Raw genomic sequence first — 70,251 nt, 5'->3', positions numbered from 1 at the left:
GCTGGAGGTGGTTTTTTAGGGTTTAGGGCAGTGCAGTGGTGTTCGGGCAGTGTAGGGGGTCGTGCTGGGGCTGTTGTTTCAGGGTTTAGGGCAGTGCAATGGTGTTGGAACGGTGTAGGGGTCGTGCTGGGGCTGATGTTTCAGGGTTTAGTGCAGTGCACTGGTGTTCGGGCAGTGTAGGGGTCGTGCCGGGAGTAGTGTTTCATGGTTTTGGGCAGTGCAATGGTGTTCGCACAGTGTAGGGGGTCTTGCTCGGGTGGTGTTTCAGGGTTTAGGGCAGTGCAGTGGTGTTCGGGTATTGTAGGGGTCATGCAGGGGGTAGTATCTTAGGGTTTAGGGCAGTGAAGTGGTGTTTGGGTAAGTGTAGGGGGTCATGCAGGGGGTGGTGTTTCAGGGTTTAGGGCAGGGCAGTGGTATTCAGGCAGTGTAGGGGGTCGTGCCGGGGCTTGTGTTTCAGGGTTTAGGGCAGTGCACTGGTATTTGGGCAGTGTAGGGGAACGTGCTGGGGGTAGTGTTTCAGGTTTTAGGGCAGAGCAGTGGCGTTAGGGCAGTGTAGGGGTCATGCTGGGGTAGTGTTTTAGGGTTTAGGGCAGTTCAGTGGTGTTCTGGCATTGTAGGGGTCATGCAGGGGGTAGTGTTTTAGTGTTTAGGGCAGTGCGGTGGTGTTAGGGCAGTGTAGGGGGTCGTGCAGGGTGTGATGTTTCAGGGTTTAGGGCAGTGCAGCGGTGTTCGGGTAGTGTAGGGAGTCTTGCTGAGGGTGGTTTTTCAGGGTTTAGGGCAGTGGTGTTCGGACATTGTAAGGGTCTTGCTGGGGGTGGTGTTTCAGGGTTTAGGGCAGTGCAGTGGTGTTCAGGCAGTGTAGGGGTTTTGCAGGGGGTGGTATTTCAGGGTTTAGGGCAGTGCAGTGGTGTTCGGGTAGTGTAGGGGGTCGTGCTGGGGCTGGTGTTTCAGTGTTTAGGGCAGTGCAGTGGTGTTCGGGCAGTGTAGGGGGTCTTGCTGGGGGTGATGTTTCAGGGTTTAGGGCAGTGGTTTTTGGGCAGTGTAGGGGGTTGTGCTGGGTGTAGTGTTTTAGGGTTTAGGGCAGTGCAGTGGTGTTCGGGCAGGGTAGGGGGTCGTGCTGGGGCTGGTGTTTCAGGGTTTAGGGCCGTGCAATTGTGTTGTAACAGTGTAGGGGGTCGTGCTGGGGCTGGTGTTTCAGGGTTTAGTGCAGTGCAATGGTGTTCGGGCAGTGTAGGGGGTCTTGCTGGGGGTGGTGTTTCTGGGTTTAGGGCAGTGCAGGGGTGTTTGGGCAGTTTAGGGGGTCATGCGTGGTTGGTGTTTCAGGGTTTAGGGCAGTGCAGTGGTGTACAGGCAGTGTAGGGGGTCTTTCTGGGGCTGGTGTTTCAGGGTTTAGGGCAGTGCAGTGGTGTTCGGGCGGTGTAGGGGGTCGTGCTGGGGCTGGTGTTTCAGGGTTTAGGGCAGTGCAGTGGTGATCGGGCAGTGTAGGGGGTCATGCTGGGGCTGGTGTTTCAGGGTTTAGGGCAGTGCAGTGGTGTTCGGGTGTTGTAGGGGGTCGTGCTGGGGCTGGTGTTTCAGGGTTTAGGTCAGTACAGTGGTGTTCGGGCAGTGTAGAGGTTCGTGCTGGGGCTGGTGTTTCAGGGTTTAGAGCACTGCAGTTGTGTTCGGGCAGTGTAGGGGTTCATGCTGGGGCTGGTGTTTCAGGGTTTAGGGCAGTGCAGTGGTGTTCTGGCATTGTAGGGGGTCATGCAGGGGCTGGTGTTTCAGGGTTTAGGGCAGTGCAGTGGTGTTCAGGCAGTGTAGGGTTTGTGCAGGGGGTGGTATTTCAGGGTTTAGGGCAGTGCAGTGGTGTTCGGGCAGTGTAGGGGGTCGTGCTGGGGCTGGTGTTTCAGGGTTTAGGGCAGTGCAGTGGTGTTCGGGCAGTGTAGGGGGTCTTGCTGGGGGTGATGTTTCAGGGTTTAGGGCAGTGGTTTGTGGGCAGTGTAGGGGGTTGTGCTGGGTGTAGTGTTTTAGGGTTTAGGGCAGTGCAGTGGTGTTCGGGCAGGGTAGGGGGTTGTGATGGGGCTGGTGTTTCTGGGTTTAGGGCCGTGCAATGGTTTTGTAACAGTGTAGGGGGTCGTGCTGGGGCTGGTGTTTCAGGGTTTAGGGCAGTGCAGTGGTGTTCGGAAAGTGTAGGGGGTCTTGCTGGGGGTGGTGTTTTAGGGTTTAGGGCAGTGCAGCGGTGTTCGGGCAGTGTAGGGGGTCATGCTGGGGCTGTTGTTTCAGGGTTTAGGGCATTGCAATGGTGTTGGAATGGTGTAGGGGGTCGTGCTGGGGCTGGTGTTTCAGGGTTTAGTGCAGTGCAGTGGTGTTCGGGCAGTGTAGAGGGTCTTGCTCGGGGTGGTGTTTCAGGGTTTAGTGCAGTGCAGTGGTGTTCGGGCAGTGTAGGGGGTCATGGGATATGTTGTTTCAGGGTTTAGGGCAGTGCAGTGGTGTTCGAGGAGTGTAGGAGGTCGTGCTGTGGGTGGTGTTTCATGGCTTAGGGCAGTGCAGTGGTGTTGGGGTATTGTAGCGGTCATGCTGGGGGTAGTATCTTAGGGTTTAGGGCAGTGCAGTGGTGTTTGGGTTAGTGTAGGGGGTCATGCAGGGGGTGGTGTTTCAGGGTTTAGGGCAGGGCAGTGGTATTCAGGCAGTGTAGGGGGTCGTGCTGGGGCTTGTGTTTCAGGGTGTAGGGCAGTGCCCTGGTGTTTGGGCAGTATAGAGGAACGTGCTGGGGGTAGTGTTTCAGGTTTTAGGGTAGAGCAGTGGCGTTCGGGCAGTGTAGGGGTCATGCTGGGGTAGTGTTTTAGGGTTTAGGGCAGTTCAGTGGTGTTCAGGCATTGTAGGGGTCATGCTGGGGGTAGTGGTTTAGTGTTTAGGGCAGTGCGGTGGTGTTCGGGCAGTGTAGGGGGTCGTGCAGGGTGTGATGTTTCAGGGTCTAGGGCAGTGCAGCGGTGTTCGGGCAGTGTAGGGAGTCATGCTGAGGGTGGTGTTTCAGGGTTTAGGGCAGTGGTGTTCGGACAGTGTAAGGGTCTTGCTGGGGGTGGTATTTCAGGGTTTAGGGCAGTGCAGTGGTGTTCAGGCAGTGTAGGGATTGTGCAGGGGTGGTATTTCAGGGTTTAGGGCAGTGCAGTGGTGTTCGGGTAGTGTAGGGGGTCGTGCTGGGGCTGGTGTTTCAGTGTTTAGTGCAGTGCAGTGGTGTTCGGGCAGTGTAGGGGGTCTTGCCGGGGATGATGTTTCAGGGTTTAGGGCAGTGGTTTTTGGGCAGTTTAGTGGGTTGTGCTGGGTGTAGTGTTTTAGGGTTTAGGGCAGTGCAGTGGTGTTCTGGCAGGGTAGGGGGTCATGCTGGGGCTGGTGTTTCAGGGTTTAGGGCAGTGCAATGGTGTTGTAACAGTGTAGGGGGTCGTGCTGGGGCTGGTGTTTCAGGGTTTAGTGCAGTGCAGTGGTGTTCGGGCAGTGTAGGGGGTCGTGCGGGGTGGTGTTTCATGGTTTTGGGCAGTGCAATGGTTTTCGGGCAGTGTAGGGGGTCTTGCAGGGGGTGGTGTTTCTGGGTTTAGGGCAGTGCAGTGGTGTTTGGGCAGTGTAGGGGGTCATGCGGGGTTGGTGTTTCAGGGTTTAGGGCAGTGCAGTGGTGTACGGGCAGTGTAGGGGGTCTTTCTGGGGCTGGTGTTTCAGGGTTTAGGGCAGTGCAGTGGTGTTCGGGCGGTGTAGGGGGTCGTTCTGGGGCTGGTGTTTCAGGGTTTAGGTCAGTGCAGTGGTGATCGGGCAGTGTAGGGGTTCGTGCTGGGGCTGGTGTTTCAGGGTTTAGGGCACTGCAGTGGTGTTCGGGCAGTGTAGGGGTTCGTGCTGGGGCTGGTGTTTCAGGGTTTAGGGCAGTGCAATGGTGTTCGGGCAGTGTAGGGGGTCATGCTGGGGCTGGTGTTTCAGGGTTTAGGGCAGTGCAGTGGTGTTCGGGCGGTGTAGGGGGTCGTGCTGGGGCTGGTGTTTCAGGGTTTAGGTCAGTACAGTGGTGTTCGGGCAGTGTAGGGGTTCGTGTTGGGGCTGGTGTTTCAGGGTTTAGAGCACTGCAGTAGTGTTCGGGCAGTGTTGGGGTTCATGCTGGGGCTGGTGTTTCAGGGTTTAGGGCAGTGCAGTCTTGTTCGGGCACTGTAGGGGGTCATGCAGGGGATGGTGTTTCAGGGTTCAGGGCAGTGGTGTTCGGACAGTGTAGGGGGTGTTGCTGGGTGTGGAGTTTCAGGGTTTAGGGCAGTGCAGTGGTGTTCGGGCAGTGTAGGGGGTCTTGCTGGGGCTGGAGTTTCAGGGTTTAGGACAGCGCAGTGGTGTTCAGCCAGTGTAGGGGGTCTTGCTGGGGGTGGTGTCTCAGGGTTTATGGCAGTGGTGTTCGGACAGTGTTGGGGTTCTTGCTGGGGGTGGTGTTTCAGGGTTCAGGGCAGTGGTGTTCGGACAGTGTAGGGGGTGTTGCTGGGTGTGGAGTTTCAGGGTTTAGGGCAGTGCAGTGGTGTTCGGGCAGTGTAGGGGGTCTTGCTGGGGCTGGAGTTTTTGGGTTTAGGGCAGTGCAGTGGTGTTCGGGCAGTGTAGGGGGTCTTGCTGGGGCAGGTGTTTCATGGTTTAGAGCAGTGCAGTGGTGTTCGGGCAGCGTAGGGGGTCTTGCTGGGGCTTGTGTTTCAGGGTTAGGGCAGTGCAGTGGTTTTCACACAGTGAAAGGGGTTTTGCTGAGGCTGGTGTTTCAGGGTTTAGGGCAGAGCAGTGGCGTTCGGGCACTGTAGGGGTCATGCTGGGGTAGTGTTTTAGGGTTTAGGGCAGTTCAGTGGTGTTCAGGCATTGTAGGGGTCATGCTGGGGGTAGTGGTTTAGTGTTTAGGGCAGTGCGGTGGTGTTCGGGCAGTGTAGGGGTCGTGCAGGGTGTGATGTTTCAGGGTCTAGGGCAGTGCAGCGGTGTTCGGGCAGTGTAGGGAGTCATGCTGAGGGTGGTGTTTCAGGGTTTAGGGCAGTGGTGTTCGGACAGTGTAAGGGTCTTGCTGGGGGTGGTGTTTCAGGGTTTAGGGCAGTGCAGTGGTGTTCAGGCAGTGTAGGGATTGTGCAGGGGTGGTATTTCAGGGTTTAGGGCAGTGCAGTGGTGTTCGGGTAGTGTAGGGGGTCGTGCTGAGGCTGGTGTTTCAGTGTTTAGTGCAGTGCAGTGGTGTTCGGGCAGTGTAGGGGGTCTTGCCGGGGATGATGTTTCAGGGTTTAGGGCAGTGGTTTTTGGGCAGTGTAGGGGGTTGTGCTGGGTGTAGTGTTTTATGGTTTAGGGCAGTGCAGTGGTGTTCTGGCAGGGTAGGGGGTCATGCTGGGGCTGGTGTTTCAGGGTTTAGGGCAGTGCAATGGTGTTGTAACAGTGTAGGGGGTCGTGCTGGGGCTGGTGTTTCAGGGTTTAGTGCAGTGCAGTGGTGTTCGGGCAGTGTAGGGGGTCGTGCGGGGTGGTGTTTCATGGTTTTGGGCAGTGCAATGGTTTTCGGGCAGTGTAGGGGGTCTTGCAGGGGGTGGTGTTTCTGTGTTTAGGGCAGTGCAGTGGTGTTTGGGCAGTGTAGGGGGTCATGCGGGGTTGGTGTTTCAGGGTTTAGGGCAGTGCAGTGGTGTACGGGCAGTGTAGGGGGTCTTTCTGGGGCTGGTGTTTCAGGGTTTAGGGCAGTGCAGTGGTGTTCGGGCGGTGTAGGGGGTCGTTCTGGGGCTGGTGTTTCAGGGTTTAGGTCAGTGCAGTGGTGATCGGGCAGTGTAGGGGTTCGTGCTGGGGCTGGTGTTTCAGGGTTTAGGGCACTGCAGTGGTGTTCGGGCAGTGTAGGGGTTCGTGCTGGGGCTGGTTTTTCAGGGTTTAGGGCAGTGCAATGGTGTTCGGGCAGTGTAGGGGGTCATGCTGGGGGTGATGTTTCAGGGTTTAGGGCAGTGGTTTGTGGGCAGTGTAGGGGGTTGTGCTGGGTGTAGTGTTTTAGGGTTTAGGGCAGTGCAGTGGTGTTCGGGCAGGGTAGGGGGTTGTGATGGGGCTGGTGTTTCTGGGTTTAGGGCCGTGCAATGGTTTTGTAACAGTGTAGGGGGTCGTGCTGGGGCTGGTGTTTCAGGGTTTAGGGCAGTGCAGTGGTGTTCGGAAAGTGTAGGGGGTCTTGCTGGGGGTGGTGTTTTAGGGTTTAGGGCAGTGCAGCGGTGTTCGGGCAGTGTAGGGGGTCATGCTGGGGCTGTTGTTTCAGGGTTTAGGGCATTGCAATGGTGTTGGAATGGTGTAGGGGGTCGTGCTGGGGCTGGTGTTTCAGGGTTTAGTGCAGTGCAGTGGTGTTCGGGCAGTGTAGAGGGTCTTGCTCGGGGTGGTGTTTCAGGGTTTAGTGCAGTGCAGTGGTGTTCGGGCAGTGTAGGGGGTCATGGGATATGTTGTTTCAGGGTTTAGGGCAGTGCAGTGGTGTTCGAGGAGTGTAGGAGGTCGTGCTGTGGGTGGTGTTTCATGGCTTAGGGCAGTGCAGTGGTGTTGGGGTATTGTAGCGGTCATGCTGGGGGTAGTATCTTAGGGTTTAGGGCAGTGCAGTGGTGTTTGGGTTAGTGTAGGGGGTCATGCAGGGGGTGGTGTTTCAGGGTTTAGGGCAGGGCAGTGGTATTCAGGCAGTGTAGGGGGTCGTGCTGGGGCTTGTGTTTCAGGGTGTAGGGCAGTGCCCTGGTGTTTGGGCAGTATAGAGGAACGTGCTGGGGGTAGTGTTTCAGGTTTTAGGGTAGAGCAGTGGCGTTCGGGCAGTGTAGGGGTCATGCTGGGGTAGTGTTTTAGGGTTTAGGGCAGTTCAGTGGTGTTCAGGCATTGTAGGGGTCATGCTGGGGGTAGTGGTTTAGTGTTTAGGGCAGTGCGGTGGTGTTCGGGCAGTGTAGGGGGTCGTGCAGGGTGTGATGTTTCAGGGTCTAGGGCAGTGCAGCGGTGTTCGGGCAGTGTAGGGAGTCATGCTGAGGGTGGTGTTTCAGGGTTTAGGGCAGTGGTGTTCGGACAGTGTAAGGGTCTTGCTGGGGGTGGTATTTCAGGGTTTAGGGCAGTGCAGTGGTGTTCAGGCAGTGTAGGGATTGTGCAGGGGTGGTATTTCAGGGTTTAGGGCAGTGCAGTGGTGTTCGGGTAGTGTAGGGGGTCGTGCTGGGGCTGGTGTTTCAGTGTTTAGTGCAGTGCAGTGGTGTTCGGGCAGTGTAGGGGGTCTTGCCGGGGATGATGTTTCAGGGTTTAGGGCAGTGGTTTTTGGGCAGTTTAGTGGGTTGTGCTGGGTGTAGTGTTTTAGGGTTTAGGGCAGTGCAGTGGTGTTCTGGCAGGGTAGGGGGTCATGCTGGGGCTGGTGTTTCAGGGTTTAGGGCAGTGCAATGGTGTTGTAACAGTGTAGGGGGTCGTGCTGGGGCTGGTGTTTCAGGGTTTAGTGCAGTGCAGTGGTGTTCGGGCAGTGTAGGGGGTCGTGCGGGGTGGTGTTTCATGGTTTTGGGCAGTGCAATGGTTTTCGGGCAGTGTAGGGGGTCTTGCAGGGGGTGGTGTTTCTGGGTTTAGGGCAGTGCAGTGGTGTTTGGGCAGTGTAGGGGGTCATGCGGGGTTGGTGTTTCAGGGTTTAGGGCAGTGCAGTGGTGTACGGGCAGTGTAGGGGGTCTTTCTGGGGCTGGTGTTTCAGGGTTTAGGGCAGTGCAGTGGTGTTCGGGCGGTGTAGGGGGTCGTTCTGGGGCTGGTGTTTCAGGGTTTAGGTCAGTGCAGTGGTGATCGGGCAGTGTAGGGGTTCGTGCTGGGGCTGGTGTTTCAGGGTTTAGGGCACTGCAGTGGTGTTCGGGCAGTGTAGGGGTTCGTGCTGGGGCTGGTGTTTCAGGGTTTAGGGCAGTGCAATGGTGTTCGGGCAGTGTAGGGGGTCATGCTGGGGCTGGTGTTTCAGGGTTTAGGGCAGTGCAGTGGTGTTCGGGCGGTGTAGGGGGTCGTGCTGGGGCTGGTGTTTCAGGGTTTAGGTCAGTACAGTGGTGTTCGGGCAGTGTAGGGGTTCGTGTTGGGGCTGGTGTTTCAGGGTTTAGAGCACTGCAGTAGTGTTCGGGCAGTGTTGGGGTTCATGCTGGGGCTGGTGTTTCAGGGTTTAGGGCAGTGCAGTCTTGTTCGGGCACTGTAGGGGGTCATGCAGGGGATGGTGTTTCAGGGTTCAGGGCAGTGGTGTTCGGACAGTGTAGGGGGTGTTGCTGGGTGTGGAGTTTCAGGGTTTAGGGCAGTGCAGTGGTGTTCGGGCAGTGTAGGGGGTCTTGCTGGGGCTGGAGTTTCAGGGTTTAGGACAGCGCAGTGGTGTTCAGCCAGTGTAGGGGGTCTTGCTGGGGGTGGTGTCTCAGGGTTTATGGCAGTGGTGTTCGGACAGTGTTGGGGTTCTTGCTGGGGGTGGTGTTTCAGGGTTCAGGGCAGTGGTGTTCGGACAGTGTAGGGGGTGTTGCTGGGTGTGGAGTTTCAGGGTTTAGGGCAGTGCAGTGGTGTTCGGGCAGTGTAGGGGGTCTTGCTGGGGCTGGAGTTTTTGGGTTTAGGGCAGTGCAGTGGTGTTCGGGCAGTGTAGGGGGTCTTGCTGGGGCAGGTGTTTCATGGTTTAGAGCAGTGCAGTGGTGTTCGGGCAGCGTAGGGGGTCTTGCTGGGGCTTGTGTTTCAGGGTTAGGGCAGTGCAGTGGTTTTCACACAGTGAAAGGGGTTTTGCTGAGGCTGGTGTTTCAGGGTTTAGGGCAGAGCAGTGGCGTTCGGGCACTGTAGGGGTCATGCTGGGGTAGTGTTTTAGGGTTTAGGGCAGTTCAGTGGTGTTCAGGCATTGTAGGGGTCATGCTGGGGGTAGTGGTTTAGTGTTTAGGGCAGTGCGGTGGTGTTCGGGCAGTGTAGGGGTCGTGCAGGGTGTGATGTTTCAGGGTCTAGGGCAGTGCAGCGGTGTTCTGGCAGTGTAGGGAGTCATGCTGAGGGTGGTGTTTCAGGGTTTAGGGCAGTGGTGTTCGGACAGTGTAAGGGTCTTGCTGGGGGTGGTGTTTCAGGGTTTAGGGCAGTGCAGTGGTGTTCAGGCAGTGTAGGGATTGTGCAGGGGTGGTATTTCAGGGTTTAGGGCAGTGCAGTGGTGTTCGGGTAGTGTAGGGGGTCGTGCTGAGGCTGGTGTTTCAGTGTTTAGTGCAGTGCAGTGGTGTTCGGGCAGTGTAGGGGGTCTTGCCGGGGATGATGTTTCAGGGTTTAGGGCAGTGGTTTTTGGGCAGTGTAGGGGGTTGTGCTGGGTGTAGTGTTTTATGGTTTAGGGCAGTGCAGTGGTGTTCTGGCAGGGTAGGGGGTCATGCTGGGGCTGGTGTTTCAGGGTTTAGGGCAGTGCAATGGTGTTGTAACAGTGTAGGGGGTCGTGCTGGGGCTGGTGTTTCAGGGTTTAGTGCAGTGCAGTGGTGTTCGGGCAGTGTAGGGGGTCGTGCGGGGTGGTGTTTCATGGTTTTGGGCAGTGCAATGGTTTTCGGGCAGTGTAGGGGGTCTTGCAGGGGGTGGTGTTTCTGTGTTTAGGGCAGTGCAGTGGTGTTTGGGCAGTGTAGGGGGTCATGCGGGGTTGGTGTTTCAGGGTTTAGGGCAGTGCAGTGGTGTACGGGCAGTGTAGGGGGTCTTTCTGGGGCTGGTGTTTCAGGGTTTAGGTCAGTGCAGTGGTGATCGGGCAGTGTAGGGGTTCGTGCTGGGGCTGGTGTTTCAGGGTTTAGGGCACTGCAGTGGTGTTCGGGCAGTGTAGGGGTTCGTGCTGGGGCTGGTTTTTCAGGGTTTAGGGCAGTGCAATGGTGTTCGGGCAGTGTAGGGGGTCATGCTGGGGCTGGTGTTTCAGGGTTTAGGGCAGTGCAGTGGTGTTCGGGCGGTGTAGGGGGTCGTGCTGGGGCTGGTGTTTCAGGGTTTAGGTCAGTACTGTGGTGTTCGGGCAGTGTAGGGGTTTGTGTTGGGGCTGGTGTTTACAGGGTTTAGAGCACTGCAGTGGTGTTCGGGCAGTGTTGGGGTTCATGCTGGGGCTGGTGTTTCAGGGTTTAGGGCAGTGCAGTCTTGTTCGGGCACTGTAGGGGGTCATGCAGGGGATGGTGTTTCAGGGTTTAGGACAGCGCAGTGGTGTTCAGCCAGTGTAGGGGGTCTTGCTGGGGGTGGTGTCTCAGGGTTTATGGCAGTGGTGTTCGGACAGTGTTGGGGTTCTTGCTGGGGGTGGTGTTTCAGGGTTCAGGGCAGTGGTGTTCGGACAGTGTAGGGGGTGTTGCTGGGTGTGGAGTTTCAGGGTTTAGGGCAGTGCAGTGGTGTTCGGGCAGTGTAGGGGGTCTTGCTGGGGCTGGAGTTTTTGGGTTTAGGGCAGTGCAGTGGTGTTCGGGCAGTGTGGGGGGTCTTGCTGGGGCAGGTGTTTCATGGTTTAGAGCAGTGCAGTGGTGTTCGGGCAGCATAGGGGGTCTTGCTGGGGCTTGTGTTTCAGGGTTAGGGCAGTGCAGTGGTTTTCACACAGTGAAAGGGGTTTTGCTGAGGCTGGTGTTTCAGGGTTTAGGGTGGTGCAGTGGAGTTTGGGCAGTGTAGAGGGTCATGCTGGGGCTGGTTGTTTCAGGGTTTAGGGCAGTGCAGTGGTGTTTGGACAGTGTAGGAGTTCGTGCTGGGGCTGGTGTTTCAGGGTTTTGGGCAGTGCAGTGGTGTTTGGGCAGTGTAGGGGTTCGTACTGGGGCTGGTGCTTCAGGATTTAGGGCAGTGCAGTGGTGTTCAGGCAGTGTAGGGGTTTGTGCTGGGACTGATGTTTCAGGGTTTTGGGTAGAGCAGTGATGTTTGGGCAGTGTAGGGGTTCGTGCTGGGGCTGGTGTTTCAGGGTTTAGGGCAGTGCAGTGGTGTTCGGCCAGTGTAGGGTGTCGTGCTGGGGCTGGTGTTTCAGGGTTTTGGGCAGAGCAGTGGTGTTCGGGCAGTGTAGGGGTCGTGCTGGGGCTGGTGTTTCAGGGTTTAGGGCAGTGCATTGATGTTCGGGCAGTGTAGGGGGTCTTGCTGGGGGTAGTGTTTCAGGGTTTAGGGCAGTGCAGTGGTGTTCGGGCAGTGTAAGGGTTTGTGCTGGGACTGGTGTTTCAGGGTTTTGGGTAGAGCAGTGGTGTTCGGGCAGTGTAGGGGTTCGTGCTGGGGCTGGTGTTTCAGGGTTTAGGGCAGTGCAGTGGTGTTCGGCCAGTGAAAGGGGTCTTGCTGGGGATGGTGTTTCAGGGTTTAGGGCAGTGCAGTCGTGTTCGGGCAGTGTATCGGGTCATGCTGGGTTCGGTGTTTCAGGGTTTAGGGCAATGCAGTGGTGTTCGGGCAGTGTAGGGGTTTGTGCTGGTACTGATGTTTCAGGGTTTTGGGTACAGCAGTGGTGTTTGGGCAGTGTAGGGGTTCGTGCTGGGGCTGGTGTTTCAGGGTTTAGGGCAGTGCAGTGGTGTTCGGCCAGTGTAGGGTGTCGTGCTGGGGCTGGTGTTTCAGGGTTTTGGGCAGAGCAGTAGTGTTCGGGCAGTGTAGGGGGTCGTGCTGGGGCTGGTGTTTCAGGGTTTAGGGCAGTGCATTGGTGTTCGGGCAGTGTAGGGGGTCTTGCTGGGGGTAGTGTTTCAGGGTTTAGGGCAGTGCAGTGGTGTTCGGGCAGTGTAAGGGTTTGTGCTGGGACTGGTGTTTCAGGGTTTTGGATAGAGCAGTGGTGTTTGGGCAGTGTAGGGGTCATGCTGGGGTATTGTTTTAGGGTTTAGGGCAGTTCAGTGGTGTTCGGGCAGTGTAAGGGTCTTGCTGGGGGTGGTGTTTCAGGGTTTAGGGCAGTGCAGTGGTGTTAAGGCAGTGTAGGGGGTCATGCAGGGGGTGGTATTTCAGGCATTAGAGCAGTGCAGTGGTATTCGGGCAGTGTAGGGGGTCGTGCTTGGGGTGGTGTTTCAAGGTTTAGGCAGTGCAGTGGTGTTCCAACAGAGTAGGGGGTCGTGCTGGGGTGGTGTTTCAGGGTTTAGGGCAGTGCAGTTTTGTTCGGACAGTGTAGGGGGTCGTGTTGGGGGTGGTGTTTCAAGGTTTAGGCAGTGCAGTGGTGTTCCAGCAGAGTAGGGGGTCATGCTGGGGGCGGTGTTTCAGGGTTTAGGGCAGTGTTGTGGTGTTCGGGCAGGGTATCGGTCGTGCTGGGGTGGTGTTTCAGGGTTTAGGGCAGTGCAGTGGTGTTTGGGCAGTGTAGGGGTTCGTACTGGGGCTGGTGCTTCAGGATTTAGGGCAGTGCAGTGGTGTTCGGGCAGTGTAGGGGTTCATGCTGGGGCTGGTGTTTCATGGGTTTAGGGCAGTGCAGTGGTGTTCACACAGTGTAAGGGGTCTTGCTGGGGATGGTGTTTCAGGGTTTAGGGCAGTGCAGTGGTGTTCGGGCAGTGTAGCGGGTCGTGCTGGGTCCGGTGTTTCAGGGTTTAGGGCAATGCAGTGGTGTTCGGGCAGTGTAGGGGTTTGTGCTGGGACTGATGTTTCAGGGTTTTGGGTAGAGAAGTGGTGTTTGGGCAGTGTAGGGGTTCGTGCTGGGGCTGGTGTTTCAGGGTTTAGGGCAGTGCAGTGGTTTTCGGCTAGTGTAGGGTGTCGTGCTGGGGCTGGTGTTTCAGGGTTTTGGGCAGAGCAGTGGTGTTCGGGCTGTGTAGGGGGTCATGCTGGGGCTGGTGTTTCAGGGTTTAGGGCAGTGCAGTGGTGTTCGGGCAGTGTAGGGGGTCTTTCTGGGGGTAGTGTTTTAGGGTTTAGGGCAATGCGGTGGTGTTCTGGCAGTGTAAGGGTTTGTGCTGGGACTGGTGTTTCAGGGTTTTGGGTAGAGCAGTGGTGTTCCGGTAGTGTAGGGGTTCGTGCTGGGGCTGGTGTTTCAGGGTTTAGGGCAGTGCAGTGGTGTTCGGCCAGTGTAGGGTGTCGTGCTGGGGCTGGTGTTTCTGGGTTTTGGGCAGAGCAGTGGTGTTGGGGCAGTGTAGGGGGTCGTGCTGGGGCTGGTGTTTCAGGGTTTAGGGCAGTGCAGTGGTGTTCGGGCAGTGTAGGGGGTCTTGCTGGGGGGTAGTGTTTCACGGTTTAGGGCAGTGCAGTGGCGTTTGGGCAGTGTAGGGGTCATGCTGGGGTATTGTTTTAGGGTTTAAGGCAGTTCAGTGGTGTTCGGGCAGTGTAAGGGTCTTGCTGGGGGTGGTGTTTCAGGGTTTAGGGCAGTGCAGTGGTGTTAAGGCAGTGTAAGGGGTCATGCAGGGGGTGGTATTTCAGGCATTAGAGCAGTGCAGTGGTGTTCAGACCGTGTAGGGGGTCGTGCTTGGGGTGGTGTTTCAAGGTTTAGGCAGTGCAGTGGTGTTCCAGCAGAGTAGGGGGTCGTGCTGGGGTGGTGTTTCAGGGTTTAGGGCAGTGCAGTTTTGTTCGGACAGTGTAGGGGGTCGTGCTGGGGGTGGTGTTTCAAGGTTTAGGCAGTGCAGTGGTGTTCCAGCAGAGTAGGGGGTCATGCTGGGGGTGGTGTTTCAGGGTTTAGGGCAGTGTTGTGGTGTTCAGGCAGGGTAGGGGTCGTGCTGGGGTAGTGTTTCAGGGATTAGGGCAGTGCAGTGGTGTTCGGGCAGTGTAGGTGTTCGTGCTGGGGCTGGTGTTTCAGGGTTTAGGGCAGTGCAGTGGTGTTCGTGTAGTGTAGGGGGTTGTGCTGTGGCTGGTTGTTAGAATCGGGGGTCTCTGGTTGGCACAGGTATGCACTTGCGACAAGCAGGGACCCTCTCCTCTAAGTCAGGGCAAAGGATTACTCTTAGACAAGAACCCCTGCTCACCCTCTAGGTGGTGTGGCGCGAGCAGTCAGGCTAAACTGTAGAGTGCATGAAGTTAAACATTTAGGGCGTCCCACAACAATCACCAACCCACCACACAGAGACACCAGCTGTACTTATGAAAATAAAGCTTCTTTAGATAGACTTTTCACTCGGCTTTATGTACAAGCTTAACAGTTCAGACACAGTTCCAGTTACTTGCAATACGGTTCCAATTTGCTCTCTTGAGGCCACAGTTCTTTCACAAGGCAAGGTTTGGGTGCAGGCTGCACCTTTTGAGGGTCCGTGCGCATTGAAGCGCCGTCCGTACGGGTCGTACCGCTGCTGGTACGCGTCGTACCGTTGGTGGTACGGGTCGTACAGTCCTTGGGACGTTCCCCCACTACTCTCACGCTTCCCGCATGAGCAGGCGTACGGGGACACTGGCGTACAAGGCAGTACGGGCCGTACAGTGGATGGTACGCGTCGTACCGGGACGTACGCTCTTCAGGACGATCCTTTCGATGGTTCACGCTTCCCGCATGGGTCAGCGTACGGGGACGATGACGTACAGGGTAGTACGGGCCGTACCGTGGAGGGTACGCATCGTACCGGTGCGTTCTAGTCGCACAGTACCTTGTATCTTGATGGCGAGTTTGGGGTGGCCTCGGCAGTCGTAGGAGGGGCGTCCCACGTCGCGGTGCAGTCCCGTTTGGCAGAGGACAACGATGCTTTGTGGGGCACCTCGGGGCTTCGAGGCTTATCGCGATGTTGGGGGAAAGATGGGCTGCTCGGGGGTGAATTCAGCAGCGCGGTGCTGCAGGCGTCGTCCAGAAGCGGCGACCTTGAGTGTCGTCGGTCCTTGCGGTGGTCTCTACGGCTCGGGGGCCACAGAGGCTCGTGGCTCAGATCGGACAATCCTTCCTTATGGTGCGAGCTCCGGCTCGAGGGAGCAGCAGCTTACGTTGTTCAGGCCAGGCGGGGCAGGCCGTCACGGTGCTCACAGCAGCACGGTCATGCAGGAGTCGCGTTGCTCAGCGGGATGGGGGCACACAGGTTCTCAGAGTGCGGGACAGGTTCCCCGTTGCACTCAGGTCTCTGGAGTCAGCGTGGAAGGGCAATTCACCAACAGCAGCTTTCCTTCTTCCAGGGAGGGGTAGCGCCCACTGTTTCTGGGGCACAGTTCAGGGGGCAAGTTCACAAGCAAGCCCTTGGAGATTGTTCATAAGCACAAGTTGAAAGTAAAGTATTTCTCAGTCTTTTCCTCTCGTTCTTGCAGCAAGGCACCCACTACAGGCCAGTCTCTCAGGCATAGAGACAGTAGTCCTCCATGCAGCTTTCCCAGGTCCTTCTCGTCGGGCAGAGGTTCTTCTTGGCATAAACAGGATCTGATTTCTTAGGAGCAGGGCTCCTTCTTTTATACAGTTTCTTTTGTTCTTTGCGGCCAGGGGGCCTGTACCTGGCTCAGTCCGGTTTTGGAGCACTTTGTTGTGGTGACTCTGCTCTTTCCTTTCAGCGCACAGGGCAGAGACATCAGCCACTCCACAGGGGGCGGAGCCAGCATTGTGGTGGCAGAGCACAGGTCTATTCAGAGTCAAGGTGTACTCCTCCCACCCATTCTGGTGTAATCTACCCACCACCTGGCATCCAGCCTGTCTCCTGGAATTCCCCAGCCCTGCCCCTCACTGAAACTAGGCAGCACACACACACACAGCAGAGGCGGACTGAAATGGTTAGGCAAGTAAATACTAACTATCTAAAAGTAGTATTTACAAACACAGGATATTAAAATAAACTTTACTAAAAGAAGTTTTTTATTATTCTGAGTTCAGGCATACTAAACTTGACTTTCTACCAAGCTCTCTGAGTCCGCTGGGATTATAGCGTGTAATAATTCCAGCAGCCCATTCTGGCCTATGGAGAGCAGGTAGCCTTTCAATAGTGAAAAACGAAAATGGCTGTAATTCACTTTTAGGACATGCCACACACATCAGGGCATGTCCTACCTTATTCCTACAATGAACCCTGCCCTTGGGCCTACCATAGGGGTGATTAATATGTAGTTAAGGGAAGGTTTAGGGACTGGCAAGTAGGTGCACTTGCGCAGTCAGCATGACAGTACCAGACTGCACGCAGGTTCTGCAATGGCAGACCTAGACACATTTTACTAGGCCGCTTCTGTGGGTGGCACAACCAGTGCTGCAAGCCCACCAGCGGCATTTGTATTTACAAGCCCTGGCACTCCTGGTGCACTTTACTAGGGGCTGATAGTAAACCAAATAAGCCAAACATGGACACCAATTAATGTATACACTTTTCATAGGGAGCACTTGCACTGTGGCACTGATTGGCAGTGGCACAGTGCCCTGAGCAGCTAACACCAACAAAACACATGAGGCACATCGGCAAAAAGTGGAAGGGAAACTCACACCAGGGTGCCAGTTCTAACACGTGTCCCCTCCAGCCGAAATGTGGGGGGAACTACCTTACCCCAGGGAGTTCGTCTTCACTAATGCGGAAAAACCTGGACAGACCGTCAGCATTGGCGTGATCTGTGCCAGGGCGATGTTCCACCGTAAAGTCCATACCCTGTAGGGAGATGGACCACCTCAACAGTTTTGGGTTCTCACCCCTCATTTGCATCAACCATCTGAGGGGCCTGTGGTCTGTCTGAACCCGGAAGTGAGACCCAAACAAGTAGGGTCTTAGCTTCTTCAGCGCCCAGACCACAGCAAATGCTTCTCGCTCGATTGCACTCCACCTTTGTTCCCGTGGAAGTAACCTCCTACTAATGAAGGCTTCAGGTTGGTCCCAGCCCTCCTCAGTCATCTGTGAGAGAACAGCCCCTACACCATGCTCTGATGCGTCTGTCTGCACTAGGAATTCTTTGGAGAAGTCAGGAGCCAAGAGCACGGGCGCCGTGCACATGGCAGTCTTCAGGGTGTCAAAAGCCTTCTGACAGGTGTCAGTCCAGATCACTTTCCTGGGCTGCTTCTTCGAAGTCAGCTCTGTCAAGGGAGCAACAATGCTGCCATACCCCTTGACAAACCTCCTGTAGTACCCTGTGAGTCCTAAAAAGGCCCTCATCCCTGTCTGGGTCTTTGGGGGCTCCCAAGCCAGGATGGTTTCAATCTTGGGTTGGAGGGGCGCCACCTGGCCGCTCCCCACTTGGTGTCCCAAGTACACCACGGAACCCTGCCCGATCTGAGACTTGCTTGCCTTGATCGTGAGGCCTGCCTTGCGCAGTGCCCTCAACACTTCCCAGAGGTGGTGCAGGTGTCCTTTCCATGTGCCACTGAACACTGCGATGTCATCCAGGTAGGCGGAGCTGAACTCGGTCAGCCCAGCCAACACCTGGTTGACCAACCTCTGGAAGGTGGCAGGGGCATTCTTCATCCCAAATGGCATAACCCGGAACTGGAAATGCCCATCTGGTGTGGAGAATGCGGACCTCTCTTTTGCCCCATTAGTCAAGGCGATCTGCCAGTACCCAGACGTCAAATCAAACGTGCTGAGGTACCGTGCAGCCCCTAACCGATCGATGAGCTCATCAGCTCTGGGGATGGGGTGCGCGTCAGTCTTGGTGACTGAATTGAGTCCTCTGTAGTCCACACAGAACCGGAGTTCGGGTGTGGCACCCGGCGCTGCAGCCTTTGGGACCAAGACCACTGGGCTGGCCCAAGGACTGCTGGAGGACTCAACCACCCTGTTAGAATTGGGAATCTCTAGTTGGCTCCTTCTTTTATAGCACAATTCTTTTGTTCTTTGTCGCCAGGGGGCCTGGGCCTGGCTCAGTCCAGTTTTGGAGCACTTTGTTGTGGTGACTCTGCTCTTTCCTTTCAGCAGCAGGGCAGAGACATCAGCCGCTCCACAGGGGGCGGAGCCGGCATTATGGTGGCAGAGCACAGGTCTATTCAGAGTCAAAGGTGTACTCCTCCCACCCATCCTGGTGTAATCTCTCTACCCACCACCTGGCAGCCAGCCTGTCTCCTGGAATTCCCCAGCCCTGCTCCTTTACTGTTACTAGGCAGAACACACACACACAGCAGAGGCGGACTGAAATGGCCAGGTCAGTAAATACTAACTTTCTAAAAGTAGTATTTACAAACACAGGATATTAAAATAAACTTTACTAAAAGAAGTATTTTATTATTCTGAGTTCAGGCATACTAAACTTGACTTTCTACCATGCTCTCTGAGTCCACTGGGATTACAGCGTGTAGTAATTCCAGCAGCCCATTCTGGCCTATGGAGAGCAGGTAGCCTTCAATAGTGAAAAACGAAAATGGCTGTAATTCACTATTAGGACATGCCACACACCTCAGGACATGTCCTACCTTATCCTTACAATGCACCCTGCCCTAGGGCCTACCTTAGGGGTGACTAACATGAAGGTAAGGGAAGGTTTAGGGACTGGCAAGTGGGGACACTTGCCCAGTCAGCATGACAGTATCAGACCGCATGAGGGTTCTGCAATGGCAGACCTTAGACACATTTTACCAGGCTGCTTCTGTGGGTGGCACAACCAGTGCTGCAAGCCCACTAGCAGCATTTGAATATACAAGCCCTTGGCACCCCTGGTGCACTCTACTAGGGACTGATAGTAAACCAAATAGCCAAACATGGAAGTCAATTCACATAATACATTTTACCATAGGGAGAGCATATGCACCTTAGCACTGATCAGCAGTGGTAAGGTGCCCAGAGTCATAAATCAGCCAACAACAGGTCAGGAAAAATATAGGAGGAAGGCCAAAAATTTAGGGATGACCCTGCAAAAAGGGCCAGGTGCAACACAACCCCCTTCCAGCCAAAACGCAGGGTAGACCAATCACCACCGTGATGGTCTTCCCTGCTTGGGGCGATAGAACAAGGACCTTGCCCGCAACTGCAGGGGCAGACTCCCGTTCTACGTCAATCTGAACCTATTGGACTCCCTCTGTCCATACTCTCAGGGCCCACCATGCCAATCCATGGGGAACCCCTCTCCTCACCTGTGGACACCACCTGTGCAACACCTAACCTTAACTGGCCCACAGGTGTGTCCCAACAGACAGACAGCAGAATGCTACAGTGGCCACTGACAGTAGCAAGGGATGAGACCCAGGCCGTATGCCTCTCAGGGCTCTCAAACCTCTGTGGCGCCAGGGAGCGGGGGGTAGTAGCCCCAGGTGCTTGGCACCCTTTGTCCATTCTCCCCCTTGTCAGGTCAGGTATGACATCCTGGCACTGACCCACCAGCCCCAGGACTGTACCCGGCGGCTGGACTAAAGACTGGGGTGGCCTCTCCCACACCCGGTCCTCCCTCTTGGGGCTCTGTACCCTCCCACCTGGAGTGGTACCCCCTTCCAGAATTGCCAGGGCACCTGGGGCAGGTGTCCTGCGCAATTCGCCCACCAGTTCAGGGGTTCTATCCTGCAACTGGGTGTCCAGGTCAGGGGGGACACCCTGAACCTGGCCCTCCAACCCAGGGTCTAAACCCTTCAGTTGAGCCGGGGTCAGAGGCGAGGACTCCCTCCCTCTGCACCCCCTTCCAGAGTACTGCCCACTCCCAACTGGCGTGTTATCCCTAGAAGCAACATGGGTCAGGACACTGCTTACAGTGGTCCCACCCTCCAGGTCAGACAACACCTGAACCTGGCTTCCCAACCCTGGGTCCAACCCATGCGGTTGAACGCTCGCCTGGTGCACCAGGACTTCCCGGGGAGCACGCATGCCCCCCCTGAGGGTGACACATAACTCATGTGTCGTGTGATGGTCTGCCTGGCGCTGATCTCCCGACCCCTGTCCATCTGACAGTGTCTGAAGATCCCCCAGGACAGAAGTGGTGTCACCATGGTCCTTCACTGGTGACGCAGCCCTTCTGGCTGGCCCCTGACCCACTGGTTCTTCCACTGGGGACTCTTTCCCCCTCTCACCCCTCAATCTGGACTTCTGCACCCTCCCAACTGGAGCGGTACTGCCAGACACCAGAACTGAGGGAGACCTGCTTACAGACACTCCCCGTCCACTAGACACTAGGGGATCCCCCTCAACGGGCGGACCATCAGGACAGCCTAGGCTCCCCGCCTGGTGTTCCCTTAAAGAACCATCCAGGCTCTGAGACTGGGTTTTGGGCACCTGGGGGCACGCAGCCCCACACTCACTCCTTCTCCACTGAGACCGGACGTGAGCCCCTACACCCCTCCCACTACCAGGGGACCTAGCTGGGCTACTCTGCACCACTTCCACCACTCTGGGTTGGAAGATACCTGAGCCACTCCCCACGGGGTCACTCCCCAATGCCTTTCCAGACCCTCTGGAATCCACCAAAAGGTCTGCCTCGATTGTGGGCTCTCTGCGGTCAGAGAGCTCACCCTCACACAGGTGTTGGCATAGCTCTGGAAAACAGGGACTTACAATATGCTCTCCCACGATTGGACCACACAGCCCCCTAGCAGGGTTAACCAAACTATCCTTCACCTTACCATCCAGTGCCTCACACACGTACTCCACACCACTCTCCTGAGACTGGCAAGACAGTATCTGTTAGACTCGGGGATCTCTGATTGGCGCAAGGTTGCCCTTGTGTCAAGCAGGCACCCTCTCCTCCACGTCAGGGCAAAGGATAACCCCTTTTGGAATGACCCTTGCTCACCCTCTAGGTGCGTGGCGTGAGCAGCCAAGGCGATTCTTCAGGCGTTGTTGGTTAAGCAATTATAATCATACACACAGTAAACACATCAATCCCCCCAGAAACGGACACCAGGCTTAGGTATGTGAAAATACGTTCCTTTATATAAAAAAATAGTTATCTCAATATGCAGACTTATCACAAGACTAGTAACGTTGTTTGGATGCCACCAGGTTATAAAGCAGGCCAGCAGTTCTTTAAGCGGGTACTTCTTTAGTTTTTTACCAATGTCACTTGAGGGATTCCAGTCTTGACTTACTTCAGGCCTACCGCGGCTCACGCATCTGTCGTGGGCGCGCCTGCGCTGTGCACAGCTCTTCCCGGCAGCTCCGGGGTGGCGGGAGGTGAGACGGGCGGGCGGTGCGGTGAGGATAACGGGGAAATAAGGCAGTGCGGGCCCCGAGCCCGATACTGGAACTCCTTTAGTGAGGTGGAGAGTCGGCACAGGTCGGTGCGACTCTCAGCTTGGGAAGTGTTCTTGGGTCCTCAATCAGCGGGTGTGGGCAGGTAGGCATGCGCGGCCAGCGACCCTTAGCACGGCGGTGCAGGGGGTTCTCCACAGCGGAGGCGGCGCGGCCTGGGGGTGTTCCAAGGATAACGAAGTGGGGTCACAGGGCACGGTCCGTGCAGCTGGTGACCCGGCGAAGATCACGATCGTCGGAAGGATTCTGGCGGGAGGGGTGACAGCGCTTTCAGCGCGCTCCAGTGGCAGGCGGTGACAGGGGCGCAGGCAACCTAGCCCGGGGACAGAGAGCGGCTCCGAACGGAGGGGGGCTGTCACGGGGTTGCGGCAGGCAAGCTCCTGAGTGTCACGGCCCTAGGAGGGGAGGTGAAGGGCGCAGTCTCTTTCCAGCCGGATGCACACACGGCTCGAATTGGAGGACGAGCAAAAGCACAGAGAACCCACTGGTCCTGGGGTTCTGTTCAGGGGGCAAGCTCAGATCAAGCCCTTGGAGAATGTTTAAAGCACAAAGCAGCAAAGTCTTTTCAGTAAGTCTCTTCCTCTCCTTTCTCAGCAAGGCAAGCAGCAGGCCAGCTCCTCCAGCGTCTTCTTCTCCTTCTAGTCGGGCAGAGGTTCTTTGTGGTAAAACAGGATTCTGATTTCTTAGGAGCCAGGCTCCTACTTTTATACAGTGATTCTTTTGTTCTTTAGCACCAGGGCGCCTGGGCCTGGCCCAGTCCAGTTCTGGAGCACTTTGTTATGGTGACTCTGCTCTTTCCTTTCAGCAGCAGGGCAGAGACATCAGCCGCTCCACAGGGGGCGGCGCCGGCTTTGTGGTGGCAGAGCATAGGTCTATTCAAGAGTCCAGGTGTACTCCTCCCACCCATCCTGGTGTAATCTCTCTACCCACCACCTGGCAGCCAACCTGTCTCTGGGGATTCCCCAACCCTGCTCCTTACTGTTGCTAGGCAGAACACACACACACAGCAGAGGCGGACTGAAATGGCCAGGTCAGTAAATACTAACTTTCTAAAAGTAGTATTTACAAACCCAGGATACTAAAATAAACTTGACTACAAGAAGTATTTTATTATTCTGAGTTCAGGCATACTAAACACGATATTCTACCATGCTCTATGAGTCCACTGGGGTCACAGCGTGTAGTGACTCCAGCAGCCCATTCTGGCCTATGGAGAGCAGGTAGCCTTCAAGAGTGAAAAACGAAAATGGCTGTAATTCACTATTAGGACATGCCACACACTCAGGGCTTGTCCTACCTTACACCTACAATGCACCCTGCCCGTGGGCCTACCATAGGGATGACTAACATGAGGCAAAGGGAAGGTTTGGAGGCTGGCAAGTGTGTGCACTTGCCCAGCCAGCATGACAGTACCAGACTGCACGCAGGTTCTGCAGTGGCAGACCCTAGACACATTTTACAAGGCCGCTTCTGTGGGTGGCGCAACCAGCGCTGCAGGCCCACCAGCAGCATTCGCATTTACCAGCCCTGGCACTCCTGGTGCACCTTACTAGGGGCTGAAAGTAAACCGAATAAGCCAAACATGGACACCAATCAATGTATACATTTTACCATAGGGAGAGCATATGCACCTTAGCACTGATCAGCAGTGGTAAGGTACCCAGAGTCATAAAACAGCCAACAACAGGTCAGAAAAAATACTGGAGGAAGGCAAAAAGTTTAGGGATGACCCTGCAAAAAGGGCCAAGTCCAACACAACCCCCTTCCAGCCAAAACGCAGGGTAGACCAATCACCACCGGGATGGTCTTTCCTGCTTGGGGCGATAGAACAAGGACCTGGCCCGCAACTGCAGGGGCAGACTCCATTTCTACGCCAATCTGAACCTATCGGACTCCCTCTGTCCATACTCTCAGGTCCCACCAAGCCAATCCATGGGGAACCCTTCTCCTCACCTGTGGACACCACCTGTGCAGCACCTACCCTTAACTGGCCCACAGGTGTGTCCCAACAGACAGACAGCAAAATGCTACAGTGGCCACTGACAGTAGTCAGGGATGAGACCCAGGCCGTATGCCTCTCAGGGCTCTCAATCCTCTGTGGCGCCAGGGAGCGGGGGGCAGTAGCCCCAGGTGCTTGGCACCCTTTGTCCATTCTCCCCCTTGTCAGGTCAGGTATGACATCCTGGCACTGACCCACCAGCCCCAGGACTGTACCCGGCAGCTGGACCCAAGACTGGGGTGGCCTCTCCCACACCCGGTCCTTCTCCTTGGGGCTCTGTACCCTCCCACCTGGAGTGGTACCCCCTTCCAGAATTGCCAGGGCACCTGGGGCAGGTGTCCCGCACAATTCGCCCACCAGTTCAGGGGTTCTATCCTGCAACTGGGCGTCCAGGTCAGGGGGGACACCCTGAACCTGGCCCTCCAACCTGGGGTCTAAACCCTTCAGTTGAGCCGGGGTCAGAGGGGAGGACTCCCTCCCTCTGCACCCCCTTCCAGAGTACTGCCCACTCCCAACTGGCGTGGTACCCCCAGAAGCAACATGGATCAGGACACTGATTATAGTGGTCCCACCCTCCAGGTCAGACAACACCTGAACCTGGCTTCCCAACCCTGGGACCAACCCATGCGGCTGAACGCTCGCTTGGCGCACCAGGACTTCTCGGGGAGCACGCATGCCCCCCCGAGGGTGACACAGAACTCCTGTGTCGCGTGACAATCTGCCTGGCGCTGATCTCCCGACCCCTGTCCATCCGACTGTGCCTGAAGGTCCCCCAGGACAGAAGTGGTGTCACCATGTTCATTCACCGGTGACGCAGCCCTTCTGGCTGGCCCCTGACCCACTGGTTCTTCCACTGGGGACCCTTTCCCCCTCTCACCCCTCAATCTGGACCTCTGCACCCTCCCAACTGGAGCGGTACTGCCAGACACCAGAACTGATGGAGGCCTGCTTACAGACACTCCCAGCTCACCAGACACTAGGGGATCCCCTTCAACGGGCGGCCCATCAGGACAGCCTAGGCTCCCCGACTGGTGTTCCCTTAAAGAACCATCCAGGCTCTGAGACTGGGTTTCGGGCACCTGGGGGCACGCAGCCCCGCACTCACTCCTTCTCCACTGAGACAGGACGCAAGCCCCTACACCCCTCCCACTACCAGGGGACCTAGCTGGGCTACTCTGCACCACTTCCATCATTCTGGGGTGGAAGATACCTGAGCCACTCCCCACGGGGTCACTCCCCAATGCCTCTCCAGACCCTCTGGAATCCACCAAAAGGTCTGCCTCCAATGTGGGCTCTCTGCGGTCAGAGAACTCACCATCACACAGGTGTTGGCATAGCTCTGGAAAACAGGGACTTACAATATGCTCTCCCACAATTGGATCACACAGCCCCCTAGCAGGGTTAACCAAACTATCCTTCACCTTACCATCCAGTGCCTCACACACGTACTCCACACCACTCTCCTGAGACTGGCAAGACAGTATCTGACTGTCTCTGTCCCACAACCCACACTCTTCTGGGCGGTCTTCACACTCACCCACCAGGACTTCAATTTTGGGGGAACCCCTCTCCCTGTACCTCTCAGCTGGAGTCAGTAGAGTGTCCCTCCCTCCACTAGGACAATGAACCCCTGCGCCAGTTACCCTATTCCCTTCAGGGATACTGCGCACTACTGGAGCTACCTCATGCCCTTGAACCTCCTGGTGTATGTTAACCCCCTCCTTCAAGTCAGGCGCCACATCTCTGGGTGTGCGTACTACTCTCTCAGCACTGTAAAACTCAATATTGCTGCCACCAGAGGGAGAGCGTTCTAAACTCTTGATCTTGAGATCCAACTCCCTCATTTTTAGATCATGATCCATTTGGCGTTGTTGTGCCTCCAAGGCCAACTTCTTCTTCTCCATTTCCATTTGTCCTGCCAACTTTGCCATCTCCATTGCATGCGCCCTGTCTGCTGCCCTGTCCGCCAGCTCCTCTGGGGACAGGACTCTGCTGGGCTCCACAAGGTTGTCAGGTGGGACGATGTCCCCCGCATTCTGTGGGTCTCTTGACTCTTTCCAGGCTCTCAACGCCTTGAGGTACTGGTTCTTCTTCTTGAATCCAGTATGGGGAACTCTGAATTTTACACTGTAGCCTTTCAATTGTTCTTGTGTGTAGCCTTCCAGTCTCTCCCAATCCACCTCATCCATTCCAGAAATCACAGAGAGTGCTCTTCCAGCAGGGAGTGAGCCAGGCATGGTTGCAATAATGGCAGATGTCTCAACAAAGTTCAAAAATGAAAACCTGTGGCTGCGTTACTTGGTCTGCTCTCACTATGTGGTGATTAATAATTCACTGTATGCAAATTACAAATGCAAATTCGAAATCCCAGCCGCTGCCAACAATGTTAGACTCGGGGATCTCTGATTGGCGCAAGGTTGCCCTTGTGTCAAGCAGGGACCCTCTCCTCCACGTCAGGGCAAAGGATAACCCCTTTTGGAATGACCCTTGCTCACCCTCTAGGTGCGTGGCGTGAGCAGCCAAGGCGATTCTTCAGGCGTTGTTGGTTAAGCAATTATAATCATACACACAGTAAACACATCAATCCCCCCAGAAACGGACACCAGGCTTAGGTATGTGAAAATACGTTCCTTTATATAAAAAAATAGTTATCTCAATATGCAGACTTATCACAAGACTAGTAACGTTGTTTGGATGCCACCAGGTTATAAAGCAGGCCAGCAGTTCTTTAAGCGGGTACTTCTTTAGTCTTTACCAATGTCACTTGAGGGATTCCAGTCTTGACTTACTTCAGGCCTACCGCGGCTCACGCATCTGTCGTGGGCGCGCCTGCGCTGTGCACAGCTCTTCCCGGCAGCTCCGGGGCGGCGGGAGGTGAGACGGGCGGGCGGCGCGGTGAGGATAACGGGGAAATAAGGCGGTGCGGGCCCGAGCCCGATACTGGAACTCCTTTAGTGAGGTGGAGAGTCGGCACAGGTCGGTGCGACTCTCAGCTTGGGAAGTGTTCTTGGGTCCTCAATCAGCGGGTGTGGGCAGGTAGGCAGGCGCGGCCAGCGACCCTTAGCACGGCGGTGCAGGGGGGTCTCCACAGCGGAGGCGGCGCGGCCTGGGGGTGTTCCAAGGATAACGAAGCGGGGTCACAGGGCACGGTCCGTGCAGCTGGTGACCCGGCGAAGATCACGATCGTCGGAAGGATTCTGGCGGGAGGGGTGACAGCGCTTTCAGCACGCTCCAGTGGCAGGCGGTGACAGGGGCGCAGGCAACCTAGCCCGGGGACAGAGAGCGGCTCCGAACGGAGCGGGGCTCTCACGGGGTTGCAGCAGGAAAGCTCCTGAGTGTCGCGGCCCTAGGAGGGGCGATGAAGGGCGCAGTCTCTTTCCAGCGGGATGCACACACGGCTCGAATTGGAGGACGAGCAAAAGCACAGAGAACCCACTGGTCCTGGGGTTCTGTTCAGGGGGCAAGCTCAGATCAAGCCCTTGGAGAATGTTTAAAGCACAAAGCAGCAAAGTCTTTTCAGTAAGTCTCTTCCTCTCCTTTCTCAGCAAGGCAAGCAGCAGGCCAGCTCCTCCAGCGTCTTCTTCTCCTTCTAGTCGGGCAGAGGTTCTTTGTGGTAAAACAGGATTCTGATTTCTTAGGAGCCAGGCTCCTACTTTTATACAGTGATTCTTTTGTTCTTTAGCACCAGGGGGCCTGGGCCTGGCCCAGTCCAGTTCTGGAGCACTTTGTTATGGTGACTCTGCTCTTTCCTTTCAGCAGCAGGGCAGAGACATCAGCCGCTCCACAGGGGGCGGCGCCAGCTTTGTGGTGGCAGAGCATAGGTCTATTCAAGAGTCCAGGTGTACTCCTCCCACCCATCCTGGTGTAATCTCTCTACCCACCACCTGGCAGCCAACCTGTCTCTGGGGATTCCCCAACCCTGCTCCTTACTGTTGCTAGGCAGAACACACACACACAGCAGAGGCGGACTGAAATGGCCAGGTCAGTAAATACTAACTTTCTAAAAGTAGTATTTACAAACCCAGGATACTCAAAGAAACTTGACTACAAGAAGTATTTTATTATTCTGAGTTCAGGCATACTAAACACGATATTCTACCATGCTCTATGAGTCCACTGGGGTCACAGCGTGTAGTGACTCCAGCAGCCCATTCTGGCCTATGGAGAGCAGGTAGCCTTCAATAGTGAAAAACGAAAATGGCTGTAATTCACTATTAGGACATGCCCCCTTCCAGCCAAAACGCAGGGTAGACCAATCACCACCGTGATGGTCTTCCCTGCTTGGGGCGATAGAACAAGGACCTTGCCCGCAACTGCAGGGGCAGACTCCCGTTCTACGCCAATCTGAACCTATTGGACTCCCTCTGTCCATACTCTCAGGGCCCACCATGCCAATCCATGGGGAACCCCTCTCCTTACCTGTGGACACCACCTGTGCAACACCTAACCTTAACTGGCCCACAGGTGTGTCCCAACAGACAGACAGCAAAATGCTACAGTGGCCACTGACAGTAGTCAGGGATGAGACCCAGGCTGTATGCCTCTCAGGCCTCTCAAACCTCTGTGGCGCCAGGGAGCGGGGGGTAGTAGCCCCAGGTGCTTGGCACCCTTTGTCCATTCTCCCCCTTGTCAGGTCAGGTATGACATCCTGGCACTGACCCACCAGCCCCAGGACTGTACCCGGCGGCTGGACTAAAGACTGGGGTGGCCTCTCCCACACCCGGTCCTCCCTCTTGGGGCTCTGTACCCTCCCACCTGGAGTGGTACCCCCTTCCAGAATTGCCAGGGCACCTGGGGCAGGTGTCCTGCGCAATTCGCCCACCAGTTCAGGGGTTCTATCCTGCAACTGGTTGTCCAGGTCAGGGGGGACACCCTGAACCTGGCCCTCTAACCCAGGGTCTAAACCCTTCAGTTGAGCCGGGGTCAGAGGCGAGGACTCCCTCCCTCTGCACCCCCTTCCAGAGTACTGCCCACTCCCAACTGGCGTGGTACCCCTAGAAGCAACATGGGTCAGGACACTGCTTACAGTGGTCCCACCCTCCAGGTCAGACAACACCTGAACCTGGCTTCCCAACCCTGGGTCCAACCCATGCGGTTGAACGCTCGCCTGGCGCACCAGGACTTCCCGGGGAGCACGCATGCCCCCCCTGAGGTTGACACATAACTCATGTGTCGTGTGACGGTCTGCCCGACCCCTGTCCATCTGACAGTGCCTGAAGATCCCCCAGGACAGAAGTGGTGTCACCATGGTCCTTCACTGGTGACGCAGCCCGTCTGGCTGGCCCCTGACCCACTGGTTCTTCCACTGGGGACTCTTTCCCCCTCTCACCCCTCAATCTGGACTTCTGCACCCTCCCAACTGGAGCGGTACTGCCAGACACCAGAACTGAGGGAGACCTGCTTACAGACACTCCCCGTCCACTAGACACTAGGGGATCCCCCTCAACGGGCGGACCATCAGGACAGCCTAGGCTCCCCGACTGGTGTTCCCTTAAAGAACCATCCAGGCTCTGACACTGGGTTTTGGGCACCTGGGGGCACGCAGCCCCACACTCACTCCTTCTCCACTGAGACAGGACGCAAGCCCCTACACCCCTCCCACTACCAGGGGACCTAGCTGGGCTACTCTGCACCGCTTCCATCATTCTGGAGTGGAAGATACCTGAGCCACTCCCCACGGGGTCACTCCCCAATGCCTCTCCAGACCCTCTGGAATCCACCAAAAGGTCTGCCTCCAATGTGGGCTCTCTGTGGTCAGAGAACTCACCCTCACACAGGTGTTGGCATAGCTCTGGAAAACAGGGACTTACAATATGCTCTCCCACAATTGGATCACACAGCCCCCTAGCAGGGTTAACCAAACTATCCTTCACCTTACCATCCAGTGCCTCACACACGTACTCCACACCACTCTCCTGAGACTGGCAAGACAGTATCTGACTGTCTCTGTCCCACAACCCACACTCTTCTGGGCGGTCTTCACACTCACCCACCAGGACTTCAATTTTGGGGGAACCCCTCTCCCTGTACCTCTCAGCTGGAGTCAGTAGAGTGTCCCTCCCTCCACTAGGACAATGAACCCCTGCGCCAGTTACCCTATTCCCTTCAGGGATACTGCGCACTACTGGAGCTACCTCATGCCCTTGAACCTCCTGGTGTATGTTAACCCCCTCCTTCAAGTCAGGCGCCACATCTCTGGGTGTGCGTACTACTCTCTCAGCACCGTAAAACTCAATATTGCTGCCACCAGAGGGAGAGCGTTCTAAACTCTTGATCTTGAGATCCAACTCCCTCATTTTTAGATCATGATCCATTTGGCGTTGTTGTGCCTCCAAGGCCAACTTCTTCTTCTCCATTTCCATTTGTCCTGCCAACTTTGCCATCTCCATTGCATGCGCCCTGTCTGCTGCCCTGTCCGCCAGCTCCTCTGGGGACAGGACTCTGCTGGGCTCCACAAGGTTGTCAGGTGGGACGATGTCCCCCGCATTCTGTGGGTCTCTTGACTCTTTCCAGGCTCTCAACGCCTTGAGGTACTGGTTCTTCTTCTTGAATCCAGTATGGGGAACTCTGAATTTTACACTGTAGCCTTTCAATTGTTCTTGTGTGTAGCCTTCCAGTCTCTCCCAATCCACCTCATCCATTCCAGAAATCACAGAGAGTGCTCTTCCAGCAGGGAGTGAGCCAGGCATGGTTGCAATAATGGCAGATGTCTCAACAAAGTTCAAAAATGAAAACCTGTGGCTGCGTTACTTGGTCTGCTCTCACTATGTGGTGATTAATAATTCACTGTATGCAAATTACAAATGCAAATTCGAAATCCCAGCCGCTGCCAACAATGTTAGACTCGGGGATCTCTGATTGGCGCAAGGTTGCCCTTGTGTCAAGCAGGGACCCTCTCCTCCACGTCAGGGCAAAGGATAACCCCTTTTGGAATGACCCTTGCTCACCCTCTAGGTGCGTGGCGTGAGCAGCCAAGGCGATTCTTCAGGCGTTGTTGGTTAAGCAATTATAATCATACACACAGTAAACACATCAATCCCCCCAGAAACGGACACCAGGCTTAGGTATGTGAAAATACGTTCCTTTATATAAAAAAATAGTTATCTCAATATGCAGACTTATCACAAGACTAGTAACGTTGTTTGGATGCCACCAGGTTATAAAGCAGGCCAGCAGTTCTTTAAGCGGGTACTTCTTTAGTCTTTACCAATGTCACTTGAGGGATTCCAGTCTTGACTTACTTCAGGCCTACCGCGGCTCACGCATCTGTCGTGGGCGCGCCTGCGCTGTGCACAGCTCTTCCCGGCAGCTCCGGGGCGGCGGGAGGTGAGACGGGCGGGCGGCGCGGTGAGGATAACGGGGAAATAAGGCGGTGCGGGTCCCGAGCCCGATACTGGAACTCCTTTAGTGAGGTGGAGAGTCGGCACAGGTCAGTGCGACTCTCAGCTTGGGAAGTGTTCTTGGGTCCTCAATCAGCGGGTGTGGGCAGGTAGGCAGGCGCGGCCAGCGACCCTTAGCACGGCGGTGCAGGGGGGTCTCCACAGCGGAGGCGGCGCGGCCTGGGGGTGTTCCAAGGATAACGAAGCGGGGTCACAGGGCACGGTCCGTGCAGCTGGTGACCCGGCGAAGATCACGATCGTCGGAAGGATTCTGGCGGGAGGGGTGACAGCGCTTTCAGCACGCTCCAGTGGCAGGCGGTGACAGGGGCGCAGGCAACCTAGCCCGGGGACAGAGAGCGGCTCCGAACGGAGCGGGGCTCTCACGGGGTTGCAGCAGGCAAGCTCCTGAGTGTCACGGCCCTAGGAGGGGCGATGAAGGGCGCAGTCTCTTTCCAGCGGGATGCACACACGGCTCGAATTGGAGGACGAGCAAAAGCACAGAGAACCCACTGGTCCTGGGGTTCTGTTCAGGGGGCAAGCTCAGATCAAGCCCTTGGAGAATGTTTAAAGCACAAAGCAGCAAAGTCTTTTCAGTAAGTCTCTTCCTCTCCTTTCTCAGCAAGGCAAGCAGCAGGCCAGCTCCTCCAGCGTCTTCTTCTCCTTCTAGTCGGGCAGAGGTTCTTTGTGGTAAAACAGGATTCTGATTTCTTAGGAGCCAGGCTCCTACTTTTATACAGTGATTCTTTTGTTCTTTAGCACCAGGGGGCCTGGGCCTGGCCCAGTCCAGTTCTGGAGCACTTTGTTATGGTGACTCTGCTCTTTCCTTTCAGCAGCAGGGCAGAGACATCAGCCGCTCCACAGGGGGCGGCGCCAGCTTTGTGGTGGCAGAGCATAGGTCTATTCAAGAGTCCAGGTGTACTCCTCCCACCCATCCTGATGTAATCTCTCTACCCACCACCTGGCAGCCAACCTGTCTCTGGGGATTCCCCAACCCTGCTCCTTACTGTTGCTAGGCAGAACACACACACACAGCAGAGGCGGACTGAAATGGCCAGGTCAGTAAATACTAACTTTCTAAAAGTAGTATTTACAAACCCAGGATACTAAAATAAACTTGACTACAAGAAGTATTTTATTATTCTGAGTTCAGGCATACTAAACACGATATTCTACCATGCTCTATGAGTCCACTGGGGTCACAGCGTGTAGTGACTCCAGCAGCCCATTCTGGCCTATGGAGAGCAGGAAGCCTTCAATAGTGAAAAACGAAAATGGCTGTAATTCACTATTAGGACATGCCCCCTTCCAGCCAAAACGCAGGGTAGACCAATCACCACCGTGATGGTCTTCCCTGCTTGGGGCGATAGAACAAGGACCTTGCCCGCAACTGCAGGGGCAGACTCCCGTTCTACGCCAATCTGAACCTATTGGACTCCCTCTGTCCATACTCTCAGGGCCCACCATGCCAATCCATGGGGAACCCCTCTCCTTACCTGTGGACACCACCTGTGCAACACCTAACCTTAACTGGCCCACAGGTGTGTCCCAACAGACAGACAGCAAAATGCTACAGTGGCCACTGACAGTAGTCAGGGATGAGACCCAGGCTGTATGCCTCTCAGGGCTCTCAAACCTCTGTGGCGCCAGGGAGCGGGGGGTAGTAGCCCCAGGTGCTTGGCACCCTTTGTCCATTCTCCCCCTTGTCAGGTCAGGTATGACATCCTGGCACTGACCCACCAGCCCCAGGACTGTACCCGGCGGCGGGACTAAAGACTGGGGTGGCCTCTCCCACACCCGGTCCTCCCTCTTGGGGCTCTGTACCCTCCCACCTGGAGTGGTACCCCCTTCCAGAATTGCCAGGGCACCTGGGGCAGGTGTCCTGCGCAATTCGCCCACCAGTTCAGGGGTTCTATCCTGCAACTGGGTGTCCAGGTCAGGGGGGACACCCTGAACCTGGCCCTCCAACCCAGGGTCTAAACCCTTCAGTTGAGCCGGGGTCAGAGGCGAGGACTCCCTCCCTCTGCACCCCCTTCCAGAGTGCTGCCCACTCCCAACTGGCGTGGTACCCCTAGAAGCAACATGGGTCAGGACACTGCTTACAGTGGTCCCACCCTCCAGGTCAGACAACACCTGAACCTGGCTTCCCAACCCTGGGTCCAACCCATGCGGTTGAACGCTCGCCTGGCGCACCAGGACTTCCCGGGGAGCACGCATGCCCCCCCTGAGGGTGACACATAACTCATGTGTCGTGTGACGGTCTGCCTGGCGCTTATCTCCCGACCCCTGTCCATCTGACAGTGCCTGAAGATCCCCCAGGACAGAAGTGGTGTCACCATGGTCCTTCACTGGTGACGCAGCCCGTCTGGCTGGCCCCTGACCCACTGGTTCTTCCACTGGGGACTCTTTCCCCCTCTCACCCTTCAATCTGGACTTCTGCACCCTCCCAACTGGAGCGGTACTGCCAGACACCAGAACTGAGGGAGACCTGCTTACAGACACTCCCCGTCCACTAGACACTAGGGGATCCCCCTCAACGGGCGGACCATCAGGACAGCCTAGGCTCCCCGACTGGTGTTCCCTTAAAGAACCATCCAGGCTCTGACACTGGGTTTTGGGCACCTGGGGGCACGCAGCCCCACACTCACTCCTTCTCCACTGAGACCGGACGTGAGCCCCTACACCCCTCCCACTACCAGGGGACCTAGCTGGGCTACTCTGCACCACTTCCACCACTCTGGGTTGGAAGATACCTGAGCCACTCCCCACGGGGTCACTCCCCAATGCCTCTCCAGACCCTCTGGAATCCACCAAAATGTGGGCTCTCTGCGGTCAGAGAGCTCACCCTCACACAGGTGTTGGCATAGCTCTGGAAAACAGGGACTTACAATATGCTCTCCCACGATTGGACCACACAGCCCCCTAGCAGGGTTAACCAAACTATCCTTCACCTTACCATCCAGTGCCTCACACACGTACTCCACACCACTCTCCTGAGACTGGCAAGACAGTATCTGACTGTCTCTGTCACACAACCCACACTCTTCTGGGCGGCCTTCACACTCACCCACCAGGACTTCAATTTTTGGGGAACCCCTCTCCCTGCACCTCTCAGCTAGAGTCAGTAGAGTGTCCTCCCGCCACTAGGACCATGAACCCCTGCGCCAGTTGTCTAAACTCTTGGCCTCGAGATCCAACTCCCTCATTCTTACTTCATGCTCCATGGCCAGCCTTTGTCTTTCCAATTCAATTCTCAGTTTTGCCATCTCCATTTCATGTGCTCTTGCAGCCCTCCTGTCGCCCATCTCCTCTGGCGACAGGCCTCTGCCATGCTCAGAAGCACCTTATGGGGGTATCACCTCCAGCACATTCTCTGGGAACTTGGATTCGTACCAGGCCCTCAGCGCCCTTGTATACTGCTCCTTGTTTCTCAAAACAGTTTGGTTAATTTTGTACTTGGAGAGGTATCCTTTCAAGACTTTATTTGTGCACTTCAGCAGTGCCCTCTCCTCCCAATCTATGTCATCCACCCCAGAGAATATAGAGGAGGCTCAGCCTCCATTGACTGAGCTAGGCATGGTTTCTTAAAGAGGAGATTCTTCAGCAAAACAAAAATCAATACTGTGTGGCTGCGTTATCGGTCTGAACTCACTACGTGGTGTTCACTCAATCACTGTACATGAATCACAAATGCAAATTCAAATCCTCACCGCTGACCACCAATGTTAGAATTGGGAATCTCTAGTTGGCACAGGTATGCACTTGCGACAAGCAGGGACTCTCAATTCTAAGTCAGGATAAGGGGATCACCCTTTCAAATAACCCCTGCTCACCCTTTAGGTAGTGTGGCGCAAGCAGTCAAGACTATTCTCAGGGCGTCATAGGTTAAGCATTTGTGAACACATACAGTAATATAATGACACACCACAAATGGACACCAGCCAAGGTTATATCAAAAATAGGTTTCTTTATATAAGGCTTAGCAGAAGACCAGAATAACAATTAAAATGACCATAGTATTATTTTAGAGTTCAATGTTCTTGTACTTGTAAAAAGGCTTAAAATGCAAAAATAGGCTTCTTTTACTCAATTCTGCTTCTTTTCAGGCTTTGTACGGTTCGTACCTGGGTGTGCGACTCGTCCGCATTAAAAAGAAGGAAAGTACGAGTCAAACAATCGGTGCGGACTCCGAGGTCCGTGACGCGCAAGCTGCGGTGCGAACAGAACAAAGTACCTTAAGTTCGTGGGGTCCGCGACGGACAGTGCGGGACAAGTTGATGGGTCTGGGTCGTAGTTCGGACACTGCGGGACAAGTTGATGGGTCCGGGTCGTAGTTTGGCAGCGTACTCAGGTGCAGGTCGGGTCGCGGCGTCGGGACGCGGCATTGGTATGCGACCTTCAGGGATACGTGCGGATGGCCCGGATCAGCTTGCAGAGTCCATGGCGTTCGACGATCGAGCCGTACCTTCGGAGCGGATAGGCGGCGACACTTCTCGGCGCCGTACAGCGTACAGGGAGGGTCAGCGTACTGCGGCTTCTCGCCTCTGAGTACGGCACGGTGCAGTACGTTAGCAGCATACGGACCGTACCTGCGGGATGATGGAACTTGGGTCCGGCGTACAGGGTTCGGCAGCCAGTGATGTACGTCTCGAATCGGCGGGGAAGGTTAGGTGCAATGCGGCCAGGATGGATACGCCGCGCACTAACGCTTTTGGATCAGCGTAGACGCACGGTGCCGGGCGGCAAAGACACGGCTTGACGGCGGATGGGGTACGAGGCGTACTGGGGCCAAATCCAGCGGGAAACAAACACAGATCGTCCAGGCAACTTAATTTTGGAAGGCAGATGAGTCCAATGGTCCTGGGACTTAGTTCAGGGGGCAAGCTCTTCTTCCAAGCCCTTGGAGATAGTTGAAAAACAAAGTGAAAAGTCTCTTTCAGTCTTTTCCTCTCCTTTCTCAGCAAGGCACCAACTGCAGGCCAATCCCCCAGGTCAGGGAAAGTTATTCCTCCTTCAGCTTCTTCCAGGTCCTTCTAGTCAGGCAGAGTTTCTTCGTGGTTCAATCAGGATCTGATTTCTTAGGAGCAGGGCTCCTTCTTTTATAGCACAATTCTTTTGTTCTTTGTCGCCAGGGGGCCTGGGCCTGGCTCAGTCCAGTTTTGGAGCACTCTGTTGTGGTGACTCTGCTCTTTCCTTTCAGCAGCAGGGCAGAGACATCAGCCGCTCCACAGGGGGCGGAGCCGGCATTATGGTGGCAGAGCCCAGGTCTATTCAGAGTCAAAGGTGTACTCCTCCCACCCATCCTGGTGTAATCTCTCTACCCACCACCTGGCAGCCAGCCTGTCTCCTGGAATTCCCCAGCCCTGCTCCTTTACTGTTACTAGGCAGAACACACACACACAGCAGAGGCGGACTGAAATGGCCAGGTCAGTAAATACTAACTTTCTAAAAGTAGTATTTACAAACACAGGATATTAAAATAAACTTTACTAAAAGAAGTATTTTATTATTCTGAGTTCAGGCATACTAAACTTGACTTTCTACCATGCTCTCTGAGTCCACTGGGATTACAGCGTGTAGTAATTCCAGCAGCCCATTCTGGCCTATGGAGAGCAGGTAGCCTTACAATAGTGAAAAACGAAAATGGCTGTAATTCACTATTAGGACATGCCACACACCTCAGGGCATGTCCTACCTTATCCTTACAATGCACCCTGCCCTAGGGCCTACCTTAGGGGTGACTAACATGAAGGTAAGGGAAGGTTTAGGGACTGGCAAGTGGGGACACTTGCCCAGTCAGCATGACAGTACCAGACCGCATGCAGGTTCTGCAATGGCAGACCTTAGACACATTTTACCAGGCTGCTTCTGTGGGTGGCACAACCAGTGTTGCAAGCCCACTAGCAGCATTTGGATATACAAGCCCTTGGCACCCCTGGTGCACTCTACTAGGGACTGATAGTAAACCAAATAGCCAAACATGGAAGTCAATTCACATAATACATTTTACCATAGGGAGAGCATATGCACCTTAGCACTGATCAGCAGTGGTAAGGTGCCCAGAGTCATAAATCGGCCAACAGGTCAGGAAAAATATAGGAGGAAGGCCAAAAGTTTAGGGATGACCCTGCAAAAAGGGCCAGGTCCAACACACCCCTAGAGCAAGCATCTTTGAGACCTCCTCTTTGATGCAGGCTCTGACCCTGTCAGTCACTCTGTAAGCCTTGTGCTTCACAGGCAAGCTGTCTCCTGTGTCCACATCATGGACGCACCAATCTGTGACACCAGGAACCAGGGAAAACAGGTCAGGAAACTGCCCCAGCAGCTGGAGGCAGTCATCCTGTTGCTTAGGGGCAGGGTGGTTGAGAGGTTAACTCCATCCACTGACCCGTCTCGCTCTGAGGCTACCAGGAGGTCAGGAAGAGGCTCGGACTCCTCTTCCGCCCCATCATCTGTGGCCAAGAGCATGCCCACTTCGGACCTCTCCAAGTGGGGCTTTAGTCGATTGACATATAGGACCCTCAAGGGGTTCCTGGGAGACTGCAGGTCCACCAAATAGGTGAGAGGACTCTTGCGCTCAAATCTCAAAGGGTCCGGTCCATTTGTATTGGAGTGCACAAGGCTCCACAGGGGCCAGGACCCATACCTTTTGTCCAGGTTGAAGCTCAGCCAGAGTGGCATTCTGGTCGTACCACCACTTCATTTCCTCCTGGCTGGCTTCCAGATTTGCCTCAGCAGGCTTCCTGAAACGCCTAGTCTGGTTCCTGAAGGCCAGCATGTAACTGTATACATTCTGTGGAGGTTTCCTGGGAGATTGCTCCCAGCCTTCCTTGACCAGACTAAGAGGTCCTCGTACTGGGTGGCCATACAGAAGCTCAAAGGGACTGTACCCTAGAGACTTCTGTGGCACCTCACGGTACGCAAAGAGAAGGCACGGTAAGAGGAGGTCCCACTTACGCCTCATGGGTTCCTCAAGACCCATAATCATGCCTTTTAGGGTTCGGTTGAATCTCTCAACCAACCCGTTTCCTTGGGGGTGGTAAGGGGTGGTGAACTTGTAGGTTACACCACACGCTTGCCAAAGGGATTTCATATATTTCGATATGAAATTGGTCCCCCTGTCAGACACCACCTCTACAGGGAATCCCACTCATGAGAAAATTCCCATCAGTGCCCGTCCCACCACGGGGCCGTCACTGTCCTCAGAGGGATGGCTTCAGGGTACCGGGTGGCATGGTCCACCAAGACCAGGATGAACCTGTTGCCCATGGCTGTCTTGGGGTCCAGTGGCCCCACACTGTCAATCCCCACTTGCTGGAATGGGGTACTGACCACAGGGAAAGGTTGGAGTGGAGACTTTTGCTTCCTTCCACTCTTACCACTTGCCTGGCAAGTCTGGCTGGTCCTACAAAGAGCATCTGAGCTCTTGTGCTTTTGAGGCCAATGAAAGTGGGTGACAAGCCTCTCATAGGTCTTGTCCTGCCCCAAATGCCCTGCTAATGGCACATCGTGAGCCAGCCACAGTAGGAAGGCTCTGAACTTCTGGGGTACCACCAGCGCACGGGCTGACCCAGGTTCAGCAACCTTAGGCTCTGAATACAGGAGGTCATTCTCCCAGTAAATGAAATGTGTACCGGACTGATCACCATTGGCCTGGACTGCAGCCTGCTGCTGCATACCCACGAGAGAGGGGCATTCTCTCTGCTCCCTGCAGAATTCCTCCCTGGAGGGGCCTTCTTCTTGCTGCCAATGGGTCAGCTCAGGCAGGTACCCCAGTTCGGCTATCTGTTCCCCGGTAGGCTCCAGGGCATCCCCCTCAAGGTCTGCTTCCTCCTGGGCCGTGGGAACTTTAGGGGCCGATTTCCCTTGCCTCCTGCGCCCTCTCCCTAAGGCCGGTTTCTGGGCCTCTCCCTCAGTCTCCAGGATCTCTTGAACACCCCTACTGGCTGCCATTGACCGGGTGGTCACGCACGCCCAGTCGGGTAAACCCACCATCCGCAGGTGAGCTGTATTCTCCACCTTTTCCCAAGGGGAGCTCTCCAAATCATTTCCTAGGAGTCAGTCTACAGGCATGGCAGTTCTCACAGCGACTTGCAGAGTACCAGAGACCCCCCCACCCACTCAAAGGGAACTTGAGCCATTGGACAACGACTCTCTGTGTTGTCAGCATTGACAACCCGACAATAGGCATGGGGTACAACCTGCTCTTGAGATACCAGGTGCTGCCGGACTGCAGTCACACTGGCGCCGGTGTCTCGAAGAGCCTCTACCTTCCTCCCATTGACGGTCACCACTTGACCATAGTTCTTAGTGTTAGAGGGCAAGTTGGTTTTAGGGACCATTTCACTGTCTCCTAGTGAGACTAGGGTCATCTGGACGGGGTCCCACCCACCTTGGACTTCTACCTCCTCCCCAAAGGCTACTGTAGCCACCTGCTTGGGGGAAGCACCAGTGGGTGCTGGTTTTACATACTGGCGACACTTGGGATCACTGGCAAAGTGACCCAGCTCACCACATTTATAAATTGTGGGGGCCCCTTGGGAACAGGTTTAACTGTCGGGGCCCCTGCCTGCTTCGGGGGTGGGGGAGGCTGAGAACCTTTCTGCTGGTTCCCTTGGGTATTACTTTGGGGGCCTTTTGGGAACCCTTTCTGTTTTCCCCTATCCCCCCCACTCTTCTGCTGGGGACCCTGCCCACCCTTGGCGGAGTCTCCCACTTGACCTTTGTGGACCCTGGTGCTGACCCAGCGGTCCGCCTCCTCAGCAAGCTTCCTAGGGTTAGTCAGCTTGCTATCGATCAGGTGTTGGCGTAGCTCAGGAAAACAATTAAGGGACAAGTGCTCCCATGCAATTAAATCAAAGAGACCTTGGTAATCATTCACTTTGCTACCCTTCACCCAGCCATCCAGTGCTCTGCAGAAAAAGGTTACATACTCCACATAGGTACTCCCAACAATCTTGGTACACCCCCTGAACTTCTGTCTATATAATTCAGGAGTTAGCCCATATCTGGTCATTAAAGCTTCCTTCATGTGGGAGTAAGAGTTATAGACTTCAGAGGGCAAATCTAAGAGTGTGTCCCGCCCCTCACTGAGGAACCGCCCCCACAACCCCGCTCTCCAATCTCTCTCAGGGACCCGGTGGGAGGACATGGCTACCTCATAGGCCTTGAAAAATTGCCCTATGTCATTATTCTTAAAATACTCTTTAACTACATCTTTTGGCATGCGCACCCTTGACTCTACCTGCACCGGCGTTGCGCTGCCACCAGAGGGAGTGTTTTCCAAACGTTTGTCTTTTAGCTCCAGCTCCCTCATTTTCATTTCATGCTCCATCTGAATTTTCCTTTCTTCCAGAGCCATCTTCTTGCTTTCTAGTTCCAATTGGCCATTTAATTTCAGCTCTGCCAATTTAATTTCATGATCCCTGGTGGCCTGTCTGCCAGCTCCTCTGGCGACAGGCCTCTGCCAAAGCTATGAACACTATCCGCTGGTTCCCCTGGTACAACCTCCTCAGGTGCATTCCTTGAGTCAATCCAGGCTTTCAGCGCCTTGTAGAGATCTGCTTTGATCCTGCATCCTACATGTGGAACCTTGAGCTTCCTGCAGAAGTACTTGAGTTCGGATCTCTTGTAGCTGTCCAGTTTTGACTCATCCCATTCAACCTCTTCTATTTCAGAGGCTTCAGAGGTCGTTTTCTCTATGCTGTTTGGGCCAGGCATGACTCCAAACACAAGGGATCTTCTTTCTTGGCACGCAAAAATTAAAAAGTCTGAGGCTCAAGCTACTGGACTGTCCTCACTGTGCAATGGCTAATAATCACTGCGCAGACACCACAAATGCAAATCCGTAGATCCTCACCGCTGCCACCAATGTTAGAATCGGGGGTCTCTGGTTGCCGCAGGTATGCACTTGCGACAAGCAGGGACCCTCTCCTCTAAGTCAGGGCAAAGGATTACTCTTAGACAATAACCCCTGCTCACCCTCTAGGTAGTGTGGCGCGAGCAGTCTGGCTTAACTCTAGAGTGCATGAGGTTAAGCATTTAGGGCGTCCCACAACAATCACCAACCCACCACACAGAGACACCAGACTGCACTTATGAAAATAAAGCTTCTTTATATAGACTTTTCAAGCGGCTTTAAGTACAAGCTTAAGAGTTCAGACACAGTTCCAGTTACTTGCAATACGGTTCCAATTTGCTCTCTTGACGCCACATTTCTTTCACAAGGCAAGGTTTGGGTGCAGTCTGCACCTTTTGGGGGTCAATGCGCGTCGAAGTGCCGTCCGTACGGGTCGTACCGCTGCTGGTACGCGTCGTTCCGCTGGTGGTACGGGTCGTACAGTCCTTGGGATGCTCCCCCACTACTCTCACGCTTCCCGCGTGAGCAGGCGTACGGGGACACTGGCGTACAAGGCAGTACGGGCCGTACAGTGGATGGTACGCGTCGTACCGGGACGTACGCTCTTGAGGATGATCCCTTCGATGGTTCACGCTTCCCGCATGGGTCAGTGTACGGGGACGATGGCGTACAGGGTAGTACGGGCCGTACCGTGGAGGGTACGCGACGTACCGGGGCGTTCGAGGCGCACAGTACCTTGTATCTTGATGGCGAGTTCGGGGCAGCCTCTGCAGTCGTAGGAGGGGCGTCCCACGTCGCGGTGCAGTCCCGTTTGGCAGAGGACAACGATGCTTTGTGGGGTGCCTCGGGACTTTGAGGCTCGTCGCGATGTTGGGGGGAAGGATGGGCTGCTCGGGGGTGAATTCAGCGGCGCTGCGCTGCAGGCGTCATCCAGAAGCGGCGACCTTGGATGTCGTCGGTCCTTGCGGTGGTCTCTGCGGCTCGGGGGCCACAGAGGCTCGTGGCTCAGATCGGACAATCCTTCCTTATGGTGCGTGCTCCGGCTCGAGGGGGCAGCAGCTTACGTTGTTCAGGCCAGGCGGGGCAGGCCATCAGGGTGCTCACAGCAGCAGGGTCGTGCAGGAGTCGCGTTGCTCAGCGGGATGGGGGCACACAGGTTCTCAGAGTGCGGGACAGGTTCCCTGTTGCACTCAGGTCTCTGGAGTCAGCGTGGAAGGGCAATTCACCAGCAGCAGCTTTCCTTCTTCCAGGGGGGGGTAGCGCCCACTGTTCCTGGGGCGCAGTTCAGGGGGCAAGTTCACAAGCAAGCCCTTGGAGATTGTTCATAAGCACAAGTTGAAAGTAAAGTATTTCTCAGTCTTTTCCTCTCCTTCTTGCAGCAAGGCACCCACTACAGGCCAGTCTTCCAGGCTTAGAGACAGTAGTCCTCCATGCAGCTTTCCCAGGTCCTTCTCGTCGGGCAGAGGTTCTTCTTGGCATAAACAGGATCAGATTTCTTAGGTGCAGGGCTCCTTCTTTTATACACAGTTTCTTTTGTTCTTTGTGGCCAGGGGGCCTGTGCCTGGCTCAGTCCGGTTTTGGAGCACTTTGTTGTGGTGACTCTGCTCTTTCCTTTCAGTGCACAAGGCAGAGACATCAGCCGCTCCACAGGGGGCGGAGCCAGCATTGTGGTGGCAGAGCACAGGTCTATTCAGAGTCAAGGTGTACTCCTCCCACCCATCCTGGTGTAATCTCTCTACCCACCACCTGGCAGCCAGCCTGTCTCCTAGGAATTCCCCAGCCCTGCCCCTCACTGAAACTAGGCAGCACACACACACACAGCAGAGGCGGACTGAAATGGTTAGGCAAGTAAATACTGACTTTCTAAAAGTAGTATTTACAAACACAGGATATTGAAATAAACTTTACTAAAAGAAGTATTTTATTATTCTGAGTTCAGGCATACTAAACTTGACCTTCTACCATGCTCTCTTAGTCCGCTGGGATTATAGCGTGTAATAATTCCAGCAGCCCATTCTGGCCTATGGAGAGCAGGTAGCCTTTCAATAGTGAAAAACGAAAATGGCTGTAATTCACTATTAGGACATGCCACACACATCAGGGCATCTCCTACCTTATTCCTACAATGCACCCTGCCCTTGGGCCTACAATAGGGGTGACTAATATGTAGTTAAGGGAAGGTTTAGGGACTGGCAAGTAGGTGTACTTGCGCAGTCAGCATGACAGTACCAGACTGCACGCAGGTTCTGCAATGGCAGACCTAGACACATTTTACTAGGCCGCTTCTGTGGGTGGCACAACCAGTGCTGCAAGCCCACCTGCAGCAATTGTATTTACAAGCCCTGGCACTCCTGGTGCACTTTACTAGGGGCTGATAGTAAACCAAATAAGCCAAACATGGACACCAATCAATGTATACACTTTTCATAGGGCGCACTTGCACTGTGGCACTGATTGGCAGTGGCACAGTGCCCTGAGCAGCTAACACCAACAAAACGCATGAGGCACATCGGCAAAAAGTGGAAGGGAAACTCACGCCAAGGTGCCAGGTCTAACACTGGTGTTTCAGGGTTTAGAGCAGTGCAGTGGTGTTCAGGCAGTGTGGGGTTCGTGCTGGGGCTGGTGTTTCAGGGTTTAGGGCAGTGCAGTGGTGTTCGGGCAGTGTAGGGGTTTGTGCTGGGGCTGGTGTTTCTGGGTTTAGGGCAGTGCAGTGGTGTTTGGGCAGTTTAGGGGGCCATGCTGGGGCTGGTGTTTCAGGGTTTTGGGCAGAGCACTGGTGTTTGGGCACTGTAAGGGGTCGTGCTTGGGCTGGTGTTTCAGGGTTCAGGGCAGTGCAGTGGTGTTCGGGCAGTGTAGGGGGTCGTTCTGGGGGTGGTGTTTCACTGTTTAGGGCAGTGTAGTGCTGTTCGGGCAGTATAGGGGGTCGTGCTGGGGGTGGTGTTTCAGGGTTTAGGGCAGTGCAGTGGTGTTCAGGCAGTGTAGGGGTCGTGCTTGGGGTGGTGTTACAGGGTTTAGGGCAGTGCATTGGTGTTCGGGCAGTGTAGGGGGTCTTGCTGGGGTAGTCTTTCAGGGTTTAGGGCAGTGCAGTGTTGCTCGGGCAGTGTAGGGAGTCATGCTGGGGCTGGTGTTTCAGGGTTTAGGGTAGTTTAGTGGTGTTCGGGCAGTGTAGGGGGTCGTGCTGGGGCTGGTGTTTCAGGGTTTAGGGCAGTGCGGTGGTGTTCGGGCAGTGTAGGGGGTCGTGCTGGGGCTGGTGTTTCAGGGTTTAGGGCAGTGCAGTGGTGTTCGGGCAGTGTAGGGGGTCGTGCTGGTGCTGGTGTTTCAGGGTTTAGGGCAGTGCAGTGGTGTTCGGGCAGTGTAGGAGGTCAGGCTGGGGCTGGTGTTTCAGGGTTTAGGGCAGTACAGTGGTGTTCGGGCAGTGTAGGGGGTCATGGGGGTTGGTGTTTCAAGGTTTAGGACAGTGCAGAGGTGTTCAGGCAGTGTAGGAGGTCGTGTTGTGGGTAGTGTTTCAGGGTTTAGGGCAGTGCAGTGGTGTTCGGGTATTGTAGGGGTCATGATGGGGGTAGTGTTTTAGGGTTTAGGGCAGTGCAGTGGAGTTCGGGCAGTGTAGGGGGTCGTGCTGGGGCTGGTGTTTCAGGGTTTAGGGCAGAACAGTGCTGTTCGGGTAGTGTAGGGGGTCGTGCTGGGGCTTGTGTTTCAGGGTTTAGGGCAGTGCACTTGTGTTTGGGCAGTGTAGGGGGACGTGCTGGGGGTAGTGTTTCAGGGTTTAGGGCAGAGCAGTGGCGTTCGGGCAGTGTAGGGGTCATGCTGGGGTAGTGTTTTAGGGTTTAGGGCAGTTCAGTGGTGTTCGGGCATTGTAGGGGTCATGCTGGGGGTAGTGTTTTAGTGTTTAGGGCATTGCGGTGGTGTTCGGGCAGTGTAGAGGATCATGCAGGGGTGGTGTCTCAGGGTTTAGGGAAGTGCAGCGGTGTTCGGGCAGTGTTGGGAGTCTTGCTGAGGGTGGTGTTTCAGGGTTTAGGGCAGTGGTGTTCAGGCATGGTAAGGGTCTTGCTGGGGGTGGTGTTTCAGGGTTTAGGGCAGTGCAGTGGTGTTCAGGCAGTGTAGGGGGTCATGCAGGGGGTGGTATTTGAGGCATTAGAGCAGTGCAGTGGTGTTCGGGCAGTGTAGGGGGTCGTGCTGGGGCTGGTGTTTCAGTGTTTAGGGCAGTGCAGTGGTGTTCGGGCAGTGAAGGGGGTCTTGCTGGGGGTGATGTTTCAGGGTTGAGGGCAGTGGTTTGCGGGCAGTGTAGGGGGTTGTGCTGGGGCTGGTGTTTTAGGGTTTAGGGCAGTGCAGTGGTGTTCGGACAGTGTAGGGGCCCGCCCTGGGGCTGGTGTTTCAGGGTTTTGGGCAGAGCATTGGTGTTCGGGCACTGTAGGGGGTCGTGCTGGGGCTGGGGTTTCAGGGTCCAGGGCAGTGCAGTGGTGTTCGGGCAGTGTAGGGGTTTTGCTGGGGCTGGTGTTTCAGGGTTTAGGGCAGTGGTGTTCGGGCAGTATAGGGGGTCGTGCTGGGGCTGGTGTTTCAGGGTTTTGGGCAGAGCAGTGGTGTTCGGGCAGTGTAGTGGGTCATGCTGGGTCTGGTGTTTCAGGGTTTAGAGCAGTGCAGTGGTGTTCGGGCAGTGTAGGGGGTCTTGCTGGGGGTGGTGTTTCAGGGTTTAGGGAAGTGGTGTTCAGGCAGTGTAGGGGGTCTTACTGTGGATGGTGCTTCAGGGTTTAGGGCAGTGCCTTGGTGTTCGGGCAGTGTAGGGGGTCGTGCTGGGGCTGTTGTTTCAGGGTTTAGGGTAGTGTAGTGGTGTTTGGGCAGTGTAGGGGGTCATGCTGGGGCTGGTGTTTCAGGGTTTAGGGCAGTGCGGTGGTGTTAAGCCAGTGTAGGGGGTCGTGCTGGGGCTGGTGTTTCAGGGTTTAGGGCAGTGCGGTGGTGTTCGGGCAGAGTTGGGGGTCGTGCTGGGGCTGGTGTTTCAGGGTTTAGGGCAGTGCAGTGGTGTTCGGGCAGTGTAGGGGGTCGTGCTGGGGCTGGTGTTTCAGGGTTTAGGGCAGTGCAGTGGTGTTCGGGCAGTGTAGGGGGTCGTGCTGGGGCTGGTGTTTCAGGGTTTAGGGCAGTGCAGTGGTGTTCGGGCAGCGTAGGGAGTCGTGCTGGGGCTGGTGTTTCAGGGTTTAGGGCAGTGCAGTAGTGTTCAGGCAGTGTAGGGGCGTGCTGGGGATGGTGTTTCAGGGTTTAAGGCAGCGCAGTGGTGTTCGGGCAGTGTAGGGGGTCGTGCTGGGGGTGGTGTTTCAGGGTTTAGGGCAGTGCAGTGGTGTTCGGGCAGTGGAGGGGGTCGTGCTGGGGTGGTGTTTCATGGTTTAGGGCAGTGCAGTTTTGTTCGGACAGTGTAGGGGGTCGTGCTGGGGTTGGTGTTTCAGGGTTTAGACAGTGCAGTGGTGCTCCAGCAGAGTAGGGGGTCATGCTGGGGGTGGTGTTTCAGGGTTTTTGGCAGTGGTGTGGTGTTCAGCAGGGTAGGGGTCGTGCTGGGGTGGTGTTTTAGGGTTTATGGCAGTGCAGTGGTGTTCGGGCAGTGTAGGGGGTCGTGCTGTGGCTGGTCTTTCAGGGTTTAGAGCAGTGCAGTGGTATTCAGGCAGTGTAGGGGGCCGTGCTGAGGCTGGTGTTTCAGGGTTTTGGGCATAGCATTGGTGTTCGGGCACTGTAAGGGGTCGTGCTGGGGATGGTGTTTCAGGGTTCAGGGCAGTGCAGTGGTGTTCGGGTAGTGAAGGGGGTCTCGCTGGGAGTGGTGTTTCAGGGTTTAGGGAAGTGGTGTTTGGGCAGTGTAGGGGGTCATGCTGGGGCTGGTGTTTCAGGGTTTTGGGAAGAGCAGTGGTGTTCGGGCAGTGTAGTGGGTCATCCTGGGTCTGGTGTTTCAGGGTTTAGGGCAGTGCAGTGGTGTTCGGGCAGTGGAGGGGGTCTTGCTGGGGGTGGTGTTTCAGGGTTTAGTGCAGTGGTGTTTGGGCAGTGTGGGGGTCCTACTGCGGATGGTGTTTCAGGGTTTAGGGCAATGCAGTGGTGTTCGGGCAGTGTTGGGGGTCTTGCTGGGGTAGTCTTTCAGGGTGGGTTAGGGCAGTGTAGTGGTGTTTGGGCAGTGTAGGGGGTCTTGCTGGGGGTGGTGTTTCAAGTGTTTAGGGCAGTGCAGTGGTGTTCGGGCAGTGTTGGGGGTCTTGCTGGGGTAGTTTTCAGGGTTTAGGGCAGTGCAGTGGTGTTCAGACAGTGTAGGAGTCTTGCTGGGGTAGTCTTTCAGGGTTTAGGGCAGTGCAGTGGTGTTCGGGCAGTTTAGGGGGTCGTGCTGGGGCTGTTGTCTCAGTGTTTAGGGTAGTGTAGTGGTGTTCAGGCACTGTAGGGGGTCGTGCTGGGGCTGGTGTTTCAGGGTTCAGGGCAGTGCAGTGGTGTTCGGGCAGTGTAGGGGGTCTTGCTGGGAGTGGTGTTTCAGGGTTTAGGGCATTGGTGTTCGGGCAGTGTAGGGGGTCTTGCTGTAGTAGTCTTTCAGGGTTTAGGGCAGTGCAGTGGTGTTCAGGCAGTGTAGGGGGTCGTGCTGGGGCTGGTGTTTCAGGGTTTAGGGCAGTGTAGAAGTGTTCAGGTGGTGTAGGGGGTCATGCTGGGGGTGGTGTTACAGGGTTTAGGGCAGTGCAGTGGTGTTCAGGCAGTGTAGAGGGTCTTGCTGTGGTAGTCTTTCAGGGTTTAGGGCAGTGCAGTGCTGTTCGGGCAGTGTAGGGGGTTGTGCTGGGGCTGGTTTTGAGGGTTTAGGGCAGTGCAGTGGTGTTCGGGCAGTGTAGTGGGTTGTGCTGGGGCTGGTGTTTCAGGGTTTAGGGTAGTGCAGTGGTGTTCGGGCAGTGTAGGGGGTCGTGCTGGGGCTGGTGTTTTAGGGTTTAGGCAGTGCAGTGGTGTTCGGGCAGTGTAGGGGGTCGTGGTGGTGCTGGTGTTTCAGGGTTTAGGGCAGTGCAGTGGTGTACGGGCAGTGTAGGGGTCATGCTGGGGCTGGTGTTTCAGGGTTTAGGGCAGTGCAGTGGTGTTCAGGCAGTGTAGGGGGTCTTGCTGGGGCTGGTGTTTCAGGGTTTAGTGCAGTGCATTTGTGTGGGCAGTGTAGGGGCTCGTGCTAGGGCTGGCTGGTTTCAGGGTTTAGGGCAGTGCAGTGGTGTTCGGGCAGTGTAGGGGGTCGTGCTAGGTCTGGTGTTTCTGGGTTTAGGGCAGTGCAGTCGTGTTCGGGCAGTGTAGGGGTTCATGCTGGGGCTGGTGTTTCAGGGTTTAGGGAAGTGCAGTCTTGTTCGGGCAGTGTAGGGGGTTATGCTAGGGGTGGTGTTTCAGGGTTTAGGGCAGAGCAGTTTTGTTCGGACAGTGTAAGGGGTCATGCTGGGGGTGGTGTTTCACGGTTTAGGGCAGTGCAGTGGTGTTCGGGCAGTGTAGGGGGTCGTGCTGGGGTTGTGTTTCAGGGTTTAGGGCAGTGCAGTTTTGTTTGGACAGTGTAGGGGGTCATGCTGGGGGTGGTGTTTCAGGGTTTACGGCAGTGCAGTAGTGTTCCAGCAGTGTAGGGGGTCGTGCTGGTGGTGGTGTTTCAGGGTTTAAGGCAGTGCAGTGGTGTTCGGGCAGTGTAGGCGTTCGTGCTGGGGCTGGTGTTACAGGGTGTAGAGCAGTGCAGTGGTGTTCGGGTAGTGTAGGGGGTCGTACTGGGGTGGTGTTTCAGGGTTTCGGGCAGTACAGTTTTGTTCGGACAGTGTAGGGGGTCATGCTGGGGGTGGTGTTTCAGGGTTTAGGGCAGTGCGGTGGTGTTCCAGTAGTGTAGGGGGTCGTGCTGGTGGTGGTGTTTCAGGGTTTAGGGCAGTGTTGTGGTGTTCGTACAGTGTAGGGGGTCGTGCTGGGGCTGGTGTTTTAGGGTTTAGGCAGTGCAGTGGTGTTCGGGCAGTGTAGGGGGTCGTGGTGGTGCTGGTGTTTCAGGGTTTAGGGCAGTGCAGTGGTGTTTGGACAGTGTAGGGGGTCGTACTGGGGCTGGTGTTTCAGGGTTTAGGGCAGTGCAGTGGTGTTCGGGCAGTGTAGGGGTTTGTGCTGGGGCTGGTGTTTCAGGGTTTAGGGCAGTGCAGTGGTGTTTGGGCAGTGTATGGGTTCCTGCTGGGGCTGGTGTTTCAGGATTTAAGGCAGCGCAGTGGTATTTGGGCAGTGTAGGGGGTCGTGCGGGGGCTGGTGTTTCAGGGTTCAGTGCAGTGTTGTTCGGGCAGTGCAGGGGGCCTCGCTGGGAGTGGTGTTTCAGGGTTTAGGGCAGTGGTGTTTGGGCAGTGTAGGGGTTCCTGCTGGGGCTGGTGTTTCAGGATTTAAGGCAGCGCAGTGGTGTTCGGGCAGTGTAGGGGGTTGTGCGGGGGCTGGTGTTTCAGGGTTCAGTGCATTGTTGTTCGGGCAGTGTAGGGGGTCTCGCTTGCAGTGGTGTTTCAGGGTTTAGGGCAGTGGTGTTTGGGCAGTGTAGGGTGTCTTACTGGGGGTGGTGTTTCAGGGTTTAGGGCAGTGTAGTGGTGTTCAGGCTGTGTAGGGGGTCGTGCTGGGGGTGGTGTTACAGGGTTTAGGGCAGTTCAGTGGTTTTCGGGCAGTGTAGGGGATCTTGCTAGGGTAGTGTTTCAGGGTTTAGGGCAGTGCAGTGGTGTTCGGGCAGTGTAGGGGGTTGTGCTGGGGGTGGTGTTTCAGGTTTTAGGGCAGTGTAGTGGTGTTCGGGCAGTGTAGGGGGTCGTGCTGGGGCTGGTGTTTCAGGGTTTAGGGCAGTTCAGTGGTGTTCGGGCAGTGTAGGGGGTCGTGCTGGGGCTGGAGTTTCAGGGTTTAGAGCAGTGCAGTGACTTTCGGGCAGTGTAGGGGGTCGTGCTGGGGCTGGTGTTTCAGGTTTAAGGGCAGTGCAGTGGTGTTCGGGCAATGTAGGGGGTCGTGCTGGGGCTGATGTTTCAGGGTTTTGAGCAGAGCAGTGTGGTTCGAGCAGTGTAGGGGGTCATGCTGGGTCTGGTGTTTCAGGGTTTTGGGCAGTGCAGTGGTGTTCGGGCAGTGTAGGGGGTCTTGCTGGGGGTGGTGTTTCAGGGTTTAGGGCAGTGGTGTCCGGGCAGTCTAGGAGGTCTTACTGTGGGTGGTGTTTCAGGGTTTAGGGCATTGCAGTGGTGTTCGGGCAGTGTAGGGGGTCTTGCTGGAGTAGTCTTTCAGGGTTTAGGGCAGTGCAGTGGTTTCGGGCAGTGTAGGGGGTTGTGCTGGGGGTGGTGTTTCAGGGTTTAGGGCAGTGTAGGAGTGTTCGGGCAGTGTAGGGGGTCGTGCGGGGGCTGGTGTTTCAGGGTTCAGTGCAGTGTTGTTCGGGCAGTGTAGGGGGTCTCGCTTGGAGTGGTGTTTCAGGGTTTAGGGCAGTGGTGTTTGGGCAGTGTAGGGGGTCTTACTGGGGGTGGTGTTTCAGGCTTTAGGGCAGTGTAGTGGTGTTCAGGCTGTGTAGGGGGTCGTGCTGGGGGTGGTGTTACAGGGTTTAGGGCAGTACAGTGGTTTTCGGGCAGTGTAGGGGGTCTTGCTGGGGTCGTCTTTCAGGGTTTAGGGCAGTGCAGTGGTGTTCGGGCAGTGTAGGGGGTCGTGCTGGGGATGGTGTTTCAGGTTTTAGGGCAGTGTAGTGGTGTTCGGGCAGTGTAGGGGGTCGTGCTGGGGCTGGTGTTTCAGGGTTTAGGGCAGTTCAGTGGTGTTCAGGCAGTGTAGGGGGTCGTGCTGGGGCTGGAGTTTCAGGGTTTAGGGCAGTGCAGTGACGTTCGGGCAGTGTATGGGGTCGTGCTGGGGCTGGTGTTTCAGGGTTAAGGGCAGTGCAGTGGTGTTCGGGCAATGTAGGGGGTCGTGCTGGGGCTGGTGTTTCAGGGTTTTGGGCAGAGCAATGGTGTTCGAGCAGTGTATGGGGTCATGCTGGGTCTGGTGTTTCAGGGTTTTGGGCAGTGCAGTGGTGTTCGGGCAGTGTAGGGGGTCTTGCTGGGGGTGGTGTTTCAGGGTTTAGGGCAGTGGTGTCCGGGCAGTCTAGGGGGTCTTACTGCGGGTGGTGTTTCAGGGTTTAGGGCATTGCAGTGGTGTTCGGGCAGTGTAGGGGGTCTTGCTGGGGTAGTCTTTCAGGGTTTAGGGCAGTGCAGTGGTTTTCAGGCAGTGTAGGGGGTTGTGCTGGGGGTGGTGTTTCAGGGTTGAGGGCAGTGTAGGAGTGTTCGGGCAGTATAGGGAGTCATGCTGTGGGTGGTGTTTCAGGGTTTAGGGCAGTGCAGTGGTGTTCAGGCAGTGTAGGGGGTCGTGCTGGGGTTTTGTTTCAGGGTTTAGGGCAGTGCAGTTGTGTTTGGGCATTGTAGGGGGTCGTGCTGGGGGTGCTGTTTCAGAGTTTAAGGCAGTGCAGTGGTGTTCCAGCAGTGTAGGGGTCGTGCTGGGGGTGGTGTTTCAGGGTTTAGGGCAGTGAATTGGTGTTCGGGCAGTGTAGGGGGCCGTGCTGGGGTGGTCTTTCAGGGTTTAGGGCAGTACAGTCGTGTTCGGGCAGTGTAGGGGCTCGTGCTGGGGCTGGCTGGTTTCAGGGTTTAGGGCAGTGCAGTGGTGTTCGGGCAGTGTAAGGGGTCGTGCTGGGGCTGGTGTTTCAGGGTTTAGGGCAGTGCAGTGGTGTTCGGGCAGTGTAGGGGTTCATGCTGGGGCTGGTGTTTCAGGGTTTAGGGTATTGCAGTGTTGTTCGGTGTAGGAGAGTAGGATCTGCACTTATGTTGCCCCCACTTTTTTTCTGATGTTAACACTGGTTTCTGGCTATAGTCTGGCTGGGTCCCTGCTAATCAGGGCCCCAGTCTCTCTGTTCTCTCTAAACAACTTGGAGTGCATATTAGATGCACTAGTGATTGGATACTGTGGTACCTTATGAGCCCCTAGTATATCGTACCTTAGGTACCAAGGGCATAGGTACTTCACAGGCTTACCAGGGGCTGAAGCATGTATTATGCCACCCCTGGGAAGCAGACTAAATCTGACACCACAGGCCTGCTACTGCAGCCTGGGTGAGGTAGTGGTAGCACTCCTCACTGAGGTATAGGTTCCTAAATCTCACCATACACACACATATAAACCTATCAGTCACCCCTAAGGCAGGCCCTATCAATCCTGAGGACAGGGTGCTTGGTTTACAATGTGAGGGGGTGCCTCTGCATGAGCAGGGCCCCTCTGCAGCTGGCACAGTCTATTCTCTGTGGCTGTTTGTGGATGCGGTTAAACCATATACTCTCAAGTGCATTATAACCTAGCGGTAAATGCTAACTTTGAAATGACTGCATCAAAACATGTTGTGTTTGGTGTCAAACAACTTGGAATCATACCCCCACACCAGTAACTGGTGTGGAAGTATGATCCCACCCTTCTAGAGGGGAAGACATGTACCTACTGTGGAAACACGGTAGAAATCTGAAAGAGCCCTGGCATCACAAAATGGATGCCACCAGCACAGACACTGGGCTGCCCTCCTGCTGCTGACTGAAACTCGCAGTGGAGGAGGCCCAACAATAGGCATCCTGTCACAGGGAGGTGTCACCACCTTCCAGACAGGATTTAGTGGATTGGGGCTGGGTGGGTGCACTCCTATAGTGCTTTGAAGTCCTGCACTGGGGGAGCAGTAGGCTCCTCTGTGCATATGCCAGCTCATACCGGTTCAGGGGCTACCTGCCCCTGCTCTGGTGTGAAACTGGACAAAGGGAAGTGGGTGTAACCACCCACTCCCCTGACCCTCCCAGAGGAGTGGTCATAGATCTAGTCCCTCCCTTTCCTTAGTATAAGATAGGGAAACCTTGCCATTGCAAATCAGATATCCCTGGAGGACGCTCTACAAGAAGAATCCTGGACCTCCAACGTTCCACTTCCTTTGGAAGACTGAAGACTCTCCCTTGGAGTCAAGGAGTGACTCCCCTGCTTGGCAGGCACCAAAAACTTGAAACAACAGTCGCAAACTTTACCGCTCCAGCCGGAGTCCAAAGTCCCTACAGTCCCAGAAGTGGATTTCCTGACTTCCCAACGGCCATTGTGAGACCCCAGCAGAGCTGAGGTGAGTGAACCCCACGAGTGATGAGGAACAGCAATACCCGTGTACTGTGCACTATTGTCAAGTGCAACCGCTTCACAATGTTCTACGAACTTGTACATTGGACCACGTGTGGTTCAAGCCTCCAGCAGGATTTCTTTCGAAAATCAGAGGCCTACCTCATCCCGAGTGACTGTGGGCTCCTGTGAAGTGAATCCTCACGAGGCATCTTTGCGATCCCTTTCTGGTTAGCTTGTGGGTCCCCTGAAGACTTTCTCATCAAACCAAAGGGCTCTCCTTGTTGCTCCAGGCCTGCCCTAACTTACCCTTGCTGGGTGAGTCCCTCAGACCTTGCTGGTCTGCAACGCTGACTTTCTTCAATTTCCACAAGACTTGCTGTTGCCAAGGCTTGTTAGCTCCAATCCGGTTACCAACACCTCAGTAAGCTGCAGACTTCTTTGGACACTCCGAATCCAGCTCCTGGTCATCATCGACGCCTCCTGCACCTTGTGGCTGAAGAGTCAAAACACCCTTGATCACCTGAAATCACCCGACATCCGTGGGCATCCATCTTCCTGGCCCCGGCTCACTGGCAAGTGACTGTGAACACTGTCCCTTCTGCTTCCAGGTCTTCTTCATCTTGAATCCAGCCATGGATTCCACCGGACACTTCTCCAGTCTTCACAAGCAGCAAAACTTCTTTGTCTTCCATTGAAAACGACGACGCGACCCGACACCAAAAGACACCTATGCCGGGTCTGGTGGCGCAGTGGACAAATGCATCCACTGTAGGGGCCTGTGTTCAACCTCATGGTCACAGGTTCTAATCCCGGCGTGTCCACTCAGCCTTTCATCCATCTGAGGTCGATAAAATGAGTACCATTGAGTTGAGTAACAATATACATCTGTTATTCAGCGCCTTGAGACTTTCGGGTGATACGTGCGCTATACAAAAGTACATGTGATGTTATGTTATGCACCCGGCTTCCCTGGGTGAGGTAACTCATGCACTCCGGTGCTCCTGTGGGTGTTGGCCCTCGTACTACTTACCTTGTAAGTGGCTTGCTTGTAGACTCTCTAGAAGTACCCTAAAACTTTAAAATTCCAACCGCGACTTGCTCAATTGAAATCAATAGGGAACCCGCAGCCGTGTTCTCACACTGCACGCATCTCCCGTGGGTCCTTTACTTACCTTCCTTGGTGGATTAGTGAGGCCCCAGCGATTCTACAGGCCCTAGGCCTTGTCCCCTTGCAAGTCGACCTTCCTAAACCTCTTTTTTAGTATATGGTCTGGTACGCCCCTAGGGCCCCAGCCATATTTGTGCTTAACTTATTGTGAAACGTTGATATTTGCATATGTTTCTGGCTTCTAATCTCATAAAGAGATTAGTAGAGTGTGTCTAATAATGAATACATATATATATGATATATATACCTGTGTGGTGTCCTTTCATTTGGTAATTCAAGAGATTATAAGGTAAAATAAGCTGCTTTACATTCCTCTGAGACTTAGCCTGAAGGCTGCTCTCCACAGCTTCCACTAGGATAGCTTCTTTAAAAGGTTGACTTAAACCTATCTACAATAAGAGTCAAATTGGTCTGGTGCAAGGTGTCCACTATAACTAGTGACCAGCATATGCCAGGCCAACTTCTCACATTTGGACAGTGTAGGGGTTTGTGCTGGAGGTGGTGTTTCAGGGTTTAGGGCAGTGCAGTGGTGTTCGGGCAGTGTAGGGGGTCGTGCTGGGGTGGTGTTTCAGGGTTTATGGCAGTGCAGTGGTGGTCGGTTAGTGTAGGGGATCATGCTGGGGTTAGTGTTCTAGGATTTAGGGCAGTGCAGTGGTGTTCGGGCAGTGTAGGGGGTCATGCTGGGGTAGTGTTTCAGGGTTTAGGGCAGTGCAGTGGAGTTCGTGCAGTGTAGGGGGTCGTGCTGGCGTAGTGTTTTAGGGTTTAGGGCAGTGCAGTGGTGTTTGTGCAGTGTGCAGTGCATCGCTGCGTCGCTAGGCGAGACCTAAAAAGCATTGCACCAAGATGGCTGCCAACACTTCCTGGAATGAAGTGTTGGCAGCCAATTAGAGCCAAGCTTGTGCTTGTGTAGTTAAGTTCCGCCCAGATATATAAAGATTTTTTTCCTTTAGTATCTCGAAAACTACTGAACGGATTTACACCATTTAAAAAAAAGGTCGCTTTATGAACCAAGCACTACCTTTTTGTCAAATTTGGTGTAATTCCGTTCAGCAGTTTCAGTTAACTCAAAAGGTCACGTGCTTATTAAATATGCGTCAGTCTACCTGATTGGTTGTAGTCTGCCAACTGCAAGCTTGTAAAGCGTTTTCAATGTTCAAAATGCAGTTCATTATTTCGTTTTGTAAGAAAATGTGCTAAAATTAGAACAGTGTGATAGACTTGCCTTAGGCATTTTCAGTTTCCGAGTGCTTGTTAGAACTCCTTCATGCCTTTCACACTGTTCTAATTTTAGCACATTTTCTTACAAAACAAAATAATGAACAGCATTTTGAACATTGAAAATCCTTTGCAAGCTTGCAGTTGGAAGAAATCTTTTTTTAAATAAAGTTTGAAAGTGTGCTCTTCAAACACGGCCACAGGAATTGGTAGACTACAACCAATCAGGTAGTCTGACGAATGTTTAATAAGCACGTGACCTTTTGAGGTTGAAGAGATTGCCTACCTGTGCTCAAGGCTTAAGGGAAAAGCTGAAACGCGTAAGGAATTATGGCAAGTGTTTCATGATGGACTGCCAGCCTGTTTCTGAAGTTGGAAATAAATTGTTTGAATTGTCTTCACACTGGAGTCGTCGTATTTCTGAAAAGAAATGTGTGTGGATTTATAGACAGGATTCTTCGTTCCTGTCCGACCAAGCCGCCCTGCATGGGTCTTGGGCTCCTCAAACGAAGAACCTGTGTTTGGATATATATCTGAAAAATATCCAATCCAATCTAATGTATATCTTATATATCTAATATATACAAATATATATATATATATATATATATATATATATATATATATATATATATATATATATATATATATATATATATATATATATAAAATCCAAAGAGGCTGTCTCCCACTTCCAGTCGGCGAGGAAGAAGCACACGGACACCAGCTCGTGCTTCAAGGTCTTTAATGAAAGTCAGCACCCACACAGCACGCCATTACGCATTTCGGCCACCAGATGGCCTTGATCACATGCAGTAACTGCCGCTTTTACTGGCCTTTATATTAAAGAGCACTCTATGACCACGTGATACTTGTGATAGTAAACATAAAAGAAATATGCTGGTTTACAAGGCAAATGCAGAAAAAGCTATAAGTGCAAATACACTGATAATAATAGCAGCTGAGGTCGAAACCATGTGCAGACAATATAGGTTCCATAGAACTTTAGTGCACTAAGTTAGCTGTGCAAATACGCAAATTGTTAGTCTTTGAAGTGCAAAATATGCCTTTAAAGTGCAAAGAAATACAAAGTGCAAAATACGCAACAAAGGTGCAAAAAATGCAAACATGTACTATATAAATATGCACATAACAGCTATATTGTGACCTGATTCATTCAAATACATAATACAAGGTCTAAATTCATTACAACTATTCAACAGATGTTAAAAGTGTGTCTACTGGAGGAATCGATACATGGGACCAAAAAATCCTTTGCAAAACATATGCCTTTGTAAAAATCCTAAAAACTGGTCAAAAAGTGAGGAAAGTGAAAATACTAATAAAATAGCTAGGCAAACGGGAAACAGGCACCCGGAGAAAGAAATAAGGGGGATTTAAGACACTTATCGTGTTTATATTATTGTTACCATATTGATGTCAGCAAACTTTATAGTCTTTCGAATAGTGAATCTAAAGTGATAATGTGTGGGTATGTCCAATAGGGCTGCTAGCAACTAAATTATAATTCACCAAAGGGATGAAAATAGCCTGTCTAGAAGATCCATCTGATCAGGATAACTGGAACACCTCGACAATCAAGGAAGGAATTTGTGTTTTTTCTCTTTTTTTCTTTTTTTTCCTTTTTGTTCCTTTCTTACTTCCTAAGACATACCCTTTTAGATTCGAAAGACACAGACAAAAACAGAAACAAAGAAGACATAGGAGGAACAGATTAGTTCAGACGGCCAGTCAAGAAGTCTACTCTTAAATAAAAACAGTAAGTCACATTAATGAGGCTATAGATTAAACAATTGGACTGGTCAAACAGGTGTCTTCGGTTAAAATGGTTTCTTATACACTCATAACAGATCTTTATCAAGTATTAAAAGAATATTTTAAGAATGTTTTAAACCGAGTGACACACTGCTACTCAAATAAAATTGTGTAAGTCCTCAGTGTTGTTCAACCCCATGGGAGCTTTGCTGTCGAACTCTAGTATATATTTAGTTTCGAGTTGTCTGAGAATTTTCTCTCTGTTGCCCCCTCTTCGCTGAATGGGGACACTGTCGACAACAAAGTATTTCAGGCAACTGAGATCATTATTGTGTTGTTTCCTGAAGTGACGTGCCACCGGGTAGCTGGAGTCATTGTTGACAATTGCCCTTAAATGTTGTAAGATTCTGACATGGGCTTGTAATTTGGTGCTACCAATATAATACAAGCCACATGTACAGAAAAGGGCATAAACCACAAATTCTGATCTGCAGGTAAAGTAGCCTTTAATTTGTCTGGGGTTTGTACTGAACGGGACTGAATATTGGGTGGTATTATGACCGAATTTGCATGCTCTACAACTGGTGCATTTGAAAAAAACATTTTTAGGTTTTAACCAAGAACAACTAGCATGGTTTGCAGTGTTTGGTCTCATAAGCTCCCCTTTCATAGTTCTGGCCCTTCTAAACGTCAGTACCGGTTTGGGGGGTAGCATTGGGGCCAATACACCATCAGTTAGTACAATGGGCCAGTTTTTGTTGACAGTGGCCCTGATCCTATGGTGCTGTTTGTTAAATGTAGTAATCAGTCGGGGTACATTGGAGGTTGCGTTATCAGGTGTATCAGCTGAATTGCATTCAGTCGTTCTTGCCGATTTATCTTTAAGCAGGGTGTCCCTAGAAATGGATTCTACTTTCTCATAGGCTTCCCTGAGGATCCCCTCAGAGTAACCTCGTTGCCTCATCCTACACATTGCCTCTTCTGAACATAAAGCTCTCTCCTCCGGAATACTACAGATGCATTTAATGCGGAGGAGTTCCCCATAGGGGATGCTTTTTATGAGGTGAGGTGGATGGGCGCTGCTGGCGTGTAAAATGGAGTTGCCAGCGGTGGGTTTTCTGTACAGACAAGTTTCTATATGGTTCTCAACAATCGTGACTTTTGTGTCTAAAAATTCAACTGATGTGTCATCAATGTTAAAAGTGAATTTTAGATTAAAAGTGTTAATGTTTAAAACTTCAATAAAATTTGTCACACTTTCACGATCACCTTTCCAAACCATAAAAACATCGTCGATGTATCTGAACCACTTTACAATCTTAGCTCTGAACACATTGGCATGGGTTCCCATGAGGACCTGCTCCTCCCACCAGCCCACATGCAAGCAGGCGTAGCTGGGGGAGAAGCAAGCCCCCATGGCGACTCCCCTCTTTTGGGAATACAATTCATTAGCAAACATAAAATAGTTGTTGTTCAATGCCCAGTGAATAAGTTCTAAAAGCATGGCATTATGACTGTAAAATTTAATGGGTCTGCAGTCCAAATAGTGTTTAATAGCAGCAATTCCTGTGTCATGTTCTATGCTTGTATACAAAGACTCTATATCAAGAGTCACCAACAAGAAATCCTCACACCATTGAATACTCGCTAGTTTCCTGATGAAATCAACAGTGTCCTTAACGTAAGTTGGTAACTCACGGACTAATGGCTGTAAAAAGTAGTCCACATACTTACTTGCATTCTCACTGATGCTCCCAATAGATGAAATGATGGGTCTGCCTGGTACCGGCTTCACTCCTTTGTGGATTTTGGGTATCAGACGGAACGTGGGAATAATCGGAAATTCGTTAAAAAGAAAATTGAATTCCTGGCTTGAAATTAATCCCTGCCTTTTGTAGGCATGTAGCATATTCTTCAGGGATTCCTTAGAGGTATTATAGATTTTCATGCTGATCTTCTCATAACAGTTGGTATCCGAGAGCTGCCTTTTAACTTCAGTTTTATAATCCTCCTTCGGCCAAATGACGACGTTGCCGCCCTTGTCCGACATACAAATTTCCAGACCAGGGTTATTGTTCAATTTATGAATCAAGTTCTTATATTGTACATCCTGTTGCTTCAATTTTCTCCTGTTGGAACTGGTCGCCCGATAAAGACTTTTCAAATCATTGGTCACCATCTCTTGAAAAATGTCAATGGCGTCCTTCGGCATCATAGGAATACAATTTGATTTGCCTTTAAATGGACTCAACCCAGCGCATGGTTCTGTGCCAATGATGGATGCAAGTCTCTCCTGTGAGGGTGGTATATCCTCTGGTTGACTAAGGGGATCAGATTCCATATTGTTTAAGTCCGCCATAGTGAGAAGTAAACGTGTGTCTGCTGCTAGCAGATTGTATTCTTTTGAAGTCGTTATGTCTCCATAGGGGGCCACATTCATTTTGTCGCCAGTTTTGATGGTGAAAAATTTCTTTAATTTCAACTTTCTTGCGAAATTGAACATGTCCGCTCTGGTTTTGCAGTAGTTGAAATTATTGCCAGCGCAATATGAGAGACCTAAGGAAAGGATATTTTCCTCCGCAGATGTGAGCACGAGTTTAGAAAGATTTACTATGGTGTTGTTATTGTTATCGCCCCCATTTAGCGTCGTCGCCATTGTGGTTTTCTGCCTCTTTGCGCGGCGGGCCTTTCTTCTGGCGTTGCGTTTTTTGTTATGCTTTGCCCTGCGTGTGCTTGTGGATTCCGCGGCCTCAGGGTCTGACGGCGGTCCTCGTCTAAAAAATTTAGCTCTTCGCCAGGTTTTAAGATGCTGAATTTTGAGAGACCCCGGACTGTTTCATCTGCTTCACTGCCACTCCCACTGGTCAGAGAAACAGAGTCTCCTGTATCAGATTCAATTGGCGTGCTCTGTTCATTACTGTTGGATACTCCACTGGTAGTGGTAGCCAATTTGTCTGAACGCCTCTTCCTAGCGCTATCATAACGGCGCGCAAAAGTGAAAATCTGCCCGAGTTCGTAATCTTCTCTGTCCCTGGTAAACTTGCGTAGTTTTCTCAGCTTGATTTTCTCTTGTTGTTTGCTGATCATGTCCTCAATTTCTTTTCTTTGTTTAAGAATTTCTTCCCTTTCTGGTCGTCCGTCAAGTTGCTCATTGATCTCCTCTATCTTTTTGATGAGCGCATCACGATCGATTCGGGCATATTTAATGAGAATTTTGACTGCGTTCATGGACGCCTTCAGGTTGTTATCTGCCCACTCCACCAACATTTCTGGGTGGATGTTGTCAAAGTTTGGTGCCAACATAATCCTCAAACCTCGTGGAATCCGGCCAGCTTCAACATATTTAGTTAGTGAGATCTCCTCCCACCATTTTGTCATTTCACTCCGTTGGCATTTCTCGAGTGATTTTAATAACGTCTTCAGATCGGGGTTGGAGTCCGTGGTTCTGTTGGTGCCTTCATCTGTGCGTCTCGTAGAGGCTGACATCAAATTTCTGAAAAGTTCCTCTGCCTCCGCCTCGCGGTCCCGCTGGGCGTTGCTGGACATGTCTGTGTGGTGGTGATAATATCTTTCAAAGAAGCCCAGGAGTTATCAGGACTTGTTGAATGTAGAAACACTACCTCGAAACCTGTGCGCGTCTGAAATCCTCACAGCCCGTAAACGAAGAACTCGCCTGGAATCATCCAACAATGCGTCGGGAAATCGCGTCCGGCGACACTTCTCCAAGGGCACTCTGGGATGTGTAGTCCGCACAGGGGGCCGCCACGTTGTTTTCCTTACCAGGAATACAGGACATGGGATGGCTGAGAGCGGCGGCCAGCAACCTTCGAGGGGATCCGTGAACGGTAGCAGACCCACTACCGTAAAAGTGATATAAAATCCAAAGAGGCTGTCTCCCACTTCCAGTCGGCGAGGAAGAAGCACACGGACACCAGCTCGTGCTTCAAGGTCTTTAATGAAAGTCAGCACCCACACAGCACGCCATTACGCGTTTCGGCCACCAGATGGCCTTGATCACATGCAGTAACTGCCGCTTTTACTGGCCTTTATATTAAAGAGCACTCTATAACCACGTGATACTTCTGATAGTAAACATAAAAGAAATATGCTGGTTTACAAGGCAAATGCAGAAAAAGCTATAAGTATTGTTATATCCATTGTGCTTTGCACGCGTGGGTTCGGATCCCATCCTCGTCGCCAAATGAATGTTGTAATAACTTCCACCACGATAGGTTTGTCAGGAGATGGAAGTTTATTGAACAGATCCTTCAGCCTCTCGTAGTGAGAATCCAACATTCTAACAGGAGCTTCAGCCCCAACGTTCTAAGGCTGGGCAATACCAATTAGCGGAGGAAAGGAGGGGGGGGGAAGAGGAGGGAAGGGAACAGGAGCAGATTATAACAATACTTATAGCTTTTTCTGCATTTGCCTTGTAAACCAGCATATTTCTTTTATGTTTACTATCAGAAGTATCACGTGGTTATAGAGTGCTCTTTAATATAAAGGCCAGTAAAAGCGGCAGTTACTGCATGTGATCAAGGCCATCTGGTGGCCGAAACGCGTAATGGCGTGCTGTGTGATGTCACTGACCATGTCATGAGTGATGTAATATGTGACGTCATCAGCAGTGCATTGCGGGCGGGCGAGTTATAGTTAGCTGAACTAACTATAACGGGGGAATTTCAATGGTTTTGTACAAGTGAAAAGTCCAGCTAACTATAACACCCCTGAAACATATGTTTTTTTCTAGTGAATTTCTGAGGTTTTTTAAATGCTAATTCCTAACTATGACGTGCCTGAAACTTATGTTTTTTTCTGTGAAAATATATATATATATATATATATATATATATATATATATATATATATTCACTGAAAAAACCATAGGTTTCACACATGTTATAGTTAGCGGAAATTTTACTGATAAAAAACCAGTGAAATTGCCCCGTTATAGTTAGTGCTGGCAACTATAACTCACGCGACCGCAATCCTCTGCTGATGCTAATACTGTATTTAGACACTTATTTGCCCATGTCTTCTTCCATACATTTTTAGCTATACATATATTACAAATATTTTTTTTTCATAAAGACACATATGTCATCAGCAGAAGATTGCGGTCGCGTGAGTTATAGTTGCCAGCACTAACTATAACGGGGCAATTTCACTGTTTTTTAATCAGTAAAATTTCCGCTAACTATAACATGTGTGAAACCTATGGTTTTTTCAGTGAATTTGCAAGGTTTTTTAAATGCTAATTCCTAACTATAACGTGTGTGAAACCTATGGTTTTTTCAGTGAATTTGTACGGTTTTTTAAATGCTAAGTTACTTTACGCCATTCGAGGCGTGCGCGCCCACTTAACGCAGTTCGTTCCGTGCACGGTTTTTATCAACTTTAATAAGCCCTGTACATTTGGTGGCCTTCGGCCACCAAAAGCACAGGGGGTGGGGTCAATGTGGATAGTGTTTTTTTTATTTCGATTTTATAATTTCATGTTGCCAAAATTTAGTTTTTTTTACCTATTAATAAGCCCTGTACATTTGGTGGCCTACGGCCAACAAAAGCACAGGGGGTGGGGTAAGTGTGGATAGTATTTTTTTTTTTTTTTTTTTTTACCGTACGCTTACGGTAAGCGTACGGTAAGCGTACTCGGCGAAATTGCCGAAAAAAAAATAAAACCGTTTTTGCTCTTGGGGGATGTTTGGGGACTCCCTCAACATGACTATATGGGAGGGAGTTGTCATAACAGCCCAGTAACATGTTTTTGGCCATCATGTTTGATAAACAACACTCAGTGCGAGAGACAAAATGGCGGACGCCGCTTCCTGGTTTCGGCCGATTCGAATGTTTACTAAGATCTAAGAGCCAATCAGAATCGCGCTCGCGCACGCCACCGTACGCTTACGGTAAGCGTACGGTAAGCGTACCGTAAGCGGGCTCAGATATATATATTGATTTAAAGGCTATTTTCTCAGAATCTACTGGACAGATTTACACCAAACCTACAAAAGGCACTTCCTTGACCTAGGGACTACCTCTCTGCCAAATTTCTAGTAATTCTGTTCAGCCGTTCGGGCTGTAGCTCGTTCTAAAGGTCCTATGGAAAAATGCATGGGAAAAACGCGTTTTGGGACCCCCCTTTTATCTCAGCCCCCGCTTGACGAATCCCCCCGAGACTTTCAGGGTAGGAGCGGAGCGTAGCGCCCCACCTATTATGAGAAATTCGCGAGGATTCATCGACCGGCGCCAAAGTTATTCAAAATAGAATGTTGAGGTTTTCCTATGGAAAAGGGGTCCTAACTATAACTACCTACTGGCGACCGCCAGTAGGTAATATATATATATATATATATATATATTCACTGAAAAAACCATAGGTTTCACACATGTTATAGTTAGCTGGACATTTCACTCGTAGAAAACCATTGAAATTCCCCCGTTATAGTTAGTTCAGCTAACTATAACTCGCGCGACCGCAATCCACTGCTGATGACGTCACATATTACATCACTCATGACATGGTCAGTGACATCACTCATGACATCACTGATGACATCTCAAATGACATCACTGATGACATCATCCAGTGAATATGTGTCTTTCTGAAAAATAAATATTTTTTATATATGTATATCTAAAGGTTAATGTCAGAATAAATGGGTAAGTAAGTGTCTAAATGGATGTTTTTTTTTGTAAAATTAATTGTATAACTGACTTATTAACAGTATCTTAGTGAATACAGTGATGTAATATGTGACGTCATCAGCAGTGGATTGCGGTCGCGCGAGTTATAGTTAGCTGAACTAACTATTACAGGGGAATTTCAATGGTTTTTTACGAGTGAAATGTCCAGCTAACTATAACATGTGTGAAACCTATGGTTTTTTCAGTGAATATATATATATATATATATATATTCACTGAAAAAACCATAGGTTTCAGGGGTGTTATAGTTAGCTGGACTTTTCACTTGTACAAAACCATTGAAATTCCCCCGTTATAGTTAGTTCAGCTAACTATAACTCGGGCGCCCGCAATGCACTGCTGATGACGTCACATATTACATCACTCATGACATGGTCAGTGACATCACTCATGACATCACTGATGACATCTCAAATGACATCACTGATGACATCACTGATGACATCATCCAGTGAATGTGTGTTTTTCTGAAAATTAAATATGTTTTATATATGTATATCTCAAGGTCGATGGAAGAATAAATGGGTATATAAGTGTCTAAATGGATGATTTGTTTTTGAAAAATTGATTGTGTAACTGACTGATTAAGTGTATCATAGTGAATACATGGCTTAGTGAGTAATGTTTAAATATGTAAATATCTGTATCAGTCTCTCACTTTGTGTATAAGTGGCTGCATGGGTTGGTGAGTAGCTACATGGGTGTCTATATAGGTTATTAGTTGGTTTTTTGAGTATCAGTCTGAGTGTCTGCATGGTTCGGTGGGGGGTATTACGTAGTGCATAGGTGCATGAATGAGTGACTCACTGTTTGTATGTGTTGAACACAGCATGTGTGCAGGACTGTATGGGTGGATGAGTGTGTGTATGGGTGTGTTAGTGAGTGAATGACTGTCTCAATAGTGTCTTTATGAGTAACTACATATGTTTTAAACTAGTATATGTGACTATTGGTGTATATATGTGAGTATATGTGAGAGTGAGAGATTGAAAGAGTTCCTGTATGAATAAGTATGTGTTTCTATAAGTGATTGTTTAAAAGACTAAGTATGTGTAAGTTTCCGTAGAAGTAAGTATGGTGGTGTGTGTATAACTGTATATGCAAGTAAATGTATGTTTGATTCTTTATTAGCATGAGTGACTATGTGTGTGAGTAACTCTATGGATGAGTGGCATTGTGTAACAGGATGTATAGGTGTATGAGTACATATGATGAGTGAGTACATGTATGAGTGACTGTATAGGACTGTTGGTGAATGAGTGGATGTGTATGTGGATCTTAGAATTACTGAAGAGGTTGTTGTAACTGGTATTGGTATGTCCATTGTTTTGAAAATTTTAGTCTCTATTTTTGAATGTGTGTATCAAAGGTTATATTAGGGTGAGAGGAGGTCTGCCACTCTATCACAAGGATGATGTCATCAGTGATGTCATCAGTGATGTCATTTGAGATGTCATCAGTGATGTCATGAGTGATGTCACTGACCATGTCATGAGTGATGTAATATGTGACGTCATCAGCAGTGCATTGCGGGCGCCCGAGTTATAGTTAGCTGAACTAACTATAACGGGGGAATTTCAATGGTTTTGTACAAGTGAAAAGTCCAGCTAACTATAACACCCCTGAAACCTATGGTTTTTTCAGTGAATTTCTGAGGTTTTTTAAATGCTAATTCCTAACTATAACGTGCATGAAACCTATGGTTTTTTCTGTGAATTTCAAAGGTTTTTTAAATGCTAATTTCTAACTATGCCTACAGAGATAGGACATGTGAAGAAAGAAGAAAAAATGCACAGAAAGAAACAAAAGAAGTGCAGAAAGAAGCAACAGAAGTCCTCAAATACGAAGATAAGTGCAGGAAGAAGGATAACGTGCAGAAAGAACAAAAAGAAGAGCAGAAAGAAGCCTTGTTGCAAAATCATCCTGTACCCTCAACTTTTTCAGACGGATACTGGTGGTATCTGAGCCTGACTAACCAGTCCTAGAGCCAGTGCTATGTTAAAAGACACTTAGAATACAGTGAAAACACCTACATACACTAGGGAACATTATGCGTTGGGGTCCCCCTGTGATTAGCATGACCTCCTCTGTAAGCCCCTAGTATATAAGAGGGCATGGGGATTAAAACTACCTCTTAAAACAGGCCACAGGGCGTTTTTGCACACGTTAACTCAGGCCCCGTCCCCTCCCTTCACCACTGTGTAAACACGCCCTGTGTCCATTTTTAGTTGGGAGATTAAGTTCATTTGAATCCTGAGGGTCCCTGGGGTCCAACTAGCCCACTAGGTACCTCCAGTAAGTGCCACAGAGCTGCGTTGCAGAGAGGTGTAAAAAGTGGCACGGCCTGGACCACCTCTCTGCAATGCAGCTCAGTGGCGCTTACTGGAAGCACTTGGTGGGCTAGTTAGCCCCCAGGGGCCCTCAGTATTGAAGGGAAATTATATCCCCAATTTAAAACGTGCCATAGTGCGTGTTTGCACACGTCACCTCAGGCCCCGTCCCCTCCCTTCACCACTGTGTAAACGCGCCCTGTGGCTGTTCTAAGTTGAGAGATTAAGTCCCCTTGAATCCTAAGGGTCCCTAGGGTCAAACTAGACCACTAGGTACCTCCAGTAAGCGCCACAGAGCTGCGTTGCAGAGAGGTGTAAAAAGGGGCTTGGCCTCAGAACACCTGGCTGCAGCGCAGCTCCCTGGCGCATACTGGAGATACCTGTTGGGGGCGCGTTTGCAGAGTGCTGCACGGAGGGGGCATGGCCTCCGGCACGATGCCAGTCTTTTATTTATTTTAGTTTTTTAAGAAGGGGGGCTGTTTGGTTCCCCTTCTTATTCTAATTTATTGGCCCTGATGACCCCATCCCCCAGGGCCAGTCTCCTAATTATATTTTTTTGACCCCAATCCCCAGGGCCGGCCACTGTTTTTTATTATTTTTAAAAAATATATATTTATAGACACACCTAGGACATGCTGGACAAACCGTACGTACCTATCACCATGACGATTTGCGTGATATTCATTAAAAGGCGACTATGCATGCAATGAATCCACGTGGAATGTATTTACACCACTAGTGAAGCTCTGACATGTCTGATGCCCTACCGTGCCTAATCCCGGTAGACACCCTTGTCGTTTATTTATACAAACTTGGGTAGCTATTGACGGGCACATTTAATACACATGCACACCAAGCCATTCAAAGGGGATTCGACAAAAATTCGACCAAAACTATGCAAGAAACCCCCCTCACGGTTAATAAAACACACATCCACTGCCGGATGTGTAATACTTTTTATTTTACTCTCTGGAAAGGGGACGAACATCACTTGAGAGTCACAGCGCGCTCCTGACAGAGCCCAATGCTGTGTTACACCCACCATTGCCTGCCGTGTGCCACACACCTCTGTGTTGTATTCCACTAGCTAGTGCATATGCTATGACACTCTCTAGCCCATGTGCACTGTAACACCACCCCGTGAATATGTCATGCCACACTTGTCTTCGCACGGGTTATATTGCCCCATCTAACGTGCCTTTCTCGATGCCTATGTTATAACGCACAGTGCTATGCCATACATATTACAATCTGGGATCCATATCTTTGTCACAGTGCATATGCAACGTTACACTCCCCAGCACATATTTTATATTACAACTTTAGAGACTAGTTAGGTTACACAACACTGCCCTGTGCATATTACACTCCAAGGCGCATATCGCATAGCACGCGCTAGTGCCTGTGCTATCTCGCGCTCTCCAATGAATCTGTCATTGCGCACAATGTATTGCGTATTATATTTCACGCCCGGTTCATCTTATATCACACTTTTTGGTGCATAGTTTATACCATACACTATATCTAGTTTTCATTTTCAATCGTGCTCTCAGGACTATGTTCTATATAACACTGTGTTCACCTACCCTTTTCACGGGCATTACATTTTGCGATAGGGGGTGGAGGGTCAGGGGGTGTTTCTGCCAAGTGAGCCCGGAGTCACAGTCACAAACGTCCTCTTCTTCCTGAATAAAAGTGAGATTATGCTGCATACTTGTTCATATTTTAAGTAGTTCGCACAGACACAATGTTTTAAAAACAATAAAGTTCCTAATACCCGCCTTCTCTGAACAGTTAGCTTGCTGCCCCATCCCCTTCCTCCCTATCCTCTGTTGTGTGAATCCATGGACTAGCCTCCTCCCTCCTGCCATGCATGGTCTGATGTGCTGCCACTGCCCTCAGTATGATGTACCAGTCCACTCCTCCTGCCCTCCATTGCCCAATTCTATGCCCCATCATTGACCTCCTGCTTAAACTCTGTGCTTAGCTTGCTGCCCCTATTCTCCTTCCCCCTGCCCTCCGATGTCTTTGTGCATGCCCCTGCTCCATCCTTTTTGCCCACCATGTCCCATGGACCTGCCACTCCTATCTACTCTGAGTGTTCTGTTGAGCTGCCACTCCCCTCCCACCTGCCTAGCATTGTCAGATGACTGTAACCTGTCCCTGTCACCTCCACCCTGCCTGTCCACATGCCATGCCCCTATCCTCTTCCTCCTGTCCTACATGGTCCATTGTACTGCCACACCCTTCTGCCCTCCCTGGTCTGTTGTGCTGCAGCTGCTCCTCCTGCCTGCCCCGTGTGGTCTGTTGTGAGGTCCCTTCCCCTGAACTTTCTTGTCTGTGCACAGGTCCTGACCCTCCCTTCTATCCTCCATCGTCCTTTGTGCATGCCCCTCCACCCTCCTTCTTGCCCATCATAGCCATTGTGCTGCCACTAACCCTCCCACTTGCCATGCATGGTCTTCTGTGCTGCCATGGCCCCTCCCACCTTCCCTGTGTGGTCAGTTAGCTGCCCCTGACCCCCTCCCACCTTCCCTCCATGGTCTGTGTGTATGCCATCACAGTCTCACTGTTGCTCTTCATGGTGTGTCTTGCTTCTAGTGCCCATCCTGCCTGACCTCCATGGCTATCTTGCTGCTCCTGCCCTGCCCCCTTGCCCCCAGCCCTACTCCCTCCCTCCTGGCTTGTCTGTTCCATTGTAATGCCCCTGATCCGTCCCTCCTGCCCTTTATGGTCTGTTATGCTGCAGCTTTCTCTCCTGTCTGTCCATTATGGTCAGCTAGCTACCATTGCCTCTTGCCCCTCTGTTCTCTGTTGTCCATGTGCATGGTCCTGTCCCCTCCCTCTTGCTTTCTATGGATTGTTGTGCTGCACTCCCGTGTGGTGTATTGTGCTGCTGCAAACCCTGATGCCTGCCCTGCAGGGTCAGTTTGGTGCACCTCTCCATGTCCCTCCTGTCCTCTGTTATCCAAGTCCATGTCCCTATCCCATTTCCTTCCATGATCCAATGTACCATACTTGCGAACATTTTGAACTTGGTAAGAGGGAGATTTTGAAAAAAAACTGGGGTATTGATTTTCCCCTTTGAGTTACATTGAAAAAGAGGATATTGTAGACAGGAGACAGATCAAATAAAGCCCATTTGAGCTTAAAAACATTGGACGTTTCCTGGCTGAATCGGGTCTGTTGGCATGTATGGTTGTACTACCATTGCCTCTTCCTTCTGCCCACAATGGTCTATTACATTGCCACAGGCTTGAAGGAGGGTAGATTTTGTATCACAGGGGGCCCCTGGCCCGTTCTGTCCACACCTGAAGTATGAGACCCTTGTCCTTGCCCTGCCAGCTGCATTTGTAGGCCGTATTAAATTGACCAGCGGGTCCTGTGTTGCTATATAATTATCCTGAGACATCCTTACCACTCAGCCAGTATAAAACCCCTGTGTAGGCCCTTCTGTTCAATATGTAGGCCTCTTTGTTAAATTGACCATAGCTCTGCAATTTTAGTGTATAGCAGTCTGAAGGCAGGTCTGCGAGGCCTTCTGCTCCAAACCAGTAGCCCCCACCCTACCCGAGTGCTCCGTGCTCGGTATCAAAGTTCAACATCCCCCTGAAGCTGTCGACATACAGTAGGCTGCATCCTGGACTGGTACTTGCTTCCTGGGCAGGTTTCCCGCTTTTAAGGAAGTGGCAACCGCAGAGCGTCAAGTTAGGAGAACTGAGGAGATTTTATACATGAATATATTGAATTCCCGTACAATACCCATTATTTTCTGCTTGCTCTATGGAACTTACGATAAGCGATTGGCCTGAGAGACTGACCTTTTCACCCAGTCCATTGTCAGCATTAAGTGGGTAAATGACGAAATGTCTGGTAAAATCTGCAGACGAAGCTTTTGGGTAGCATACGTAGGGAGATGTAGTGTGCAAAGGAGCCCACAAAATGATATAAAAAGGGAGCACCCACAGATATCGACGGACTACCTCGCCGTCTGTATGTAGGTTAACAGGCAGTGCAGGTTTTCCCCAAGAGCTGGGAGCTCTTGTCTTCCTTTGCTTAAAATGTCTTGCTCTGCTTTGCTTGAAGTATCTTATTCTATTTTACCTATATGAAATGTCATGTTATGTTTAACCATTGTTCTCTTTACTTTTGCATTTAAAAGATTTTGTATTGTAATTGCAGGAATGCTTGCTCTAAGAGTAAACGTGAGTGTTCCTAGGTAACATTTTCCTTGGTGTAACTTGTTTCTCATGATGCATTTATAGATGTGTTTTCTCTCTCTCTCTGTCAGTACATTAATTGAGATACAGAGAATATCATGACAGCTGTATGATTATCTGGATTCTGTATTTTGTACTTTATGTCTCTATTCTGCGGTTTCTTTGAAGTTGCATCTTCTCATTAAACTGCCATTGTATTCTGCCTCCAATTCCATGTCTCATATGTCTGTTTTCTTCATTTTTGGAGCAAGCGTTCCTAGGCACCCCGGCTCAAATTAAGGTGCCCCTTTTGTCCCTGACTCACTCTCCTGCTCAGTTCTGTGGTGGCTCCCGGGGATCTGGGGACCGCCCCTAGCTTCCTTGACCCGTAATAGATCTTGCCTCCAACAGCCTCTCTTGCAAGTCCTGTATTGTTGGTTTGTTGCCCCTGCCCCCCTTTCCACTGCCCTCCATAGTCTGTTGTGCTTCCACGGCCCTTCCTGCCTGCTCAGTGTGGTTAAATTGTTGCCTTTGCACCCTCCTACCTGCCTTCAATTTTCAGAGTCCGTGCCCCTGGCCTCTGCCTCTCAACAGTATCCTAATGAACAACTAGATTGCTAACATTCTATATTTATTACAAAAGTGTGGAACGCCTGACATCATCTTGATGTAATCAAAACTGTAATACCTAGAGCATTTCCTTTAGAAATTACATATA

The sequence above is a fragment of the Triturus cristatus genome, chromosome 1_1, assembly GCF_964204655.1.
Source record: "Triturus cristatus chromosome 1_1, aTriCri1.1, whole genome shotgun sequence".
Classification (NCBI taxonomy): domain Eukaryota; kingdom Metazoa; phylum Chordata; class Amphibia; order Caudata; family Salamandridae; genus Triturus; species Triturus cristatus.
The sequence above is the reverse complement of the archived record's forward strand: the minus strand, read 5'-3'. Positions refer to the sequence as shown.